Consider the following 72,089-nt stretch of genomic DNA (forward strand, 5'->3'; position numbering starts at 1 on the left):
ACCATACTGGTCCTGTCCAGTTGGTCACTGTGTCTTTGGTGAGCTTCTTTGCTGCTCCTCTCTCCACCATTTCATGGATTTGAGCTGCATACGCCACTTTCCACTCTGGTTCTCTTTTGAGCTGCTTCTCTGTTCTCAGGAAAGTAGCTTCCACTCCACTTCGGTTGTTTGGCAGAGAAGTTGGATCTTCGATCCATGGATACTTTGTATCCCAGTGGGATTCACTGCTGTGATCGTCCGTGTTGATGAAGGTGAGGCCTCTTCTGATGATCTCCAGTTCCCTCTCCTCACTCAGCGTCATTTCTTTTCCTCCTGGCTGGCAGTTTCCACATCTGCACCCTCCACACTTTGGTTCACAAGCTGCTCCAATACTGTCCCATTTCCACCAGTTGAGGAATTCTTTGTTGGCTACAGTGCTTTTGGTTTCAGCTGAGATCCCATCCGTGTCAAGGAGTTCTTGGTACCTCACAGCTGTCGCCCTCATGGATCTTGCAAAATGGGTTTTTGAGGTGTGTGCTGCCAGACCTACTTTTTCGAAGAGGTCCGGGTGCGTTCCACCGACCGTCTTCCCCAGTGGGCCGTCCCAGAGAATGAGGTCACCGACCACCTTCATCCTTTGCGGTACAAGTCGTCCCTCGCGATGGCTGATGAGGAGTTCGATTTGTTCTGGCCTATGCAGATCATCCAAGTTGGTGTTTGGAAAGAACTTCTTCAGCTGTTCAGGAGTGACTGGGTTTTGTACTTTAGCGATGTCTTCCAAGCCATAGCAGAGGAGTTCATGGGCACGTTCCGTTCCTTTGGGGGTCTTAACTCTCACTCTGAGATGGTATCGCCTTGTTTTGACTTTTAGGGCCATTCCTCCAACCCCGTGGACAACAAGTGTGATCTTTTCGCTCCTCAGATCTAGTCTCCTGGCTGCACGGTGGGTAATGTAATTCGTGTCGGAGGCTAAGTCGATTAGAGTTCCGATCCTTTGACCTGCATTGGTCGTGACTTCAAGGAGCATGAGGATCACAGGGAGCTCTGCAACTGCACTTACTTTCATGCCTGCAGGCTTGTCGGTGCAGAGAGATCTTGCAGACACATTTGTAAAGGCCCTTTTAAACTTTTCTGCCATTTCAGGGGACAGTTCTGACACGAATTGCTGTTGCTCTTCTGTCAGTTTATGCCTCTTCATGGTTGCCCTTGTCTCCGTTTCCTCTTTTTTAGGGTCTGCTTTCTGACACAGGAAGAAGTGGTGGCCTCTCCTACAGCCCAGCTTTTTACACAGGTAAGTGTCTTTGCAGGTACTGTCTTCGTCATGACACTCCAAACACTTTGTGCAGGCTCCCAGCCTCTCTACAGCACTCAATTTGTCTTTCACCTTCAGCTCCTTGAATTTCTTGCAGAAGAAGAGCTTTTCTGCATGGCGCTCGTCACCACAGACAACACATCCCTCTTTACTCGTGGCCTTGGTAGAAGCATACTTCTTGGAGTCCGCTGGCCTCTTGCCCGGCTTCTCACACACTCCAAGTTGCTCAAGTCTCTCCAAGACCTCTTCTTGAGTTTTCAGGTAGGCAAGGAGCTTGTCAAAGTGGTTGTCTGGTGTGACTGCATTTTCTGGATTTACCATGTAGACTAGCCAATCCCTCTTCATCGTGTCTGGCAGTTTGCCCTCGATCGACCTGACTATAAGAGGGTTTTTGATGGCTCCGGTGTTTCCGAGCTCTGTAAGGTCGCTCAAGGCCTTCTCGACAGACTGGATGAGCTCGATCATCCTCCTGGGCTGGTGGAATTTTAGAGGTGGGATCTTCTCCAGGTCCTCGATGATCTCCAGGGCGATGGTAGTTTTATTCCCAAACCTGTTTCCCAGGACCTTGAACATCTCCTCGGCAGACTTGTAGGTGGAGAGCCGGAGGTCTTTGCGGATTCTATCATCCATGCTGTCCAGGAGTTGCATCTTTTTTGCCTCTGCCGAGCCGGTTGGCTCGCCTTGCTGCTGCAGATTTTCCCAGTCTTTTTTCCATTGGTAGAATTCCCTTCTTGATCCATGGAATCTGGGCAGGCTGGTGGGCTTTATTTTGAGGATAGTCTGCTGGGCTGGCTGAGGTGCTGACTTGGCTTGAGAAGAATCCCGCCTCTCCTCTTCTGCAGTTCTCTGCACGATTAGGAATTCAGCCTTTTTTGCCACAAGATTGTTCTTCAGCTTCCTTAAGCCTTTTAACCTGCCATCCAATTCAGTCTTCTCCTCATTGGGAATCCATCCCTCCCATTCCTTGAGTGCAGCCACTGCCTCTGCGACAAGTTGCTTTCCGGTTTCCACCTTGTGCTCATATGCATCTTTGTTGATGAGGGACACAGGGATGCCACGAGCCTGTTCGCATGCTGACTCTGCCTCCTCAATGGCAAAGGTCAGCTCCCCCTCGGCGTACCTTGACCAGAGACTGGACTGTACACTTTTTCTGACTTCTTCCAGTCGGTTCCTGCAGTCTTCTGTGGTCTTTGAAAGGTCGCTCTCCTCGTTTGGTTGCAGCTTCACCTCTTTCTCCCCTTCGTCAACCTCTGCTAGTAGACCGAGCTCGTACTGGTCGTTGGCACTGTTGACTTCCCTGGAGAGTGTGCAGAGTTTCCTATACTCTGTTTGAAGTTCTGACTTCATCAGGTCTCCAGTCACTCTTAACAGGTAGTTTGCTTGTTTCGTGAAGGCCGCTTTTGCTGAAGTCCTCTCTGTCTTCAGCTGTTTGATGGTTTTTCCTGTGGCTTCTTCCGCCATTCTTGCAGTGTTTCCTCGCGTAGACAAGGTTGACTGAAGGCCGTTTATCCTTAGTCACTGTTGCCACGCTGGTTTTCAACTGTCAAGTTTTGTTGTGATTTTGATTTTTTCCCTCAGTAATGCTCCACTTGAAAGAGCCCAGTCAGCAAGGAACAACTCAGAACAAGGATTTCCCCTTTTTTTATGTTTATTATTGAAATTTGTTTTCTTGATTTGATTGGTGAAGGGGTCATACAGTCATTCAGGTTGAAAACCTTGAACACAAGAGTACAGGAGATATTGCGTTATTTCAAGTTTAAACAAACACAAATCATTAAAATGTAAAAAGGTTAGTTAATTACAATTAACTGAGTGCAACCAAACTAGCAATGCCTTAGCATCAAATCAGCATAAGTGCCAACATACTTTAAGTTTTAGCATTAATCTCACATAAATATATCTTGTTTAACATTTAACTTAAGAAGTAACTAAGATATGCAAATAGTGGAGTGTCAAACAAAAGCACAAGTCCAATAAAGCCATCAGGTTTACTGATCCAAACAATTGGACTGGTTTGAGTCACTAACTTAAACAATAAGCTGCATTGTCAAGCTTAACATAAACTTCAGACTTCAAACTAGGCAGACTAAGCGACAATGATTAACTGAAAGCCACTAACATTAGAATAAACTAAGTCAGATGCCAACTGAGACAAACATTTTACATGTGCACATGTGGAGCACATAGTTAAGCACAAGTTTATCCTTTTCACCTTCCACAACAACAGGTGAATAATTCAAGAAAGTCAAATCTCTTACCAGTTGCGTTTGACGGTGAACTGAGGGATTTTAGTTTTCTTGGTTTGCTTGTTTCTTTAAGCTTTTGCTCTCAACAAACTTTCCTCCTTTGTCCTCCACAGCATGTATTGAACTGATGTTCAAGATGGCCGTTTAACAGGAAGTTCCTCCCCCGTTCCTTTCTCTGCAGCTCCATTTCTATGAGGGGAATCAGCGGGGTGAAGTTTCCAGCTCCAGTCTGTCCCATGCTTGGAGACTTCATTCTCAACCTCTGGCGATTGCAGCTGGCCAAGAAAGGTGTACAGGTCTTTGAGAGCAGGTCTGGCACCCACAAAGTTTTTCCCAGGGTCTGACCACAGCTTCTTTGGATGTCCCCTTAGTGCTGTGAATCTTTTGTAGGCCAGTAGGAAACCTTCAGAAGACTGGTCGCTTACAACATCTGAGTGCAGAGCTCTGGATGCCATACAGCAGAAGACTAACCCCCATACCTTGAGCCTTGATTTCTTTTTCACTTCATCCTTCACTTCATAAGGTCCGAACAGATCCAATGTTGTGAATTCAAATGGCCTGGCTGGTGTTATCCGTTCGGATGGGAGGTCACTCATGATTTGTTGGCACTTTCTAGCTCTGGCCTTTCTGCATGTCACACAGCTGTCCACAATCTTCTGAGCCAGCTTCCGGCCTCTTGTGACCCATGCTTTTTTTCTCATTCTCAGCAGTGTACCTGCTATTTCCTCGTGGTTTACATTGTGGGCTTCTTGTGCCAGCAGAGAGGATATCCACGCATCACATGGTAAGATTGGTACAGCGGTTTTGTCTTTATCAAAGATCTGAAATCTTCCTCCACAGACTAAGAGTCCGGTTTCTGCATCTTTGTACACCACCAGTCTGTTGAGGGTGGCGTCTTGGAAGCATGCACCCTCTTGTGCTGCGAGGAAGATGTCTCTCTGAGCATCTTCATACTCGCCGACGGTAAGTACAGCTTGTTTGGCTCTGGACTTTAGCTTCTCTGCTGATAGCACCTCCCACTTTGGTTTACTTGTGGATTGGGTTTTGCCCAGCAATTTTTTCAACTTCATTGCAGCTCTCCACACCCAGGCAATAACTCTGGTCATCTTGGTCAAGCTGCTGAACCTTCTGACATTGATCAGTTCTTTTACTGCAGAACCAGCTGGTGGTCTTCGGAGTTGAGTCCTGGGCCCCGTTCCATCTGCAGTGCTTTGCTGAGCATCAGTCTCTCTCTTGCTTGCTGACTGGGCTCTTTCAAGTGGAGCATTACTGAGGGAAAAAATCAAAATCACAACAAAACTTGACACCCTCGTTTAATGAAAGAAAAACCCACAATGGTTGCAGAAATAACTTGACAATATTGATAAATAAAATTTTGAAGACAATGAAAAAAATGCCAGTCAGACTAATACCTAGCATTTTTGTTTGTAGATTGCAAGTTTTTGCAGTGTTTTAACAGTACCCAGTCTTCTTAAACAGTTTACATACCGATGATGATTTTGTTTTTGTTTCAATTATATGAATAGCTTTTGTTTTTAACAAAAGATGTGTACAACAAAGAAAATTAATCTGTAATATTCGGGGTAACATGTGTATACATTGTATTTCATCACATCACAGCTGGTGGTTTTATTGCTTCCTTTGATTTAAAACTTTGCTGTTACATTGTTACAATATCGATCAGATGGTGTTTGCTGTAGACAACAAAGACAGAGATGGCCGAAGTCCTCTTTACCACATGGATGACCAACAACTCCTGTAATATGTGAAAGGGTAAATGGTGCTTACAACCACATGCTCTGTTCTCTGCATACATTTTTCTTAATTTCAGTGAGGTGGGCTGTGCTTATAAGTCATATCATGTAAAGAATTGTGGGATTCCTTATAGCTCCTTAGCACCGGTAAGGGAGAAAGTGAATAGATAAATAAATAAATAGATAGATAACCTGTGTTGATCGATCACTAACCAATATGCTAAAGGAATAAAAAAAAGATTTTAACGCTTTAAATACAGAAAACATTTATTCAAAGTATGTTTTGTTTTTTTACAGGGTGTTTTCTTTAAATATAACAAATTCGAGCTTACAAGAAAATAAGTTTCGAGAAGACTGAAAGACAATCCAGTGAACCCTATTTGGTCCATTTATCAGATTAAAGACTTTTAATTGGTTACATTTTAGCACCAAAAAAAACATTTTTTTCAAACTGTTGGCAGAAAACCAAAAAAATTATTGTAAAAATTTTCTTCGGGCTTTGTTACACACAGTCACAGCTATTCATCAATGAAAGAAGTCTATCCAATAACTGTACCTAAATGTCGGCAGATAGTTCTTTAATTCTTCTCCTCACCGTGTCATCTTAAGGCAGGGCAGTTTTTAAATTGTTAGCTGCTTCTGTGCCAAGTAGAACCTCACAGATGTCCACTGCAGCAGGAAACACAAGGTTCATTCCAACTGAATGTGGCTTCTTACTTATTACGATGCGCTGCACCGCCAGATACAAAGCTCAATTGCTAGCAATTGAAGACAAACACATTTTGGTCTCTCATCCCCACTGCCCATAAAGCCAAACTAAATGTAACTGTTGTCATACTTCCTTTAGACGTGTCCCTGGTCCCCCATGCATTCCATTTTAGTCCAATTGTTTATAAAAATCATTCTTTGCCCTTAGTTTCAGTTGCATTGTCCTTGTACTGAAATGTACTAAACAACAAACTTGCCTTGTCTTGCAGTGTATGGTTTTTCATGTGTCTGTTTAAATCAGATTTGGTGCTAAATCTTTGTCCACACTGATCACAACAGAAAGGCTTCTGTCCTGTATGGATTTTCATGTGTGTGTTTAAAGTAGATTTTTGTCTAAATCTCTGTCCACATAGATCACAACAGAAAGGCTTCTGTCCTGTATGGATTCTCATGTGTGTGTTTAAATAACTTTTTATGCTAAATCTCTGTCCACATAGATCACAACAGAAAGGCTTCTGTCCTGTATGAATTCTCATGTGTCTGTCTAAAGAACTTTTTATGCTAAATCTCTGTCCACATAGATCACAACAGAAAGACTTCTCTCCTGTATGGACTCTCATGTGTTTGTTTAAAGATCCTTTTTCGCTAAATCTTTGTCCACACAGATCACAACAGAAAGGCTTCTCTCCTGTATGGATTCTCATGTGTCTGTCTAAAGAACTTTTTATGCTAAATCTCTGTCCACATTGATCACAACAAAAAGGCTTCTGTCCTGTATGGATTCTCATGTGTGTGTTTAAATTTCTTTTTTCGCTAAATCTTTGTCCACACAGATCACAACAGAAAGGCTTCTCTCCTGTATGGATTCTCATGTGTGTGTTTAAAGAAATTTTTATGCTAAATCTCTGTCCACATTGATCACAACAGAAAGGCTTCTCTCCTGTATGGACTCTCATGTGTGTGTTTAAAGAACTTTTTATGCTAAATCTCTGTCCACATTGATCACAACAGAAAGGCTTCTCTCCTGTATGGACTCTCATGTGTTTGTTTAAATATCCTTTTTCGCTAAATCTCTGTCCACACAGATCACAACAGAAAGGCTTCTCTCCTGTATGGATTCTCATGTGTCTGTTTAAAGTTGATTTTGCCATAAATGTTTTGCCACAGTCTTTGCAGCTAAGCTTAACTCCTGTGTGGCCTTTCCTACATTTATTCTTCTTTGTAAAACATTTCTTATATCCAGAGTCTGACAAGTTTTTCAGCCCAGAGAGAGGGTGCTCTACATCACTGTCTTCTTCATTCTCCTCAGTGTCTTCAGCCTCTGAAGAAATAGAAGCACCTCCATGATCTTGTGTCTTGATGGATTCTCTTCCATCATTCTCTCCTGGAAGCTCTCTGCCTTTAATTTGGTCTGGGTCATGCAGGTCGGCAAAAGGTCTGTGGTCTAAAGAAGCTTCTTTAATAATCTGCTTGTCCTTAACATCTGCAGGAAACATGGAAACATATATGCACATTAGAAAACATTTAGATTTTAGCCAGAACTGAGGCACACTTTAAGATATATTTAGGAAATTTTGTTAGATTAAATTCTTTGACAGAACATGCAGAACAGTAAAACACAGAATAAAATTACATGACTGTTACAACCCCTGCAAAAACCTTAAAGTGCTGATGAAACGATATTGACCTTTTCAGCCACGCTTTTAAAACAAAATATTAGGCTAGGTCCAATGAGCTTAATGTCCAAATATATAGCACACCAGATTATAAGGCGCACCATTCATTTTTGAGAAAATTTAAGGGCTTAAGTATCCCTTCTGGTCCGAAAAATAAGGTAATAAAATTAGAGCAAGGAGATGTTTTATTTTAATGTAGAAGTTTTGACTATTCTGCCACAACATGACAACTACAGTATTTTGATATAATTTTCTGATTAATTCCTTCTAAACACTCGCCAAATTTTATGAAAATGTTAACCCATCCAAAGCTCTTTTTCTAGCCTAATGTGTTCAAAATTAGCCAGATGGGAAACTTTGTATTTTGGGATTTTACTGAGATTTCTTTGCAGTACTGTAGGAGTGGTCTAAGAGCCCCTGTTCAGCCTGAAACAAATAAAATGTTTGCTCAATAAGTCCGCACCCAGGAAAAAAAAAAGAATGCCCCCCCCCCTTTTTCCCCCAGTGTCCTGTCTAGCAATGTGGCAATAAGAATTGTTATCTTAATGGCCAAATAGAGCTTGACGGATTTTACTTTCATAAGTGGAGCAGTCAGCTTTCGCCATAGTGCTCCACTTGTTTAATGCATGTAAAGTTTTATTGTGAATTATGCAGGTAGTATTTCAAATTATGTGGACACTACAATGGGAAAGTAGGAGAGTAAAGGAAGAACAAGAAGAGAAAAAAGAAAGAAGATAAAAGGGAGAGAATGATAAAACGTCTTCAGTCTGCTTCATCACCTGCAAAGAGAGATGTAAAAAGAACAGCACAACCAACGGATATAGTACAACAGATAAAATAAAGTAACACCTTGATACCATTGCTGAATTATATGTATTATTATTTAATCTAAAATGTATAATGTGATCCATAACCCCAGACCCCCAAAGCAGGGTGCCCAAGAGGGGCCAACACAGGAAATCCCCCCCCCCAGGGAATAGGAGAGACGACCCCGAGGAAATGACCCCGTGACCCGCTCCTCCTCCAGGCCCCAGACTCCGGGCGGCAATCGGAGGAAGGGTGACCCCCGATCCTCCCTACGCCCCTCAGATGTTGTGTTGTTGCATGTTGTTTAAAACGGAGAGTACCGAAGGGGGTGCTTGGTACAGTCCACCCCCCCCTCCCCCAGAAGGTAGCTGGTGCCATCGCACCCCTTCCAAGCAACTGCCCAGAACCCTCAATGTCTAAATGTGAGAGGGGGTGGAGGCAAGGCTCACACGAGGCTCACACGACATAAGCCACCCCCCCCCCCCCCCCCCAGATGTCTTTACCCACCAACCCCCTATACAACGGCCTACAGGCATGCGCGTTGTGTAAATGTTTTGAGTGAAAGTGTCTAAAATGCATAATAAAATTGGGGTGTGGGACGTCATCAGAAAGTGGCAAACTGCAGTAACGCCTCCCTCCCCAAGGTCCTACATATGTGGCAGCGTGATGGAGCAGGCAGAGGGAGGAGTACAGGGATGGGGACAAGAGCCTACTGCACTCCCAGGGAGCCAGCTCCCCTGCTGACTCCAATAGGCACCCCCGTGCCTCGAAAGCCCACCCGGAGAAGGGGGCCCCGCCAGCTGCACCACCAAAGCCCGGGGGCCAGGAACAGGCGGAGGATTAAAACTCTAACCATTCAGAGGACTGGTCAGGATCTTTACAGTCCTGCAGTTCTCAGAGGTCCAATTTTTACCCTTCTTTTTCTGAATACAGAATATAATTACTACTGTAAAGATGGAAGTACCATTTCACACGTCACCTGTTTCTGAACAAGTTTACATACTATAGCTTGTTGGATCCATCCTGGGTCCCCTCCTATTCAAATGCATTTTATTTATATAGTGCCAATCCATGAAACATGTCATCTCAAGGCACTTTTCAAAGTCAATTTTAATCAGACTATACAGATTGGGCAAGATTATACAGATTGGTAAAAACATTTCCAATCTATGGAAACCCAGCATGTTGCATCAAAGTCTTGACAAGCAGCATTAGCTCCTTCTGATGAAGCGTAGAGCCACGGGGAGAGTCGTCTGCATTGCCCATGGCGTTGCAGCAATCCCTCATACTGAGCAAGGATGAAGCGACAGTGGAAAGAAAAACTCCCCATTAACGGGAAGGCAAAACCTCCAGCAGAACCAGAACCAGGCTCAGTATGAACGGTTATCAGCCTTGACCAACTGGGGGTTACAGAAGACAGAGCAGAGACACAGAAGCACACATTGATCCAGTAATCTGTTCTACATTAGATGGTAATAGCGGGTGATCTGTCATCTCCGGAGGATGTCACAGTTAACAAAACGTCAGACCAGGTGTACCTTCTATGAAGAAAAAAGACAGAACAAAAAGTGAAATGACATTTTCAAAAACTCATAAATTCCATAACCTTTACTCTCACATCCCTCAAAGGCAACCAGACCGAAATTGAAGTAATTAGCTTGAAAGCCCTAGGAGGAGTTCGTTAAAGTTCGAGGTGAGTAAAAGTCAAAAAAGGGCCCAAAACTGACCTTTGCCCCAAAATGGCTGACTCCCTGTTGGTTTTAGGGCAGTGGTTTTCAATAGGTGAGCCGCGCCTCCCCTGGGGGGCGCCAAAGAGTCACAGGGGAGGTTGCGAAGAATGTGCTGGAGAAGAAGATATCTGTGCCTTTTGTTTGAGCGCACAGGAACCAATCAAAGCGCACAGTGAGACAACAAGCGCTCCCTCAACTCTGAAAAACTCTTCTCAACCCACTGTCCTCGCAGCCTTTGGCAGAAATTACCAAACAAAGGTGGGATTGAAGAAAAAAAAGAGAAAAAATTTAATATTTTAGCCTAAAATATATTTTTTTCTTCTTCCCCAGTGTCTAGCAATGTGGCCATAAGAATTGTTGTCTTAATGCCAAATAGAGCTCGACAGATTTTACTTTCACAAGTGGAGCCATCATTTTTCGACACAATGCTTCGCTTGATTCATGCATGTAAATAGTTTTATTGTGATTCACGCGGGAAGAATTTCAAATTATGTGGACACTACAATGGGAAAGTAGGAGAGTAAAAGAAGAACAAGAAGAGAACAAATGCAAAGAAGAGAAAAAAAGAGGAGATAAAAGGGAGCCAGCTATGCTGAAATGGCACTGGCTATGGGCCCCAGGGCCTGCATAACCCCAAGGGGCGCCCCGCCACCCGGCGGGAGCCCCGACCGAGCCCCGGGGGGCCAGGCCAGCCTAAAATATTTTGACTAAAATATTTGAGTTACTAAGTGAGATGTGAAAAATGTTTTTGTCTCTTTTCTTTCCAGCTTCTGGGAGGTGATGCAAAACTTTATTCTGATCATAATCATTATCATTATTTAAAGAGCACTTTAACACAAGGCAAAACAAAGTGCCAAAAGTCAGAAATACATCAGATAAGAAATAACATCCAATACAGGGGTTAAAGTTCTCTGTCGCTGCAACGGATTTCCGTCATTTGGAAAATGAGCACAAAATGTTCCATGTAGACTTTTTATTCAAGATTTTAAACAGAAGCTGCGCTCAACCAATGAAATCTAGCAGAGCCGGGAAATTAGCCAATCAGAAAGAGAGTAGGGCAGGTCTTTGCAACCTGATTTTGCTCAATGATTTTAACTTTTAGAAGTCAAACTGACCACAGATGGTATAAATGAAAGTAGCTGTGGTCAAAGGTTTATTTGGATTTATGTGAACCAGCAGGTCAGAAAGTTCAACGCATAGAACAGCTGACAACAACTTCCCTCGGTAAGCGTGTCTGTCGCTTTGCACAAAGGACGCCGAGCTGAGAGCTGTTGGTCAGTGAGTAGAATGCAGACGAAGCATAAGCTAATTGTATGCTAACTGCAAAGAGGCATACAGCTCCTCACCCTTCCCTCCCCTGGGTTCTTCTGATCACAATCTAATGCATCTCCAGCCTGTTTACAAGCCACTGGTGATCAGGGAGCCAGAGGTAACACGCAGAATGAGGAGATGGTCAGAGGAGGCAGAAGAAGCCCTCAGAGACTGCTTCAGCTCCACTATGTGGGATGAACTGTGTGATCCAAAGGACAAAGGAAAACAATGGACCTGGTGAAGACCTGGTGAAGCTGAACTACAATATTTATTGCAGTGTTTCCCCTACCATTCAACAAGGGGCCGTCCTGCCAACAAAGTTGCCCATTTTGTTGTGGCATGCAGTAAATTATTATAAGTCTGTTCACGGTTAAATTCATTAAAATTAGCCAAAGTAGCAGCAGATCGCTCATTGGACAATAAAGGAAAACTTCTTATTAACTTCTGCATTTTGTCTAAATTATGGCAGGATTGGTCAATAGCCGACAGCCAGAAGAAAACTTGCCAACATCTTTCTAGACAAGATAAACCAAAAAGTGATGTGTGGAGGAACTTTCCCAGGCGGATAGACAAGAATAACTTGATGTTGAATGTTGCTACATGCTAAGCTAGCATTAGCATCTCCTATGCCACATGCTAAGCTAGCATTAGCACCTCCTATGCCACATGCTAAGCTAGCTGATCATATGCTGCAGGTTTAGCCAGTTTTCTGGGGGAAACCCTGCAACGAGTTCTGATGAAGAGGAGGAATCCATCAGCTGCTGAAAACGGCTCCTAAACTTTAGCTCCATCCACACAGTTAGCATGAAGAAGGAAATCTCCAAACCTAATCGGTGCAGCAGAAGTCTGGGCTGGAAAACATCCCCCATCATTGGTGTCTCCTCTGCTGCGTCCTGCCGCTCTTTGAGCTCCTGCTTCCCTCCAGTTTCTCCGCTGTGCCTCCAGCTGCTGGACTTCTTTCCAGACTTCATCACCTGAAGCAGCTGCTGCTCTCTTTCAGCTTCACCAACAAAACAAGGACAAAGAACCCGGAGGGACCAACGTAGCTGTGTCGAGGAACGGAAAACAACGGAACCGGAAATTCTTCTTCTTCTTCTTTGAAATTTTTTGGCGGTTGGCAAACAACAGATAGATGCATTTCCGCCATCTACTGGAATGCAGTGTGGACCAGAATGACTCTCAGGAATTAAATTCTATTATATAAATGTGTTACTTTTAGATATCGAAATACTATACTGTAAATATTACTATCTGAATAACTTCTGAATAATTGAAATAAATCTAATTTAACATTTACTTTACTCAAATTTTGAATTAATTGCTGTCTCTCCTCCTCATATTTATTACAGTATAACATCACGTGTTCAACTGTTTCATCTACCCCACAATATTCATATTTGCCATTCCTATGTTTTCCTAAGAAAAACAGAGTACCATTTAATCCGGTATGGCCAAACCTCAATCGAGAAATGATTGTTTCTTCTCTTCTTGTTCTTTCTATTCTTCTCATTTCTCAAATTTTCTTTTGAATTTTATAAAACCAACGTCCTATATTTCCTTTATCCCATTCCTTTTGCCATTTATCCTTTATTTTCTGTTTAATTAACATTTTAACTTCAGATTTACTAAAATTAACAAATAAATCCACTGATACATTTTTAGCAGCTTCTTTTGCTGCCTCATCTACTTGTTAATTTCCTTTAATTCCATAATGTGCCGGTATCCATACAAAATTTATAATTAAACCCATCATATTTATTCTATATAGTGTCTGTTGAATTTCTATTAAAATAGCTGGCCTGCTTTCTGAGTGATTATATTGCAAACTAATTAAAGATGAACTTGAATCTGAACATATGACTGATCTTAGTGGTTTAACTTCTTCCACCCATTGAACAGCTAATAATATTGCAATCATTTCTCCTGTATAAACTGAAAGTCCATCACTTATTCTTTTCCTAATTTTAACATTAAATTCTGGTACAATAAAGGCTACTCCTATTTGACTTGTTATATTTTTAGAGGCATTTGTATAAATGTTTACATAATTATAACATTTATTAATATATTCCTGTACTATATATGAGTTTATTATGAATTCCTTATCCTTTCTTCTTTCCAACAAAGTAAAATCTACCCTAGCATCTGTAATTATCCATGGTTGTATAACTGATACTGGAACTGTTTGGCTTATAGTAATCTGATCTATTTTGAATTCTGTTATTTTTTCCTGTACAATCCAACCAAAACTTCTAATATCTTTTTCTTCTTTTTCCCAACAGGGTTTTATTACTTGTAGAGTTGGATGATCCTTTCTATGACCTTTTAAATTAGCCCAATAATTTAATGTTAATTGCTCTCTTCTAAATGCAAGTGGCATTTCTCCCATTTCTACCAATAATGCGACTGTTGGTGTAGTTTTAATTGCTCCTGTACACAATCTTATTGCTTGATACTGAATCCGATCCAGTTTTTGCAAATTTGTCTCTGCTGCTGAATTATACACAATACTTCCATAATCACTGATCTAATTAATCCAGTATATATATTCTTTAGTGCTAATATATCTGCTCCCCACTCCCTACCAATTAAGCATCTCATAATATTTATTACTTTCTTGCATTTGTCTAAGACTCTTTGAATGTATATATTCCATGTGATTCTTTCGTCAAACCAAACCCCTAAAAATTTAAATTGCTTCACTCTTTCTATTTCTTGATTATATCATTTTAATTTACCATCATTAATTTTCTTCCTTGAAAAGAACATTGTTTTAGTCTTATCCACTGAAAATTTAAAGCTCCATTTTAATGACCATTCTTCAACTTTAACAATAGCTTCTTGCATCTTTTTAGTAATAAACTCCAAATTCCTTCCTCTCTTCCACATAGCTCCATCATCAGCAAAAAGAGAAAAACCCATTCCATTATCTATATTTTGAAACACATCATCTATCATTATCGAAAATAATAAATGACTTATTATACTTCCCTGTGGAGTACCATTTTCAGCAATATATTTCTCAGAATGATATTTACCTATTTGAACTTGTATTTGTCTTTTAGTTAGAAAATCTTTGATCCACCAATACATCCTACCTGTAATACCCATCTTCATAATTTTAATTAATAATCCTTCTTTCCATAACATATCATATGCCTTTTCAATATCAAAAAACACTACCACAATACTTTCTTTACTAATTTGAGCTTTTCTGATTTCAAATTCTAAACTCAAAACTGCATCCATAGTATTCCTACTCCTCCTAAAACCACTTTGGTATTTTGATAAATATCCATTTGATTCTATATAATAAATCATTCTTTCATTAATCATTTTCTCCATTATTTTACAAATATTTGATGTTAACGCAATTGGTCTATAATTTTCAGGTTTTGTATCATCTTTTCCTGGTTTACGTATTGGTATTATTACAGCCTCTTTCCAACTTTCTGGTAATTTTCCATTTTCCCAAACTTTGTTATAAAGTTCCAATAAAATTTCTTTAGATGTTTCACTAAGATGCTTTAACATTAAATAACAAATCTGATCTTTTCCTGGTGTCGTTAATTTAACTGTCTGAAGTGCTCTATTTAATTCCAATTTTGTGAAAGGAACATTCAATAAATCATTTACATTCTCTGTCTTCTCTAATATATGTCTGCTTTCTAATATTGTCATTTCTCTCCCCTTTTTCCTTCCAGAGTAATATTATCTGAGCTATTTATTTTACTAAAAGTCTTTGCCAACATTTCTACCTTTTCTTCATCCTTAACTGCTATTACTTCACCATCACTCAGGACTGGATAACCATATTCTCTTTTAATACCATTCATTCTTCTTATCATTGACCATACTTTATAAATCTCTGTTTCTCTACCCACCGAATTACAAAAATTCCTCCAACAATCCTTTTTGCATTCTTTATAGTTCTTCTCACAAGAGCCTGACATATTTTATATTCTATAAGATTCTGTACACTATGATTCCTTTTCAACCTTTTAAAAGCTTTATTACGATTTTTGATTACTGTATTGCATTCCTTTGTCCACCAAGGAACAATCTGCTTATGTATCCTCCCTTCTCTTTTCTTTATGGATTCATTAGCAGCTTGTAAAATAGCATTACAAACATAGAAGTTTAAATGATCAATTTCCATATTCAAATTAATTTTTCCCAGTTCCTGCTCACTTATAAATCTAAATCTTTCCCAATTGGCACTACTAAAACACCATTTCTTTATACCCCCCACATCATACTTTTCAATATCCAATTTTATTTCTGTCACTATAGGATAATGATCGCTTCCTATTGTTACTTCTTTAAGTATTTGCCATGAACTTACACCTGCCAACGAATTTGAAATTATTGTTAAATCTATTGCCGATTCTCTACCTGTTTTTATATCAACACTTGTACCCCTTCCATCATTCAAACATACAAGATTTTTATTCTCCATTAATTCTTCAATAACTATTCCATTTAAATCCTTTTTAATACCCCATAATGAACTATGTGCATTAAAATCACCACACCAAACAACCTTTCCATTTAAATAATTATCAATTTCATTCAATGTTTCATATTGGACCCTTTTCCCAGGATTATAAAAATGTATTACTTTAATACTTTCTTTCTTATACCAAACTTCTACAACTATATACTCTAACTGAACTCCTTTTGTCACTGTGCAGTACATTACTCCAGACTTTTTTAATTGAGAAAGCTTCCTGGAGAGGAAGCGAAACGTCTTCAACTACGGAAAACAAGTCCAGTTGCTTTGTTTTTTACTTTTTTTTGGAATGACCATGACCTGGATGACTGAGAATCTTCACCAGCAACTTGTACATTTGTAAAACCTGCATGATGGCAATAGTTAGACTAGCTATATTGATAAAAGTGAGGAATAATTTCCCTAAAGACAAAAAACTAACCGCTTTCTTGAAATTTAATTTCTATGGCTTAACAGAGCAAAACATGGTAGCCCACAAAAACCTTTTGCTGCAAAGTGTTTGTCAGCTGGCTGAAAAAAGGGCTGCTACTACTACACATATTTAGCAGTCTGGATATATACCCAGTTGTGGAGAAGCATTTATATACTCATAAAAGTTGGATACCGAGAAGATGCCCACACATGTTACTTATTAACTAGGTCCCAGTAAACAGTACATAGTCATACCAAATGTAAACAATTTAAACATACTAAGAGTACTGAAGCTTAACCCATATTAAACAAAATAATAATAATGAATTTGAACATTAAAAGATAGTGAAATAACCAGTAGATTTAAATTAAATAAAAAAATGTATTAAAAATGTAATTAAGAGAAAACAAATTAATTAATAATAAGAATTGAATTAAATGACAGTAACACTATCAATTAATTAGGTAGCCAAATACTTCTTGTGCATATTGACAGCTTTTTTATTGTTGTATGTATCAAAATAATGGGAAAAGTTCAAATTAAATTTTATCTCAAAAGTGGGGGGGCAAAACATACCTTTTGTCACCCCTGTCCAAAAAGTGAGGGGGCACTTGCCCCCCTTGCCCCCCCTATTCCTACGCCACTGGTGTATTAGAACTTACTCTGAAAGTCCTTTTGAAGCAACTCGATTTCTAGTGCATTTTTTCTCTTTTTCAAGTTGTGGAGTTCAATTTCTCTACTTAATTTGTGGGGTTTTTTTTCAGGTCAAAATATTATTTTTTTTGTTGAAGATGCCGTTTATATAGGGAACGGATGGCACCCTGTGTCATTTTGTGAAAGAAAAAGAAAGGGTGAAACATGCCTCATGCAACAAGAGTAAAAAGAACATGTTTTTTTTCAGCCTTTTTCTTAGTGGCTGTTATAAACAGACAAACACATCATTTAACAGTGGCTTTTAAAAAAGAGGAGGAAGTTGCTTTTTAAAATACAGTATAATAATTAAAGACTACCATTTTGTAGAATATTCTTGTACTTCACTTTTTTCCCCATGTTCTAGTGGCTCCCATGGAGGCTCTGACATAAAAGAACAAAATAAATATGAAATTATTAAAATGCAAAAATTCGTACTGTAGAAAGTGATAGAAACATCTACCATGGACAATATTTATGCATTTAATTTGTCTGCTGCTGTTTGCCAGCCCTCTCTCCTGGCTTTAGCAGACTTTGAGGTGTTCCCTGTCGTTTTAATTAATGACTCAAATTCGGCATAACCTTCCATTAAAAGCTCTTGTTCTGCTTGGGAGAAAAACTGTGGACGTTCTTTGGCCATACTGAACAGCCAATAGCAGCGTCGCTGATTGTTGTTTCTACAATCGATAGATTTCCCCTTTTAAACAAACGCATGAACGCGCAGTTGTCTCAGATAACTCAATCCAGCCATACTAATCATAAACAACAATTGTCTTCGAAGAACCCAATTAGCCGGATCATGATTAGCCGGATGAAATCATCTTGGATGTGTCATTTGATCTCGGATGTTTTAAGCAACGTACGAAGAATGGACCCCTGTAATGTATTTTGGCGCAAAAGACACACAAATCTTCAATATGTTGTGGCATTCATTCAACAGTAGGGGGCACTTTTATAATAGAGTAGTTTTATAGAGCAAGTAAGTCTCATGCAACCCAGTTCATCATTACATAATTTAGAGATGGTCTATACTGTAAACTGCAGCCTCATCTGTAGCAATTCACTTGGTTCATCAGAGTGAAGTTGTCTCTTGACTCCAATATGTGTCACAGACAGATGCGTGGGTTCTAAGATGTGCATATTGTTTTTTTTTCTGGGGAAAGTAGCTACTGACAGATTATCTCCTCCTGCTAAATGGTTTGTTGTAAAACCTTATCATTATCAGTAAAGTGTACAATTTATTGCTAACAGTTGGACAATATTGGTAATCAGAATGTTCTAAATTTATCAATCAAGTCACTCAAGCCAATGCTGTCCATGGTGCTGAAAACGTGATAGCTAGTAGGATGGTCATCTTTAGCCTGTTCTGCAAGACAAAAATCCATGCTTGGAGCAGGACTTTTAACACACACACACACACACACACACACACACACACACACACACACACACACACACACACACACACACACACATATATATATATATATATATATATATATATATATATATATATATATATATATATATATATATATGTGGTGCGCACAACAAACTAAGCGATGCACACGAGAAAGTATCTTCTTTTTCATTTCCTCTTTAGTGTCCCTTTAAGGGCTCAGTGTTTCTGAATTAAGCCAATAAGATTTCAATTAGTTGATTTCCCGCATAATTTTGCCATGCAAAAGAAAAAACAAAGCTGAAAAAAAAACTGTTCTATGGTCTCATCTCAAGGGTTTTTCTCCTCCCTCCTGCTCCTTCCTGTTCTTCTCATCTCATATCTTCCTTTGAGTATTTTACATCCATCATGCTTTCATATTTTTGTCACGTGTCTTTCATTTACTTTCTTATCGTGTCCTTTATTTCTGTTCTCCTAAACATAAAATCAGTATCAACTAAAACATTTAGGGCTTTGCTCTAATATCAGCCATTTCATTCCCCTTAACCCCACAGTGGGCTGGTACCCATACAAAGTTAACAGTGAGCGCCATCATGTTGATTCAATACAGTGTTTGTTGTCTCTAAACTAATATGTTTAGTCTACTATCTGACTGGCTGTGCTGTAAACTGGCCAAATGATGAATTAGAGTCAGAGCAAGTGAGTGATCTTAATGGTATCACCTCTTCAACCCACTGAGCAGCTAACAGTATCGACAGCATTTCTCCTGTAGAAACTGAAACTCCATCCTGAACCCTTTTCCCTACTTTGATGAAAAATATTGGGACGATGAACGTGATCTCAACTTGATTAATTGTATTTTCTGAAGCATCTGTGCTTATATGTACATCATGATAATACCGGATTATATATTCCTGCACTGCATATGTATTCAACATAAAAGATCTGTCCATGTCCTTCTTTTTTAATAATGTAAAATCAATCAACTGCAGCCGCAGGAAGCCTCCATTGTAGTTGAACTCACGTGGACAAAGATGTTGGTACCCCTCTGTTAATGAAAGAAAGACAATAGTAACAACAATACGTACTGATATAACTTGATAATTATTCTCCTCGTGAGCAAACTGCTCCAGTTGTCTCAGGGTGCCTTCTCCAGACGGCCCGTCTCAGCTTCTTCAATCCATGTTCAATAGGATTTAGATCAGGGCTCATAGAAGGCCACTTCACAATAGTCCAACATTTCACTCTTAGCCGTTCTTGGCTGCTTCTAGCTGTTTTGGGTCATGATCCTGTTGGATGGCTGGTAGGCAGATAGATAGATGTATGTTTATTTTTATATATTTTAAAGCTTTATAAACCCTCTCCATACTCTTTGAAGTTCTTTCTCACTTTGTTTTTTACCTAGATTCTTTTTCTTCAAATATTTTTATCGAGAAGTCAAATGATTTTACATTGTAGCTCTTACATTTTACAAAAATGAGATGCTTAGTGTTTTTGTTCTACATTAACAACACATAAATGCAACAAAAAATGTACTCTAACAGTAAAACAAGAATCAAAGTAGATGACTAAAACTGAGGGACTCCCTGTAGACTTTACCGCAGTCACATCAATTGGTGAAATAGAAATACACTCCCTCCAAACAATCTTTTTGGGAAGTGAATATTGGACACAAAGGACTCTGGAGAGAGTGTGATATTTTGATAGCGATATGTTGGTGATTTAATGTTCAGCCCCTGTAAAGACTCACTCTTAACAGTGATTAAAGTACAAGTTCTTAGGTATTTCAGTGGTAGCCATATTTAGGATTTTTACATGGCATGTTTCAACCTACAAAAACAACATTATATGAAAAAAGGCTCTAGCGTTTTATGTCTGTCATCAATATTGTGGGGGGAAATACATAATTGTGGCTGAGTATTTGGACTCATGGTGACTTTTTAATTTCTCAGTCTCTGAAGAAATATTTGTGTCCTTTTGTCATTTTAGCAAACAGAAGGTCCAGCTGTGTACCTTCAGAGGAGATCTCTGCCCTGTCTTGCTCTTGGATGAGCCTCACTGTCTCCTGGCAGGTGGAATCTCTCACATTACAACATTTGCAGAAGACAACCTTGGTGAAGCTTTGCTACATCTGATGACAAACTACTACAGCATACAGTTCAACTCTACAAAGTATGTCCCAAGCCTTTTGTCTGTCATTCAGACTGAAGTGTTAAAGGACAATATCCAGCAAGACAGCACAGGCTCATACAAAAACATCATGGCAGATTGGAACAGTTTTATTGAGAAGTACATTTAAATCCTTATTTTTCAGATATACACATCATTTTTTTATCATCAAGGCATTATGTGCCTCAAATGTTCTGCTTAGTATGAGGATTTGTTGCTTTAGGTGTTGGTGTACCAGTTCTGACAGAAACACAAAATAAGTTTACAATGACAATTTGTGTTGACATTCATGTGTACAGTGACTGAAAAAAAATGTTTTAATTTGGAGAAACAATTTAAGTAAAGTTCTATACACACCCCGACAAAATTGTTGGTACCCCTCGTTTAATGAAAGAAAAACCCACAATGGTTGCAGAAATAACTTGACAATATTGATAAATAAAAATTTGAAGACAATGAAAAAAATGCCAGTCAGACTAATACCTAGCATTTTTGTTTGTAGATGGCAAGTTTTTGCAGTGTTCTAACAGTACCCAGTCTTCTTAAACAGTTTACATACTGATGATGATTTTGTTTTTGTTTCAATTATATGAATAGCTTTTGTTTTTAACAAAAGATGTGTACAACAAAGAAAATTAATCTGTAATATTCGGGGTAACATGTGTATACATTGTATTTCATCACATCACAGCTGGTGGTTTTATTGCTTCCTTTGATTTAAAACTTTGCTGTTACATTGTTACAATATCGATCAGATCGTGTTTGCTGTAGACAACAAAGACAGTGATGGCCGAAGTCCTCTTAACCACATGGATGACCAACAACTCCTGTAATATGTGAAAGGGTAAATGGTGCTTACAACCACATGCTCTGTTCTCTGGACATTTTTCTTAATTTCAGTGAGGTGGGCTGTGCTTATAAGTCATATCATGTAAAGAATTGTGGGATTCCTTATAGCTCCTTAGCACCGGTAAGGGAGAGAGTAGATAGATAGATAGATAGATAGATAGATAGATAACCTGTGTTGATCGATCACTAACCAATATGCTAAAGGAATAAAAAAAGATTTTAACGCTTTAAATACAGAAAACATTTATTCAAAGTATGTTTTGTTTTTTTACAGGGTGTTTTCTTTAAATATAACAAATTCAAGCTTACAAGAAAATAAGTTTTGAGAAGACTGAAAGACAATCCAGTGAACCCTATTTGGTCCATTTATCAGATTAAAGACTTTTAATTGGTTACATTTTAGCACAAAAATCACAAAAATTTTTTTTCAAACTGTTGGCAGAAAACAAAAAAAAATTCTTATAAAATCTTCTTCGGGCTTTGTTACACACAGTCACAGCTATTCATCAATGAAAGAAGTCTATCCAATAACTGTACCTAAATGTCGGCAGATAGTTCTTTAATTCTTCTCCTCACCGTGTCATCTTAAGGCAGGGCAGTTTTTAATTTGTTGGCTGGAATGAACACAAGGTTCATTCCAACTGAGTGTGGCTTCTTACTTATTGCGATGCGCTGCACCACCAGATACAAAGCTTGATTGCTAGCAATTGAAGACAAACACATTTTGGTCTTTCATCCCCACTGCCCATAAAGCCAAACTAAATGTAACTGTTGTCATACTTCCTTTAGACGTGTCCCTGGTCCCCCATGCATTCCATTTTAGTCCAATTGTTTATAAAAATCATTCTTTGCCCTTAGTTTCAGTTGCATTGTCCTTGTACTGAAATGTACTAAACAACAAACTTGCCTTGTCTTGCAGTGTATGGTTTTTCATGTGTCTGTTTAAATCAGATTTGGTGCTAAATCTTTGTCCACACTGATCACAACAGAAAGGCTTCAGTCCTGCATGGATTTTCATGTGTGTGTTTAAATTAGATTTTTGGCTAAAGCTCTGTCCACATAGATCACAACAGAAAGGCTTCTGTCCTGTATGGATTCTCATGTGTCTGTCTAAAGAACTTTTTATGCTAAATCTCAGTCCACATAGATCACAACAGAAAGGCTTCTCTCCTGTATGGACTCTCATGTGTGTGTTTAAATGAGATTTTCGGCTAAATCTCTGTCCACACAGATCACAACAGAAAGGCTTCTGTCCTGTATGGATTGTCATGTGTCTGTCTAAAGAACTTTTTTTGCTAAATCTCTGTCCACATAGATCACAACAGAAAGGCTTCTCTCCTGTATGGATTCTCATGTGTGTGTTTAAATGAGATTTTCGGCTAAATCTCTGTCCACACAGATCACAACAGAAAGGCTTCTGTCCTGTATGGATTGTCATGTGTCTGTCTAAAGAACTTTTTATGCTAAATCTCTGTCCACATTGATCACAACAGAAAGGCTTCTGTCCTGTATGGATTCTCATGTGTGTGTTTAAAGTTACTTTTTCGCTAAATCTTTGTCCACACAGATCACAACAGAAAGGCTTCTCTCCTGTATGGATTCTCATGTGTGTGTTTAAAGAACTTTTTATGCTAAATCTCTGTCCACATTGATCACAACAGAAAGGCTTCTCTCCTGTATGGATTCTCATGTGTCTGTTTAAAGATGATTTTGCCATAAATGTTTTGCCACAGTCTTTGCAGCTAAGCTTAACTCCTGTGTGGCCTTTCCTACATTTATTCTTCTTTGTAAAACATTTCTTATATCCAGAGTCTGACAAGTGTTTCAGCTCAGAAAGAGGGTGCTCTACATCACTGTCTTCTTCATTCTCCTCAGTGTCTTCAGCCTCTGAAGAAATAGAAGCACCTCCATGATCTTGTATCTTGATGGATTCTCTTCCATCATTCTCTCCTGGAAGCTCTCTGCCTTTAATTTGGTCTGGGACATGCAGGTCGGCAAAAGGTCTGTGGTCTAAAGAAGCTTCTTTAATAATCTGCTTCTCCTTAACATCTGCAGGAAACATGTAAACATATTTGCACATTAGAAAACATTTAGATCTTAGCCAGAACTGACACTTTAAGATATATTTAGGAAATTTTGTTAGATTAAATTATTTGACAGAACATGCAGAACAGCAAAACACAGAATAAAATTACATGACTGTTACAACCCCTGCAAAAACCTTAAAGTGCTGATGAAACGATATTGACCTTTTCAGCCACGCTTTTAAACAAAATATTAGGCTAGGTCCAATGAGCTTAATGTCCAAATATATAGCACACCAGATTATAAGGCGCACCATTCATTTTTGAGAAAAATTAAGGGCTTTAAGTATCCCTTCTGGTCCGAAAAATAAGGTAATAAAATTAGAGCAAGGAGATGTCATTTTATTTTAATGTAGAAGTTTTGACTATTCTGCCACAACATGACAACTACAGTATTTTGATATAATTTTCTGATTAATTCCTTCTAAACACTCGCCAAATTTTATGAAAATGTTAACCCATCCAAAGCTCTTTTTCTAGCCTAATGTGTTCAAAATTAGCCAGATGGGAAACTTTGTATTTTGGGATTTTACTGAGATTTCTTTGCAGTACTGTAGGAGTGGTCTAAGAGCCCCTGTTCAGCCTGAAACAAATAAAATGTTTGCTCAATAAGTCCGCACCCAGGAAAAAAAAAAAGAATGCCCCCCCCCTTTTCCCCCCCAGTGTCCTGTCTAATAATGTGGCAATAAGAATTGTTATCTTAATGGCCAAATAGAGCTTGACGGATTTTACTTTCATAAGTGGAGCAGTCAGCTTTCGCCATAGTGCTCCACTTGTTTCATGCATGTAAAGTTTTATTGTGAATTATGCAGGTAGTATTTCAAATTATGTGGACACTACAATGGGAAAGTAGGAGAGTAAAGGAAGAACAAGAAGAGAAAAAAGAAAGAAGATAAAAGGGAGAGAATGATAAAACGTCTTCAGTCTGCTTCATCACCTGCACAGAGAGATGTAAAAAGAACAGCACAACCAACGGATATAGTACAACAGATAAAATAAAGTAACACCTTGATACCATTGCTGAATTATATGTATTATTTAATCTGACATGTATAATGTGATCCATAACCCCAGACCCCCAAAGCAGGGTGCCCAAGAGGGGCCAACACAGGAAATCCCCCCCCCCCAGGGAATAGGAGAGACGACCCCGAGGAAATGACCCCGTGACCCGGTCCTCCTCCAGGCCCCAGACTCCGGGCGGCAATCGGAGAAAGGGGTGACCCCCGATCCTCCCTACGCCCCTCAGATGTTGTGTTGTTGCATGTTGTTTAAAACGGAGAGTACCGAAGGGGGTGCTTGGTACAGTCCACCCCCCCCCCTCCCCCGAAGGTAGCTGGTGCCATCGCACCCCTTCCAAGCAACTGCCCAGAACCCTCAATGTCTAAATGTGAGAGGGGGTGGAGGCAAGGCTCACACGAGGCTCACACGACATAAGCCCCCCCCCCCCCCCCCCAGATGTCTTTACCCACCAACCCCCTATACAACGGCCTACAGGCATGCGCGTTGTGTAAATGTTTTGAGTGAAAGTGTCTAAAATGCATAATAAAATTGGGGTGTGGGACGTCATCAGAAAGTGGCAAACTGCAGTAACGCCTCCCTCCCCAAGGTCCTACATATGTGGCAGCGTGATGGAGCAGGCAGAGGGAGGAGTACAGGGATGGGGACAAGAGCCTACTGCACTCCCAGGGAGCCAGCTCCCCTGCTGACTCCAATAGGCACCCCCGTGCCTCGAAAGCCCACCCGGAGAAGGGGGCCCCGCCAGCTGCACCACCAAAGCCCGGGGGCCAGGAACAGGCGGAGGATTAAAACTCTAACCATTCAGAGGACTGGTCAGGATCTTTACAGTCCTGCAGTTCTCAGAGGTCCAATTTTTACCCTTCTTTTTCTGAAAACAGAATATAATTACTACTGTAAAGATGGAGGTACCATTTCACACGTCACCTGTTTCTGAACAGGTTTACATACTATAGCTTGTTGGATCCATCCTGGGTCCCCTCCTATTCAAATGCATTTTATTTATATAGTGCCAATCCATGAAACATGTCATCTCAAGGCACTTTTCAAAGTCAATTTTAATCAGACTATACAGATTGGGCAAGATTATACAGATTGGTAAAAACATTTCCAATCTAAGGAAACCCAGCAGGTTGCATCAAAGTCTTGACAAGCAGCATTAGCTCCTTCTGATGAAGCATAGAGCCACAGGGAGAGTCGTCTGCATTGCCCATGGCTTTGCAGCAATCCCTCATACTGAGCAAGGATGAAGCGACAGTGGAAAGAAAAACTCCCCATTAACGGGAAGGCAAAACCTCCAGCAGAACCAGAACCAGGCTCAGTATGAACGGTTATCAGCCTTGACCAACTGGGGGTTACAGAAGACAGAGCAGAGACACAGAAGCACACATTGATCCAGTAATCTGTTCTACATTAGATGGTAATAGCGGGTGAGCCGTCTTCTCTGGATGATGTCACAGTTAACAGAACGTCAGACCAGGTGTACCTTCTATGAAGAAAAAAGACAGAACAAAAAGTGAAATGACATTTTCAAAAACTCATAAATTCCATAACCTTTACTCACACATCCCTCAAAGGCAACCAGACCGAAAGTGAAGTAATTAGCTTGAAAGCCCTAGGAGGAGTTTGTTAAAGTTCGAGGTGAGTAAAAGTCAAAAAAGGGCCCAAAACTGACCTTTGACCCAAAATGGCTGACTCCCTGTTGGTTTTAGGGCAGTGGTTTTCAATAGGTGAGCCGCGCCTCCCCTGGGGGGCGCCATAGAGTCACAGGGGAGGTGCGAAGAATGTGCTGGAGAAGAAGATATCTGTGCCTTTTGTTTGAGCGCACAGGAACCAATCAAAGCGCGCAGTGAGACAACAAGCGCTCGCTCAACTCTGAAAAACTCTTCTCAACCCACTGTCCTCGCAGCCTTTGGCAGAAATTACCAAACAAAGGTGGGATTGAAGAAAAAAAAGAAGAAAAAAATGAATATTTCAGCCGAAAATATTTTTTTCTTCTTCCCCAGTGTCTAGCAATGTGGCCATAAGAATTGTTGTCTTAATGCCAAATAGAGCTCGACAGATTTTACTTTCACAAGTGGAGCCGTCAGCTTTCGCCATAGTGCTCCACTTGTTTCATGCATGTAAAGTTTTATTGTGATTCATGCAGGTAGTATTTCAAATTATGTGGACACTACAATGGGAAAGTAGGAGAGTAAAGGAAGAACAAGAAGAGAACAAATGCAAAGAAGAGAAAAAAAGAGGAGATAAAAGGGAGCCAGCTATGCTATGTTGAAGTGGCACCAGCCATGGGCCCCAGGGCCTGCAAAACCCCAAGGGGCGCCCCGCCACCCGGCGGGAGCCCCGACCGAGCCCCGGGGGGCCAGGCCAGCCTAAAATATTTTGACTAAAATATTTGAGTTACTAAGTGAATTGTGAAAAATGTTTTTGTCTCTTTTCTTTCCAGCTTCTGGGAGGTGATGCAAAAGTTTATTCTGATCATAATCATTATCATTGTCATTATTTAAAGAGCACTTTAACACAAGGCAAAACAAAGTGCCAAAAGTCAGAAATGCATCAGATAAGAAATAACATCCAATACAGGGGTTAAAGTTCTCTGTCGCTGCAACGGATTTCCGTCATTTGGAAAATGAGCACAAAATGTTCCGTGTAGACTTTTTATTCAAGATTTTAAACAGAAGCTGCGCTCAACCAATGAAATCTAGCAGAGCCGGGACATTAGCCAATCAGAAAGAGAGTAGGGCAGGTCTTTGCAACCTGATTTTGCTCAATGATTTTAACTTTTAGAAGTCAAACTGACCACAGATGGTATAAATGAAAGTAGCGGTGGTCAAAGGTTTCTTTGGATTTATGTGAACCAGCAGGTCAGAAAGTTCAACGCATAGAACAGCTGACAACAACTTCCCTCGGTAAGCGTGTCTTTTGCTTTGCACAAAGGACGCCGAGCTGAGAGCTGTTGGTCAGTGAGTAGAATGCAGACGAAGCATAAGCAAATTGTATGCTAACTGCAAAGAGGCATACAGCTCCTCACCTCCCTCCCTGCCCTAAGTTCTTCTGATCACAATCTAATGCATCTCCAGCCTGTTTACAAGCCACTGGTGATCAGGGAGTCAGAGGTAACACGCAGAGTGAGGAGATGGTCAGAGGAGGCAGAAGAAGCCCTCAGAGACTGCTTCAGCTCCACTATGTGGGATGAACTGTGTGATCCAAAGGACAAAGGAAAACAATGGACCTGGTGAAGACCTGGTGAAGCTGAACTACAATATTTATTGCAGTGTTTCCCCTACCATTCAACAAGGGGCCGTCCTGCCAACAAAGTTGCCCATTTTGTTGTGGCATGCAGTAAATTATTATAAGTCTGTTCACGGTTAAATTCATTAAAATTAGCCAAAGTAGCAGCAGATCGCTCATTGGACAATAAAGGAATACTTCTTATTATCTTCTGCATTTTGTCTAAATTATGGCAGGATTGGTCCTCAATAGCCGACAGCCAGAAGAAAACTTGCCAACATCTTTCTAGACAAGATAAACCAAAAAGTGATGTGTGGAGGAACTTTCCCAGGCGGATAGACAAGAAAACTCATGCTGAATGTTGCTACATGTTAAGTTAGCATTAGTACCTCCTATCCTACATGCTAAGCTAGCATTAGCATCTCCTATCCAGAGCTGCAGGTTTAGCCAGTTTTCTGGGGGAAACCCTGCAACGAGTTCTGATGAAGAGGAGGAATCCATCAGCTGCTGAAAACGGCTCCTAAACTTTAGCTCCATCCACACAGTTAGCATGAAGAAGGAAATCTACAAACCTAATCGGTGCAGCAGAACTCTGGGCTGGAAAACATCCCCCATCATTGGTGTCTCCTCTGCTGCGTCCTGCCGCTCTTTGAGCTCCTGCTTCCCTCCAGTTTCTCCGCTGTGCCTCCAGCTGCTGGACTTCTTTCCAGACTTCATCACCTGCAGCAGCTGCTGGACTTCTTTCAGATTCACTCCCGATTCTGGCCTCACAGCAAAACAGCTACAAAGAACCCGGAAGGATCAAAATGGCTCTGCGTTACGGAAGAAAGAAAGGACCCACGGAACCGGAAATTTCTTCTTCTTCTACTTTACTGGTTCTTCTTCTTCTTGATTTTATTGGTGGTTGGCAAACAACTTTCCGGTGTGCATTACCGCCACCAACTGGTGAGGAGTGTGGGTCAAAATGGCCATACTCCCAAAGATACTTATATTTATGTATCTATATATCTATATCTATAATATTAAATTTACAAATACTAAATCCTCCTAATTATTCCTGTTATTATGAAATATTTAAATAAGTATTGATAACATTTATTTTTTTAACTTTTTCTGCAGAATATCTATTATATCAAATTAAATGTTCTCATTAAGATCTCTAACCAATATCCTTCTTTCCTCTTCATATTTCTTACAATACATCACTACATGTTCTACGGTTTCATTTTGTTCACAATATTCACATTTGCCCGACATATGCTTCCCTATTTTGAATAGTGTTTTATTTAATCCTGTGTGTCCAAATCTAAGTCTTGAAATAACTGTCTCCTCTCTTCTGATTCCTTCTGCTATCCTCATTTCTCCGACTTTCCGTTGAATCCTATACAGCCATCTTCATCTCCTTTCTTCTTCCCATTGTTTTTGCCACCTTTCCTTCATTCTTTGTTTAATGATACTTTTAATTTCTGTCTTACTTAAATTAATCATCATATCAATAGTTCTATTTTTTTAAGCTTCCTTAGCAATCTTATCTGCAATTTCATTTCCATTAATCCCTATATGTGCTGGTACCCAAATAAATATAACACTAATACCCATCATTTGAATTTGATATAGAATTTGCTGTATTTCAATTAATATATCTAATCTACTATCTGAAAAATGATTTTGTATACTAAGTAAAGCTGAACTCGAATCTGAACATATAATTGATCTTAGTGGTCTTACTTCCTCTATCCATTGTAATGCTAATAATATTGCTAATAATTCTCCTGTATATACTGATAATTCATTATTTATTCTCCTATTTACTTTGATATTGAAATCTGGAACATAAAATGCAATACCTAACCTATCATTCACATTTTTAGATGCATCTGTATATATTTGAATATAACCATAATAACTATTAACATATTCCTGTATGAGTTTATGATTAATATTGCCTTCTTTTTTCTTTTCCAACCATGACAAATCTACTGTTGTTTCAGGTATGAGCCAGGGAGGGATTACTGATAACGGTACTGTTGGACTACATTTAATTTGATCTAATTCAAGTTCTTCTACTTTTTTTTTTTCCACTATCCATCCAAAACTTCCTGTTTGTCTCCTCTCCCTTTCATAACACGGCTGCAATATTTCTTTTGTAGGATGATTTTGACCATGTCCCTGTAGGGCACCAGGGCACCGTTCTGTCTCCGTTTCTCTTCACCCTATACACCTCAGACTTCACCTACAACACGGACAGCTGCCACCTTCAGAAGCTCTCTGACGACTCGGCCATTGTGGGCTGTGTGTCTGAGGGGAATGAGCTGGAGTACCGGTCGGTCATCATGGACTTTGTGGACTGGTGTGAGAAGAACCATCTGTGCTTAAACACCAGTAAGACCAAGGAGATGGTGATTGACTTCAGGAGAAGACCCCCACCTCACTCACCTGTGAACATCCAGGGGCAGAAACTGTGGAGAGTTTCAAATACCTGGGTGTTCACGTAAACAATAAGCTGGACTGGACTCATAACACTGACGCTCTGTATAACAAGGGCCAGAGCCGGCTCCACCTCCTGAGGAGGCTGAGGTCCTTTGGAGTGAGCCGGCCTCTGCTAAAAACTTTTTATGACTCTGTGGTGGCCTCAGCCCTCCTCTACGCTGTCGTCTGCTGGGCCCCTGGCAGTGCAGAGCGGGACAGAAAGAGGCTGAATAAGCTGGTGAGGAAGGCCACTTCTGTTCTGGGCTGCCCACTGGACTCTGTGGAGGAAGTAGCTGAGAGGAGGGTGTTGTCCAAGTTCACATCCATCATGGACAACACCTTCCACCCCCTGCACCAGACTGTAGAGGAGCTGAGCAGCTCCTTTAGTGCCAGACTTAGACATCCTGTCTGTAAAAAGGAGCGCTACCGCAGGTCATTCATTCCTGCTGCTACCAGACTATACAATGCTGCAATGTAACTGCAACTGTGACCATAACTGTAATAATTAATGTGCAATAACCAAGGTGCAATAATCTATTTAATACACTGTACTACAACACGTGCAATAATCCTGATGTAGTGACTTCTGCTGCTATCACCACCTGAACATAAGTCAGCCCACATGTATGTATGTATGTATGTATGTATGTACAAATGTATACAATGTATATGCACGTACATACGCGTAGGTGCGTATGTAAGTAGGTGCATAGATATATTATATATTTAAGTATATAGTATATATATGTTTAGGATATAATTATAATATCTATATATATATATTATCTATACTATATCGCTTATCTTCTCTATATATGTTTAATGATATATACAGAGAGATATAGCATATAATAGATAACATATATAGATATATCTATATCTCTCTCTCTATATATATATAATATCTAATAATATATATATATATACTATATATATCTATATACTATATAGATTATAATATATATATATATAGACCACTAAGAATGTAAATGAGACATCATATGCCCATTCCTATTTCCTTTTTTGTATTTTTTGGTATTCTTTCTGATCCATTGTATATATGAAGATTCACTGTATATAACTGAATGCACCTTCCCTACTCTGCACCTTCCTGTATGAGCCGATGTGACGAGTGAATTTCTCCATTGTGAGATCAATAAAGACTATCTTATCTTATCTTAAACTACTCCAGTAATTTAGCAACAGTTGTGTTCTCCTGATTTCCTGTGGCATTTCTCCAGTTTCAACCTGCAACGCTACAATAGATGTTGTTTTAAATGCTCCTGTAATTAACCTTAACGCTTGTGTTTGTATACCCTCTAACTTTTTAAGTGATGTACTTGCTACTGATCCATAAACCACACTACCATAGTCTATTGCTGATCTTATTAATCCTGTATATATAGCCTTTAAAGCAGTTCTGTCTGCTCCCCACTCATGACCAACTAAACATCTCATAACATTCAAAACTTTTTTGCACTTATCAATAATTTTCTGAATATGAAATGTCCATGTAATTCTATCATCAAACCATAAACCAAGAAATTAAAATTTTTTAACCCTTTCTATCTCTTGATTATATAATTTAACCTTCACCATACTATTGATTTTTTTCCGAGTAAAAAACACAGTTTTCGATTTTTCCACTGAAAGTTTGAATCCCCATTTATATGACCAATCTTCTATCTTATTAATAGCTTTTTGTAATTTCTTCACAATATAATCAGTATTTCGACCTCTCACCCAAATTGCCCCATCGTCTGCAAAAAGAGAACACCCAAACCCATTTTCTATATCTTTAAACACATCATTAATCATTATAGAAAAAAGTAACGGACTAATTATGCTTCCTTGAGGTGTTCCATTTTCAATAAAATATTTTGACGAATAACTCCTTCCTATTCTAACCTGTATTTTCCTTGCACTTAAAAAATCTTTTAACCATCTATATACTCTACCTTTAATATCCATCTTCACTAGTTTGATCATCAATCCTTCCCTCCACATCATATCGTACGCTTTCTCAATATCAAAGAACACAGCCACTACACTTTCTTTATTTATTTGTGCTTTTCTAATTTCATGTTCTAAGCACAAAGATGAATCCATGGTATTCCTTCCTTTTCTGAAACCACTTTGCCATCTAGATATATATTGATTCCTTTCCAAATAATATACCAGCCTGTCATTGATCATTTTCTCCATTATTTTACAAATGTTTGAAGTTAAAGCTATAGGTCTATAATTTCCTGGGTTTGCGCTATCTTTTCCTGGTTTACGTATTGGTATGATCACAGCTTCTTTCCAAACCTTTGGCAACTTTCCCTCCTCCCAAACTCTATTATATAATTCTAACAAAATCTCTTTTGATGGTTCACTAAGTTGACTTATCATAACATAACATATTTGATCTTTTCCTGGCACTGTCCTCTTTGCTTTCCTTAACGCACAATTTAATTCTGCTTTTGTAAATGGTACATTGATTAATTTATTGTTTTCACCATCTTGACTTAATATCTCTACATTTTCTGCTATTGTCTCCTCTCTTCTTCTTCTCCCTTCTTCACTTAAATTTTCTGATCCATGTACTTTAACAAAAGTCTGAGCTAACATTTCTGCTTTCTCATCATACTTCTTTGCTGTAATTCCATTACCTATTAAAACTGGATAACCAAACTCTTTTTTCATCCCATTCATTCTTTTAACCATTCCCCATATTTTATCTATTTTAGTTTCTCTTCCTACTGAATTACAAAACTTTCTCCAATATATCTTCTTTGCATTTTTAATTGTTTTTCTCACCATTGCCTGCTGCCTTTTATATTCAATAAGATTTTGTATATTATGAGTTATTTTTAATACTTTAAATGCTTTATTTCGAGATTTAATCACATTTCCACATGCTTCTGTCCACCATGGTACAATTTTCTTTTTATAATTCCCTCCTTTCTTATTAATTGACTGTTTAGCAGCTTCTAAGACCGCTTCACATATGGAATGATTCAGCCCCTCTATATCTTGACAAATATTAATTGTCTTTAAATTTCTTTCAGTAATCATTTTAAATTTTTCCCAATCAGCAGTACTAAAGTTCCATCTATCTACCCTCATGCTTTCACTCTCTTCCATATTTAATCCTACTTCTATCAATATAACATAATGATCACTTCCTATTGTTTCATTTTCAACTTTCCATGTACATATACCAGCTATTGTTTCTGATACTAAAGTTAGATCAATAGCTGACTCCCTTCCATTCCTAATATTTATTTGTGTACCCTTTCCATCATTTAAACATATTAGATTATTCATATCAATCATTTCTTTGATTACCTCTCCATTATTATCATTTTGAGTTCCCCATAAAGTGCTATGTGCATTAAAATCTCCACAACATATAATCTTCCCTTTTAAATTGTCTGTCAACTCTCTTAATAACTCTAAAGATAACCTTTTACATGGATTATAAAAATTAATTATCGTCACAGCCCCAATTTCACTCCAAACTTCAATTATTATCATTTCCCAAAGTTCTCCTATTTTCAATACTCTGTATGACATTTCTTGTTTGATAAATATAACACATCCACCTCCTAAACCATCCTCTCTATCCCTACTCTTATATCCACTAATAACAAAATCTAACGTCGATTTCAACCAAGTTTCTTGAACACATATAATTTCTGGTTTATTTTTTAGATTGTTAATATAGCCTTTAAACTCCTGCCCATTCTGTATTAAACTTCTAGCATTCCATTGCAGAATAATCATAAAGCTCTTCCTTCACCACTTCCTGGCTTCCCATCTGTCTCTAATTGTTTTTTCACCTGTTCCCATGATAGTTCCCTCATATCCAAGAATTTTTCAGCTCCTTTTATTATTATTTTAATTTTTTCTGTTTTATGTTTGACTTGGTCTGTACAGTTAATCACATAGGCTATAAACAGAATAAGTTTTTCAGTTGTTATATTTGTTGTTGTTTTAACTTGTTCTCTGATGCTGTTCTCTGATCTTATGTTATGAATCACTTTTCTTGCTTCCACCCCTGAATTTTGTCCTTGCACTCTTTTCACTGCTTCAGCATAACTTATGTTACTCCCCATCTTCACCTTCTGAACTTCAACAGCCTTCTTCCTAACTTCACAACCTGCATATGTCACTGAATGCTGACCTCCACAGTTGCAACACTTCATCTGCTCATCCCCTTTACATTCTTCATACCTGTGCTCTCCTCCACACCTTGGACACCTTTGCTTCCCTTTACACACTGCCGCTACATGCCCATACCTCTGACATTTATAACATCTTAAAGGTGGAGGAACATATGGTCGAACAAAATAACTCATACATCCGATTTTAACTCTTTCTGGCAACACCGAATCTTGGAATTCCAATAGCACAGACAAACTATTAACTCGCTCACCATCAACTGTTCTCAATAATCTTCTCACTTTTTTCACTTCACCACCTTGAATGTTGCGTCTTAATTTTTCCAGATCCTCTTCAACAGGAATGCCATAAATCACTCCACTGGAACCTTTGCTTTCTTCAAGAACTCTTCTGTCAGACACCACTTTTTTGCAAACACTATCAATGTTTAATGCTTTATTTCGTTGAACTTCATCTTTACATTTTATTAACAAACTTCCATCTCGAAGAATTTTTGCACTTTCTACCTCTCCCACCTTGTGTTTCAATTCCTTGGATAATGCCACTGGACCCAGATTAATACCTTCATCCTCCTTTCTAAATTTAAGGATTATTTTGAACCCACTACCTTCAATCTTCCTTCGAATAATCCTAATTTCTTCCTCAGGACTATCCTCACCCAAAGATCTTTTATTTGAAACTTTCCCTTCCTCCCTACGCCTTGTATCGGTCTTACTTCTATCTTTTCTTCTAGATACTTGGGACCATTCACCACTCTCCATTTCATCCCCACCATCTTCTTCCTGTGAGGCCATTTCGACCCAGTCACTCACCACTTTATGCCAACCGCCAAATCACAATCCAAAAATAAATAAATAAATAAATAAATTCCAAAACAGTCAACGTTCCCGCCGCTGTCGATCCGACACAACCTCTTCCTCCTTCGTCACACTCCAACGCCCTGTCCAACAGTTCCCTACTTTAATGGTGCATAGCAAAACACTTAATGTCACATTACCGCCATCTATTGTTGTGGAGTATGGCGTGAATGTTGCTCAAAAACAAACCTGATCATATTACAGTTTTTTAAAATCGCTATGACACAGTTTTCAATACATTTAACAGGTTTCCTAAACTCTTAACGCACCAACACACCTAAAACACACAATTGGCGAAACTGTTAGTTTCATGTTCAAATTCACACATCGTAAACTAAACTCCAAAACTAATTTTAGAAATACAATAATACACTAACAAAACACTGCAAACATGTTTCAAAATTAAATAATTATTCAAAACACTAACACATGTTCTCTTCCAACAGGAACATTTAGTCAATCATAACACAATGACAAAAAAAAAAAAAAAAACACTATCATCATCTGAAATTACAGAAACTGCATTATTTTAGATGTGTCAGGTGCATATATATATATATATATATATATATATATATATATATATATATATATATATATATATATATATATACATACATACATATATTCATTCAGGAGCTTTCCTCTGCCCCCTGATGGAGGTAGACGTTGAATCCTTAGAGAGACAAAATACAGTTACATATCAGAGACTGGAGGCATAAAGTCACTCTATACTGTAAATGGTAATTTTACAGTATTCACACTTTGCTGTAGGAGAAGCAATATCCTAACTGTTGGTTTCTCTGAAAATACGGACAATAGATGCCACTGTGTCCCGGCTGATATTTGCCTGTACTCGTTCACCAGCCTCTGCGTGACAGCCTGTGGTTTATGACATGGTCAGTGATAGTGGCTCTTATTTGTTACCTATATATATATATATATATATATATATATATATATATATATATATATATATATATATGTGTGTGTGTGTGTGTGTGTGTGTGTGTGTGTGTGTGTGTGTATAACCGGGAGGTACACATGACATCATCTGCCTACTCAGACTTCTTTTGTATTCTTTTTTTATATTCTTATGTTTTTCTCATTTTCTTTTTGATCCACTGTACATAATCGATGCACCCTTTCCTACTCCTGACTGACTACTGAGCCGATGTGACAACTGAATTTCTCCAATGTGAGATCAATAAACACTATCTTATCTTATCTTAGCTCTGGTCCTTCTTTGAGTGCCACCACACAGTCTAACTCCTCCCCCTCTACCTTGCCCCACTCCTCTCCCTTGTCTTGGTACTCGTCTTCCTCACCCTCGTGCTGGCATTTCTTTCTTTCTTTCTTTCTTTCTTTCTTTCTTTCTTTCTTTCTTTCTTTCTTTCTTTCTTTCTTTCTTTCTTTCTTTCTTTCTTTCTTTCTCACATTGTGTTGCTCCAAATTGTTCCTTTTCCAGCCAAGACCAACCCAAAGAGTCCTCTTTTATAGCATTTGATCATGTGATTACAAGAACATCAACACTTGAGTGTGCTTTCTAGATGGGAATTATCTGTGATTTCAACAACTGCATAACTTCAATCAGATGTTTCTCATTAGCAATGGAATAAAATACAGGGAATATATTTGTGTTTCAATTCAATATGAAGAGTTGTTCACCTTAACTTTAGCCTGTAAGGTTAGGTTTAGAACGTGGTGTTATCTGTTCTGATATACAGTGTTAAAGCATTGGTAAATTTGGCTGTAAAATTATATTGTTTTGGTCTTGTTTGAGCTAGTGTGTAAAAGGAGTTTAAGCATTTTTAATTTGCGTTAATTGTATGCATTATGTGTTAAAGCAAGAAGAAATGTGTTAATAGTATAGCTTACACATGTGGATGTAGTGCTAACTGTGTTAAGAGTTTTGGAAAATTGTTAAAAGTATTGAAAAATCTGTCATAGCAATTGTGAAAAACTGTAACAGTGGCTTTTAAAAAAGAGGAGGAAGTTGCTTTTTAAAATACAGTATAATAATTAAAGACTACCATTTTGTAGAATATTCTTGTACTTCACTTTTTTACCCATGTTCTAGTGGGTCCCGTGGAGGCTCTGACATAAAAGAAGAAAATAAATATGAAATTATTAAAATGCAAAAATTCATACTGTAGAAAGTGATAGAAACATCTACCATGGACAGTATTTATGCATTTAATTTGTCTGCTACTTTTTCCCCGCCCTCTCTCCTGGCTTTAGCAGACTTTGAGGTGTTACCTGTCGTTTTAATTAATGACTCAAATTCGGCATAACCTTCCATTAAAAGCTCGTGTTCTGCTTGGGAGAAAAACTGTGGGCGTTCTTTGGTCGTACTGAACAGCCAATAGCAGCGTCGCTGATCGTTGTTTCAAATATCGACAGATTTCCCCTTTTAAACAAACGCATGGACGCGCAGTTGTCTCAGATAACTCAATCCAGCCATACTAATCATAAACAACAGGTGTGTTCGAAGAACCCAATTAGCCGGATCATGATTAGCCGGATGAAATCATCTTGAATGTGTCATTTGATCTTGGATGTTTTAAGGAACGTACGAAGAATGGACCCCTGTAATGTATTTTGGCGCAAAAGATACACAAACCTTCAATATGTTGTGGCATTCATTCAACAGTAGGGGGCACTTTTATAATAGAGTAGTTTTATAGAGCAAGTAAGTCTCATGCAACCCAGTTCATCATTACATAATTTAGAGATGGTCTATACTGTAAACTGCAGCCTCATCTGTAGCAATTCACTTGGTTCATCAGTGTGAAGTTGTCTCTTGACTCCAATATGTGTCACAGACAGATGCGTGGGTTCTATGATGTGCATATTGTTTTTTTTTCTGGGGAAAGTAGCTGCTGACAGATTATCTCCTCCTGCTAAATGGTTTGTTGTAACACCTTATCATTATCAGTAAAGTGTACAATTTCTTGCTAACAGTTGGACAATATTGGTAATCAGAATGTTCTAAATTTATCAATCAAGTCACTCAAGCCAATGCTGTCCATGGTGCTGAAAACGTGATAGCTAGTAGGATGGTCATCTTTAGCCTGTTCTGCAAGACAAAAATCCATGCTTGGAGCAGGACTTTTAACACACACACACACACACACACACACACACACACACACACACACACACACACACACACACACACACACACATATATATATATATATATATATATATACATATATATATATATATATATATATATATATATATATATATATATATATATATATATATATGGTGCGCACAACAAACTAAGCGATGCACACGAGAAAGTATCTTCTTTTTCATTTCCTCTTTAGTGTCCCTTTAAGGGCTCAGTGTTTCTGAATTAAGCCAATAAGATTTCAATTAGTTAATTTCCCGCATAATTTTGCCATGCAAAAAAAAAAAAAACAAAGCTGAATAAAAAACTGTTCTATGGTCTCATCTTCCCCCAAAGGGTTTGTCTCCTCCCTCCTGCTCCTTCCTGTTCTTCTCATCTCATATCTTCCTTTGAGTATTTTACATCCATCATGCTTTCATATTTTTGTCACGTGTCTTTCATTTACTTTCTTATCGTGTCCTTTATTTCTGTTCTCCTAAACATAAAATCAGTATCAACTAAAACATTTAGGGCTTTGCTCTAATATCAGCCATTTCATTCCCCTTAACCCCACAGTGGGCTGGTACCCATACAAAGTTAACAGTGAGCGCCATCATGTTGATTCAATACAGTGTTTGTTGTCTCTAAACTAATACGTTTAGTCTACTATCTGACTGGCTGTGCTGTAAACTGGCCAAATGATGAATTAGAGTCAGAGCAAGTGAGTGATCTTAATGGTCTCACCTCTTCAACCCACTGAGCAGCTAACAGTATCGACAGCATTTCTCCTGTAGAAACTGAAACTCCATCCTGAACCCTTTTCCCTACTTTGATGAAAAATATTGGGACGATGAACGTGATCTCAACTTGATTAATTACATTTTCTGAAGCATCTGTGCTTATATGTACATCATGATAATACCGGATTATATATTCCTGCACTGCATATGTATTCAACATAAAAGATCTGTCCATGTCCTTCTTTTTTAATAATGTAAAATCAATCAACTGCAGCCGCAGGAAGCCTCCATTGTAGTTGAACTCACGTGGACAAAGATGTTGGTACCCCTCTGTTAATGAAAGAAAGACATTAGTAACAACAATACGTACTGATATAACTTGATAATTATTCTCCTCGTGAGCAAACTGCTCCAGTTGTCTCAGGGTGCCTTCTCCAGACGGCCCGTCTCAGCTTCTTCCATCCATGTTTAACAGGATTTAGATCAGGGCTCATAGAAGGCCACTTCACAATAGTCCAATATTTCACTCTTAGCCGTTCTTGGCTGCTTCTAGCTGTTTTGGGTCATGATCCTGTTGGATGGCTGGTAGGCAGATAGATAGATGTATGTTTATTTTTATATATTTTAAAGCTTTATAAACCCTCTCCATACTCTTTATAGTTCTTTCTCACTTTGTTTTTTACCTAGATTTTTTTCTTCAAATATTTTTATCGAGAAGTCAAATGATTTTACATGGTAGCTCTTACATTTTACAAAAATGAGATGCTTAGTGTTTTTGTTCTACATTAACAACACATAAATGCAACAAAAAATGTACTCTAACAGTAAAACAAGAATTAAAGCAGATGACTAAAACTGAGGGACTCCCTGTAGACTTTACTGCAGTCACATCAATTGGTGAAATAGAAATACACTCCCTCCAAACAATCTTTTTGGGAAGTGAATATTGGACACAAAGGACTCTGGAGAGAGTGTGATATTTTGATAGCGATATGTTGGTGATTTAATGTTTAGCCCCCGTAAAGACTCACTCTTAACAGTCATTACTGTAAAGTACAAGTTCTTAGGTATTTCATTGGTAGCCATATTTGGCATTTTTACATGGCATGTTTCAACCTACAAAAACAACATTATATGAAAAAAGGCTCTAGCGTTTTATGTCTGTCATCAATATTGTGGGGGGAAATACATAATTGTGCCTGAGTATTTGGACTCATGGTGACTTTTTAATTTCTCAGTCTCTGAAGAAATATTTGTGTCCTTTTGTCATTTTAGCAAACAGAAGGTCCAGCTGTGTACCTTCAGAGGAGATCTCTGCCCTGTCTTGCTCTTGGATGAGCCTCACTGTCTCCTGGCAGGTGGAATCTCTCACATTACAACATTTGCAGAAGACAACCTTGGTGAAGCTTTGCTATATCTGATGACATACTACTACAGCATACAGTTCAACTCTACAAAGTATGTCCCACTCCTTTTGTCTGTCATTCAGACTGAAGTGTTAACGGACAATATCCAGCAAGACAGCACAGGCTCATACAAAAACATCATGGCAGATTGGAACAGTTTTATTGAGAAGTACATTTAAATCCTTATTTTTCAGATATACACATCATTTTTTTTATCATCAAGGCATTATGTGCCTCAAATGTTCTGCTTAGTATGAGGATTTGTTGCTTTAGGTGTTGGTGTACCAGTTCTGACAGAAACACAAAATAAGTTTACAATGACAATTTGTGTTGACATTCATGTGTACAGTGACCGAAAAAAATGTTTTAATTTGGAGAAACAATTTAAATAAAGTTCTATACACACCCCGACAAAATTGTTGGTACCCCTCGTTTAATGAAAGAAAAACCCACAATGGTTGCAGAAATAACTTGACAATATTGATAAATAAAAATTTGAAGACAATGAAAAAAATGCCAGTCAGACTAATACCTAGCATTTTTGTTTGTAGATGGCAAGTTTTTGCAGTGTTCTAACAGTACCCAGTCTTCTTAAACAGTTTACATACTGATGATGATTTTGTTTTTGTTTCAATTATATGAATAGCTTTTGTTTTTAACAAAAGATGTGTACAACAAAGAAAATTAATCTGTAATATTCGGGGTAACATGTGTATACATTGTATTTCATCACATCACAGCTGGTGGTTTTATTGCTTCCTTGGATTTAAAACTTTGCTGTTACATTGTTACAATATCGATCAGATCGTGTTTGCTGTAGACAACAAAGACAGAGATGGCCGAAGTCCTCTTAACCACATGGATGACCAACAACTCCTGTAATATGTGAAAGGGTAAATGGTGCTTACAACCACATGCTCTGTTCTCTGCGGACATTTTTCTTAATTTCAGTGAGGTGGGCTGTGCTTATAAGTCATATCATGTAAAGAATTGTGGGATTCCTTATAGCTCCTTAGCACCGGTAAGGGAGAAAGTAAATAAATAGATAGATAGATAGATAGATAGATAGATAGATAGATAGATAGATAGATAACCTGTGTTGATCGATCACTAACCAATATGCTAAAGGAATAAAAAAAGATTTTAACGCTTTAAATACAGAAAACATTTATTCAAAGTATGTTTTGTTTTTTTACAGGGTGTTTTCTTTAAATATAACAAATTCAAGCTTACAAGAAAATAAGTTTTGAGAAGACTGAAAGACAATCCAGTGAACCCTATTTGGTCCATTTATCAGATTAAAGACTTTTAATTGGTTACATTTTAGCACAAAAAAAAACAAAAAAAATTTTTCAAACTGTTGGCAGAAAACCAAAAAAAATTCTTGTAAAAATATTCTTCGGGCTTTGTTACACACAGTCACAGCTATTCATCAATGAAAGAAGTCTATCCAATAACTGTACCTAAATGTCGGCAGATAGTTCTTTAATTCTTCTCCTCACCGTGTCATCTTAAGGCAGGGCAGTTTTAAATTGTTAGCTGGAATGAACACAAAGTTCATTCCAACTGAGTGTGGCTTCTTACTTATTGCGATGCGCTGCACCACCAGATACAAAGCTCGATTGCTAGCAATTGAAGACAAACACATTTTGGTCTTTCATCCCCACTGCCCATAAAGCCAAACTAAATGTAACTGTTGTCATACTTCCTTTAGACGTGTCCCTGGTCCCCCATGCATTCCATTTTAGTCCAATTGTTTATAAAAATCATTCTTTGCCCTTAGTTTCAGTTGCATTGTCCTTGTACTGAAATGTACTAAAACAACAAACTTGCCTTGTCTTGCAGTGTATGGTTTTTCATGTGTCTGTTTAAATCAGATTTGGTGCTAAATCTTTGTCCACACTGATCACAACAGAAAGGCTTCAGTCCCGCATGGATTTTCATGTGTGTGTTTAAATTAGATTTTTGGCTAAAGCTCTGTCCACATAGATCACAACAGAAAGGCTTCTGTCCTGTATGGATTCTCATGTGTCTGTCTAAAGAACTTTTTATGCTAAATCTCTGTCCACATAGATCACAACAGAAAGGCTTCTGTCCTGTATGAATTCTCATGTGTCTGTCTAAAGAACTTTTTATGCTAAATCTCTGTCCACATAGATCACAACAGAAAGGCTTCTGTCCTGTATGGATTCTCATGTGTCTGTCTAAAGAACTTTTTTTGCTAAATCTCTGTCCACATAGATCACAACAGAAAGGCTTCTGTCCTGTATGCATTCTCATGTGTGTGTTTAAAGAACTTTTTATGCTAAATCTCTGTCCACATAGATCACAACAGAAAGGCTTCTCTCCTGTATGGACTCTCATGTGTTTGTTTAAAGATCCTTTTTCGCTAAATCCCTGTCCACACAGATCACAACAGAAAGGCTTCTCTCCTGTATGGATTCTCATGTGTCTGTTTAAATGAGATTTTCGGCTAAATCTCTGTCCACAGAGATCGCAACAGAAAGGCTTCTCTCCTGTATGGACTCTCATGTGTTTGTTTAAAGATCCTTTTTCGCTAAATCTCTGTCCACACAGATCACAACAGAAAGGCTTCTGTCCTGTATGGATTCTCATGTGTCTGTTTAAATGAGATTTTCGGCTAAATCTCTGTCCACATAGATCGCAACAGAAAGGCTTCTGTCCTGTATGGATTCTCATGTGTCTGTTTAAATGTGTTTTTTGACTAAAGCTTTTTCCACATAAATTACAACAGAAAAGCTTCTCTCCTGTGTGGATTCTCATGTGTCTGTTTAAAGCTGATTTTCCCATAAATGTTTTGCCACAGTCTTTGCAGCTAAGCTTAACTCCTGTGTTGCCTTTCCTACATTTATTCTTCTTTGTAAAACATTTCTTATATCCAGAGTCTGACAAGTTTTTCAGCTCAGAGAGAGGGTGCTCTACGTCACTGTCTTCTTCATCCTTCTCAGTGTCTTCAGCCTCTGAAGAAATAGAAGCACCTCCATGATCTTGTGTCTTGATGGATTCTTTTCCATCATTCTCTCCTGGAAGCTCTCTGCCTTTAATTTGGTCTGGGTCATGCAGGTCGGCAAAAGGTCTGTGGTCTAAAGAAGCTTCTTTAATAATCTGCTTCTCCTTAACATCTGCAGGAAACATGGAAACATATTTGCACATTAGAAAACATTTAGATCTTAGCCAGAACTGAGGCACACTTTAAGATATATTTAGGAAATTTTGTTAGATTAAACACAGAATAAAATTACATGACTGTTACAACCCCTGCAAAAACCTTAAAGTGCTGATGAAACGATATTGACCTTTTCAGCCACGCTTTTAAAACAAAATGTTAGGCTAGGTCCAATGAGCTTAATGTCCAAACATATAGCACACCAGATTATAAGGCACACCATTCATTTTTGAGAAAATTTAAGGGCTTTAAGTATCCCTTCTGGTCCAAAAAATACGGTAATAAAATTAGAGCAAGGAGATGTCATTTTATTTTAATGTAGAAGTTTTGACTATTCTGCCACAACATGACAACTACAGTATTTTGATATAATTTTCTGATTAATTCCTTCTAAACACTCGCCAAATTATGTGAAAATGTTAACCCACCCAAAGCTATTTTTCTAGCCTAATGTGTTCAAAATTACCCAGATGGGAAACTTTTTATTTTGGGATTTTACTGAGATTTCTTTGCAGTACTGTAGGAGTGGTCTAAGAGCCCCTGTTCAGCCTGAAACAAATAAAATGTTTGCTCAATAAGTCCGCACCCAGGAAAAAAAAAAAAAAGAATTCCCCCCCCCCCCCCTCTTTTTTCCCCAGTGTCCTGTCTAATAATGTGGCAATAAGAATTGTTTTCTTAATGGCCAAATAGAGCTTGACGGATTTTACTTTCATAAGTGGAGCAGTCAGCTTTCGCCATAGTGCTCCACTTGTTTCATGCATGTAAAGTTTTATTGTGAATTATGCAGGTAGTATTTCAAATTATGTGGACACTACAATGGGAAAGTAGGAGAGTAAAGGAAGAACAAGAAGAGAAAAAATGCAAAGAAGACAAAAAAAGAGGAGATAAAAGGGAGCCAGCTATGCTGAAGTGGCACTGGCCATGGGCCCCAGGGCCTGCAAAACCCCAAGGGGCGCCCCGCCACCCGGCGGGAGCCCCGACCGAGCCCCGGGGGGCCAGGCCAACCTAAAATATTTTGACTAAAATATTTGAGTTACTAAGTGAATTGTGAAAAAAATGTTTTGTCTCTTTTCTTTCCAGCTTCTGGGAGGTGATGCAAAAGTTTATTCTGATCATAATCATTATCATTGTCATTATTTAAAGAGCACTTTAACACAAGGCACAACAAAGTGCCAAAAGTCAGAAATGCATCAGATAAGAAATAACATCCAATACAGGGGTTAAAGTTCTCTGTCGCTGCAACGGATTTCCGTCATTTGGAAAATGAGCGCAAAATGTTCCGTGTAGACTTTTTATTCAAGATTTTAAACAGAAGCTGCGCTCAACCAATGAAATCTAGCAGAGCCGGGACATTAGCCAATCAGAAAGAGAGTAGGGCAGGTCTTTGCAAAGCCGACATCTGCCAGTCTGAGGTCTGTTGGTGCTCAATGATTTTAACTTTTAGAAGTCAAACTGACCACAGATGGTATAAATGAAAGTAGCTGTGGTCAAAGGTTTCTTTGGATTTATGTGAACCAGCAGGTCAGAAAGTTCAACGCATAGAACAGCTGACAACAACTTCCCTCGGTAAGCGTGTCTGTCGCTTTGCACAAAGGACGCCGAGCTGAGAGCTGTTGGTCAGTGAGTAGAATGCAGACGAAGCATAAGCTAATTGTATGCTAACTGCAAAGAGGCATACAGCTCCTCACCCCTCCCTCCCCTGGGTTCTTCTGATCACAATCTAATGCATCTCCAGCCTGTTTACAAGCCGCTGGTGATCAGGGAGTCAGAGGTAACACGCAGAGTGAGGAGATGGTCAGAGGAGGCAGAGGAAGCCCTCAGAGACTGCTTCAGCTCCACTATGTGGGATGAACTGTGTGATCCAAAGGACAAAGGAAAACAATGGACCTGGTGAAGACCTTCTTTACCTCTGTGGTGGCATCAGCCATCTTCTATGGTGTGGTTTGTTGGAGCATCAGCTTAACTGCAGCAGAGAGGAAACAGGCTGCTGCATCCTAGATGCTCTAAGGAGCGTTTCTGCAGATCTTTCCTCCCAGCTGCAGTCAGACTTTATAATCTTATCTGCTCCCAACAGACATAATATCTGTTTAAATCATAAAGTGCTTCACAGGTCATGATCCAACCATTATTTGTTTTCACTGTTCCCAGATGTGAAGATAACTGTTTACGTCTTGCTAATCGTTGCACAGGTTCTCATTCAATCATTAACTGTTTACACTGTTCTCAAATGCTAAGGTAACTTGCACATGCTTTAGCTAGGATGAAGCCGAACTACAATATTTATTGCAGTGTTTCCCCTACCATTCAACAAGGGGCCGCCCTGCCAACAATGTTGCCCATTTTGTTGTGGCATGCAGTAAATTATTATAAGTCTGTTCACGGTTAAATTCATTAAAATTAGCCAAAGTAGCAGCAGATCGCTCATTGGACAATAAAGGAATACTTCTTATTAACTTCTGCATTTAGTCTAAATTATGGCAGGATTGGTCCTCTACAGCCAACAGCCAGAAGAAAACTTGCCAACATCTGTTTAGACAAGATAAACCAAAAAGTGATGTGTGGAGGAACTTTCCCAGGCGGATAGAGAAGAAAACTCGATGCTGAATGTTGCTACATGTTAAGCTAGCATTAGAACCTCCTATGCTACATGCTAAGCTAGCATTAGCATCGCCTATGCTACATGTTAAGCTAGCATTAGTACCTCCTATGCTACATGCTAAGCTAGCATTAGCATCGCCTATGCTACATGTTAAGCTAGCATTAGAACCTCATATGCTACATGCTAAGCTAGCATTAGCATCGCCTATGCTACATGTTAAGTTAGCATTAGTACCTCCTATGCTACATGCTAAGCTAGCATTAGTACCTCATATGCTACATGCTAAGCTAGCATTAGCACCTCCTATACAATGCTGCTGGCGTAGCCAGTTTTCTGGGGGAAACCCTGCAACGAGTTCTGATGAAGAGGAGGAATCCATCAGCTGCTGAAAACGGCTCCTAAACTTTAGCTCCATCCACACAGTTAGCATGAAGAAGGAAATCTCCAAACCTAATCGGTGCAGCAGAACTCTGGGCTGGAAAACATCCCCCATCATTGGTGTCTCCTCTGCTGCGTCCTGCCGCTCTTTGAGCTCCTGCTTCCCTCCAGTTTCTCCGCTGTGCCTCCAGCTGCTGGACTTCTTTCCAGACTTCATCACCTGCAGCAGCTGCTGGACTTCTTTCAGATTCACTCCCGATTCTGGCCTCACAGCAAAACAGCAACAAAGAACCAGGAAGGATCAAAATGGCTCTGCGTTACGGAAGAAAGAAAGGACCCACGGAACCGGAAATTTCTTCTTCTTCTACTTTAATGGTTCTTCTTCTTCTTGATTTTATTGGTGGTTGGCAAACAACTTTCCGGTGTGCATTACCGCCACCAACTGGTGAGGAGTGTGGGTCAAAATGGCCATACTCCCAAAGATACTTATATTTATGTATCTATATATCTATATCTATAATATTAAATTTACAAATACTAAATCCTCCTAATTATTCCTGTTATTATGAAATATTTAAATAAGTATTGATAACATTTATTTTTTTAACTTTTTCTGCAGAATATCTATTATATCAAATTAAATTTTCTCCTTATTAAGATCTCTAACCAAAATCCTTCTTTCCTCTTCATATTTCTTACAATACATCACTACATGTTCTACGGTTTCATTTTGTTCACAATATTCACATTTGCCCGACATATGCTTCCCTATTTTGAATAGTGTTTTATTTAATCCTGTGTGTCCAAATCTAAGTCTTGAAATAACTGTCTCCTCTCTTCTGATTCCTTCTGCTATACTCATTTCTCCGACTTTCCGTTGAATCCTATACAGCCATCTTCCTCTCCTTTCTTCTTCCCAATGTTTTTGCCACCTTTCCTTCATTCTTTGTTTAATGATACTTTTAATTTCTGTCTTACTTAAATTAATCATCATATCAATAGTTCTATTTTTTTAAGCTTCCTTAGCAATCTTATCTGCGATTTCATTTCCATTAATCCCTATATGTGCTGGTACCCAAATAAATATAACACTAATACCCATCATTTGAATTTGATATAGAATTTGCTGTATTTCAATTAATATATCTAATCTACTATCTGAAAAATGATTTTGTATACTAAGTAAAGCTGAACTCGAATCTGAACATATAATTGATCTTAGTGGTCTTACTTCCTCTATCCATTGTAATGCTAATAATATTGCTAATAATTCTCCTGTATATACTGATAATTCATTATTTATTCTCCTCTTTACTTTGATATTGAAATCTGGAACATAAAATGCTATGCCTAACCTATCATTCACATTTTTAGATGCATCTGTATATATTTGAATATAACCATAATAACTATTAACATATTCCTGTATGAGTTTATGATTAATATTGCCTTCTTTTTTCTTTTCCAACCATGACAAATCTACTGTTGTTTCAGGTATGAGCCAGGGAGGGATTACTGATAACGGTACAGTTGAACTACATTTAATTTGATCTAATTCAAGTTCTTCTACTCTTTTTTTTCCACTATCCATCCAAAACTTCCTGTTTGTCTCCTCTCCCTTTCCCAACACGGCTGCAATATTTCTTTTGTAGGATGATTTTGACCATGTCCCTGTAAACTACTCCAGTAATTTAGCAACAGTTGTGTTCTCCTGATTTCCTGTGGCATTTCTCCAGTTTCAACCTGCAACGCTACAATAGATGTTGTTTTAAATGCTCCTGTAATTAACCTTAACGCTTGTGTTTGTATACCCTCTAACTTTTTAAGTGATGTACTTGTACTGATCCATAAACCACACTACCATAGTCTATTGCTGATCTTTTTAATCCTGTATATATAGCCTTTAAAGCAGTTCTGTCTGCTCCCCACTCATGACCAACTAAACATCTCATAACATTCAAAACTTTTTTGCACTTATCAATAATTTTCTGAATATGAAATGTCCATGTAATTCTATCATCAAACCATAAACCAAGAAATTAAATTTTTTTAACCCTTTCTATCTCTTGATTATGTAATTTAACCTTCACCATACTATTGATTTTTTTCCGAGTAAAAAACACAGTTTTCGATTTTTCCACTGAAAGTTTGAATCCCCATTTATATGACCAATCTTCTATCTTATTAATAGCTTTTTGTAATTTCTTCACAATATAATCAGTATTTCGACCTCTCACCCAAATTGCCCCATCGTCTGCAAAAAGAGAACACCCAAACCCATTTTCTATATCTTTAAACACATCATTAATCATTATAGAAAAAAGTAACGGACTAATTATGCTTCCTTGAGGTGTTCCATTTTCAATAAAATATTTTGACGAATAACTCCTTCCTATTCTAACCTGTATTTTCCTTGCACTTAAAAAATCTTTTAACCATCTATATACTCTACCTTTAATATCCATCTTCACTAGTTTGATCATCAATCCTTCCCTCCACATCATATTGTACGCTTTCTCAATATCAAAGAACACAGCCACTACACTTTCTTTATTTATTTGTGCTTTTCTAATTTCATGTTCTAAGCACAAAGATGAATCCATGGTATTCCTTCCTTTTCTGAAACCACTTTGCCATCTAGATATATATTGATTCCTTTCCAAATAATACACCAGCCATTGCGCCAGTGCTAACAACCACTCGCGCATGTAATGTACTTTTAACTAGCTGCTATGTGTTTCAAACGTTTAGAACACACTCTCATTGACATCGGGATACTGTGGAAAGTTATGTTCGGTCGACTTACAGCCGCGATCCAAGCGAGCCGACGACTCTTTGTTATCACTAACAGTTGTTCTCCGTGGTTGCGCCTCCAGGCAGGAAAGCGGTGGAAAATTAATCTGTTTCTATGTTTTTCCCATGGCGATCATGTGTTGCGCTGTTACAGCCCACAATACAGCAACGGTTTACCATGGTTGAAATCAAGTTAAGGTGAAATTAATCAAATTAAAACACGGCTGAGAGAGGGAGTACAGTACGCGTTAGTAATAGGCAGTAGAGGCGGCGGAGGCAGTCAACACGACAGCCGCGGAAAGTAATAAGTCATAACGCCCAAGCCCTATTATTAATATATTCTTCTTATATGTTTTAAATACTTAACAGTTAATTACCTGTGACAAAGTGAGCACCGCAGACTCTGGCGTATTCCAGCTTAACACCGTCCAAATCGGACCTGGATATCCGTGTCAGCCATAGGTGACGGCGTTGTTCAGACAGCTGTTTTTTTTTTTTCACACTGATTCACTATTACGGCTAGTAGGCGATAGAAAGAGCGTTGATCTCCACCTCCACGGGCCGTGCAACCAACCATTAAACACGTTTTCCCCATTGTTCACTTCCAATACTGCCTAAGGCGTCATACAATGCAGGTCAACGGTGCGAAATGACTGCCACCCAATATGGCGGACGCGCTGAGTAGTCACGTGAGCGTGACGTCAGCTGAAAACACCCTATTGGCGAAACTGTTAATATAATGTTCAAATTCACACATCGTAAACTAAACTCCAAAACTAATTTTAGAAATACAATAATACACAAACAAAACACTGCAAACATGTTTCAAAATTAAATAATTATTCAAAACACTAACACATGTTCTCTTCCAACAGGAACATTTAGTCAATCATAACACAATGACAAAAAAAAAAACACTATCATCATCTGAAATTACAGAAACTGCATTATTTTAGATGTGTCAGGTGCATATATATATATATATATATATATATATATATATATATATACATATATATATATATATATATATATATATATATATATATATATATATATCTATATATATATATATATATATATATATATATGTATATATATATATATATATATATATATATATATATATATATATATATATATACATATATTCATTCAGGAGCTTTCCTCTGCCCCCTGATGGAGGTAGACGTTGAATCCTTAGAGAGACAAAATACAGTTACATATCAGAGACTGGAGGCATAAAGTCACTCTATACTGTAAATGGTAATTTTACAGTATTTACACTTTGCTGTAGGAGAAGCAATATCCTAACTGTTGGTTTCTCTGAAAATACGGACAATAGATGCCACTGTGTCCCAGCTGATATTTGCCTGTACTCGTTCACCAGCCTCTGCGTGATAGCCTGTGGTTTATGACATGGTCAGTGATAGTGGCTCTTATTTGTTACCTATATATATATATATATATATATATATATATATATATATATATATATGTGTGTGTGTGTGTGTGTGTGTGTATAACCGGGAGGTACACATGACATCATCTGCCTACTCAGACTTCTTTTGTATTCTTTTTTTATATTCTTATGTTTTTCTCATTTTCTTTTTGATCCACTGTACATAATCGATGCACCCTTTCCTACTCCTGACTGACTACTGAGCCGATGTGACAACTGAATTTCTCCAATGTGAGATCAATAAACACTATCTTATCTTATCTTAGCTCTGGTCCTTCTTTGAGTGCCACCACACATTCTAACTCCTCCCCCTCAACCTTGCCCCACTCCTCTCCCTTGTCTTAGTACTCGTCTTCCTCACCCTCGTGCTGGCATTTCTTTCTTTCTTTCTTTCTTTCTTTCTTTCTTTCTTTCTTTCTTTCTTTCTTTCTTTCTTTCTTTCTTTCTTTCTCACATTGTGTTGCTCCAAATTGTTCATTTTCCAGCCAAGACCAACCCAAAGAGTCCTCTTTTATAGCATTTGATCATGTGATTTACAAGAACATCAACACTTGAGGTGTGCTTTCTAGATGGGAATTATCTGTGATTTCAACAACTGCATAACTTCAATCAGATGTTTCTCATTAGCAATGGAATAAAATACAGGGGAATATATTTGTGTTTTCAATTCAATATGAAGAGTTGTTCACCTTAACTTTAGCCTGTAAGGTTAGGTTTAGAACGTGGTGTTATCTGTTCTGATATACAGTGTTAAAGCATTGGTAAATTTGGCTGTAAAATTATATTGTTTTGGTCCTTGTTTGAAGCTAGTGTGTTAAAGGAGTTTAAGCATTTTTAATTTGCGTTAATTGTATGCATTATGTGTTAAAGCAAGAAGAAATGTGTTAATAGTATAGCTTACACAAGTGGATGTAGTGCTAACTGTGTTAAGAGTTTTGGAAAATTGTTAAAAGTATTGAAAAATCTGTCATAGCAATTGTGAAAAACTGTAACAGTGGCTTTTAAAAAAGAGGAGGAAGTTGCTTTTTAAAATACAGTATAATAATTAAAGACTACCATTTTGTAGAATATTCTTGTACTTCACTTTTTTACCCATGTTCTAGTGGGTCCCGTGGAGGCTCTGACATAAAAGAAGAAAATAAATATGAAATTATTAAAATGCAAAAATTCATACTGTAGAAAGTGATAGAAACATCTACCATGGACAGTATTTATGCATTTAATTTGTCTGCTACTTTTTCCCCGCCCTCTCTCCTGGCTTTAGCAGACTTTGAGGTGTTACCTGTCGTTTTAATTAATGACTCAAATTCGGCATAATCTTCCATTAAAGCTCGTGTTCTGCTTGGGAGAAAAACTGTGGGCGTTCTTTGGCCATGCTGAACAGCCAATAGCAGCGTCGCTGATCGTTGTTTCCAATATCGACAGATTTCCCCTTTTAAACAAACGCATGAATGCGCAGTTGTCTCAGATAACTCAATCCAGCCATACTAATCGTAAACAACAGGTGTCTTCGAAGAACCCAATTAGCCGGATCATGATTAGCCGGATGAAATCATCTTGAATGTGTCATTTGATCTTGGATGTTTTAAGGAACGTACGAAGAATGGACCCCTGTAATGTATTTTGGCGCAAAAGATACACAAACCTTCAATATGTTGTGGCATTCATTCAACAGTAGGGGGCACTTTTATAATAGAGTAGTTTTATAGAGCAAGTAAGTCTCATGCAACCCAGTTCATCATTACATAATTTAGAGATGGTCTATACTGTAAACTGCAGCCTCATCTGTAGCAATTCACTCGGTTCATCAGAGTGAAGTTGTCTCTTGACTCCAATATGTGTCACAGACAGATGCGTGGGTTCTATGATGTGCATATTGTTGTTTTTTTTTCTGGGGAAAGTAGCTACTGACAGATTATCTCCTCCTGCTAAATGGTTTGTTGTAAAACCTTATCATTATCAGTAAAGTGTACAATTTCTTGCTAACAGTTGGACAATATTGGTAATCAGAATGTTCTAAATTTATCAATCAAGTCACTCAAGCCAATGCTGTCCATGGTGCTGAAAACGTGATAGCTAGTAGGATGATCATCTTTAGCCTGTTCTGCAAGACAAAAAACCATGCTTGGAGCAGGACTTTTAACACACACACACACACACACACACACACACACACACACACACACACACACACACACACACACATATATATATATATATATATATATATATATATATATATATATATGGTGCGCACAACAAACTAAGCGATGCACACGAGAAAGTATCTTCTTCTTCATTTCCTCTTTAGTGTCCCTTTAAGGGCTCAGTGTTTCTGAATTAAGCCAATAAGAATTCAATTAGTTGATTTCCCGCATAATTTTTGCCATGCAAAAAAAAAAAAACAAAGCTGAATAAAAAACTGTTCTATGGTCTCATCTTCCCCCAAAGGGTTTTTCTCCTCCCTCCTGCTCCTTCCTGTTCTTCTCATCTCATATCTTCCTTTGAGTATTTTACATCCATCATGCTTTTATATTTTTGTCACGTGTCTTTCATTTACTTTCTTATCGTGTCCTTTATTTCTGTTCTCCTAAACCTAAAATCAGTATCAACTAAAACATTTAGGGCTTTGCTCTAATATCAGCCATTTCATTCCCCTTAACCCCACAGTGGGCTGGTACCCATTCAAAGTTAACAGTGAGCGCCATCATGTTGATTCAAAACAGTGTTTGTTATCTCTAAACTAATACGTTTAGTCTACTATCTGACTGGCTGTGCTGTAAAATGGCCAAAGATTATTTAGAGTCAGAGCAAGTGAGTGATCTTAATGGTCTCACCTCTGCACCCACTGAGCAGCTAACAGTATCAACAGCATTTCTCCTGTAGAAACTGAAACTCCATCCTGAACCCTTTTCCCTACTTTGATGAAAAATATTGGGACGATGAACGTGATCTCAACTTGATTAATTGTATTTTCTGAAGCATCTGTGCTTATATGTACATCATGATAATACCAGATTATATATTCCTGCACTGCATATGTATTCAACATAAAAGATCTGTCCATGTCCTTCTTTTTAATAATGTAAAATCAATCAACTGCAGCCGCAGGAAGCCTCCATTGTAGTTGAACTCACGTGGACAAAGATGTTGGTACCCCTCTGTTAATGAAAGAAAGACAATAGTAACAACAATACGTACTGATATAACTTGATAATTATTCTCCTCGTGAGCAAACTGCTCCAGTTGTCTCAGGGTGCCTTCTCCAGACGGCCCGTCTCAGCTTCTTCCATCCATGTTTAACAGGATTTAGATCAGGGCTCATAGAAGGCCACTTCACAATAGTCCAATATTTTACTCTTAGCCGTTCTTGGCTGCTTCTAGCTGTTTTGGGTCATGATCCTGTTGGATGGCTGGTAGGCAGATAGATAGATGTATGTTTATTTTTATATATTTTAAAGCTTTATAAACCCTCTCCATACTCTTTAAAGTTCCTAGATTTTTTTCTTCAAATATTTTTATCGAGAAGTCAAATGATTTTACATGGTAGCTTACATTTTACAAAAATGAGATGCTTAGTGTTTTTGTTCTACATTAACAACACATAAATGCAACAAAAAATGTACTCTAACAGTAAAACAAGAATTAAAGCAGATGACTAAAACTGAGGGACTCCCTGTAGACTTTACTGCAGTCACATTAATTGGTGAAATAGAAATACACTCCCTCCAAACAATCTTTTTGGGAAGTGAATATTGGACACAAAGGACTCTGGAGAGAGTGTGATATTTTGATAGCGATATGTTGGTGATTTAATGTTTAGCCCCCGTAAAGACTCACTCTTAACAGTGATTAAAGTACAAGTTCTTAGGTATTTCATTGGTAGCCATATTTGGCATTTTTACATGGCATGTTTCAACCTACAAAAACAACATTATATGAAAAAAGGCTCTAGCGTTTTATGTCTGTCATCAATATTGTGGGGGAAATTACATAATTGTGCCTGAGTATTTGGACTCATGGTGACTTTTTAATTTCTCAGTCTCTGAAGAAATATTTGTGTCCTTTTGTCATTTTAGCCAACAGAAGGTCCAGCTGTGTACCTTCAGAGCAGATCTCTGCCCTGTCTTGCTCTTGTGTGAGCCTCACTGTCTCCTGGCACGTGGAATCTCTCACATTACAACATTTGCAGAAGACAACCTTGGTGAAGCTTTGCTATATCTGATGACATACTACTACAGCATACAGTTCAACTCTACAAAGTATGTCCCACTCCTTTTGTCTGTCATTCAGACTGAAGTGTTAAAGGACAATATCCAGCAAGACAGCACAGGCTCATACAAAAACATCATGGCAGATTGGAACAGTTTTATTGAGAAGTACATTTAAATCCTTGTTTTTCAGATATACACATCATTTTTTTTATTATCAAGGCATTATGTGCCTCAAATGTTCTGCTTAGTATGAGGATTTGTTGCTTTAGGTGTTGGTGTACCAGTTCTGACAGAAACACAAAATAAGTTTACAATGACAATTTGTGTTGACATTCATGTGTACAGTGACTGAAAAAAAATGTTTTAATTTGGAGAAACAATTTAAGTAAAGTTCTATACACACCCCGACAAAATTGTTGGTACCCCTCGTTTAATGAAAGAAAAACCCACAATGGTTGCAGAAATAACTTGACAATATTGATAAATAAAAATTTGAAGACAATGAAAAAAATGCCAGTCAGACTAATACCTAGCATTTTTGTTTGTAGATGGCAAGTTTTTGCAGTGTTCTAACAGTACCCAGTCTTCTTAAACAGTTTACATACTGATGATGATTTTGTTTTTGTTTCAATTATATGAATAGCTTTTGTTTTTAACAAAAGATGTGTACAACAAAGAAAATTAATCTGTAATATTCGGGGTAACATGTGTATACATTGTATTTCATCACATCACAGCTGGTGGTTTTATTGCTTCCTTTGATTTAAAACTTTGCTGTTACATTGTTACAATATCGATCAGATCGTGTTTGCTGTAGACAACAAAGACAGAGATGGCCGAAGTCCTCTTAACCACATGGATGACCAACAACTCCTGTAATATGTGAAAGGGTAAATGGTGCTTACAACCACATGCTCTGTTCTCTGCGGACATTTTTCTTAATTTCAGTGAGGTGGGCTGTGCTTATAAGTCATATCATGTAAAGAATTGTGGGATTCTTTATAACTCCTTAGCACCTGTAAGGGAGAAAGTGAATAGATAGATAGATAGATAGATAGATAGATAGATAGATAGATAGATAGATAGATAGATAGATAGATAGATAGATAGATAGATAGATAGATAGATAGATAGATAGATAGATAGATAGATAGATAGATAGATAGATAGATAGCCTGTGTTGATCGATCACTAACCAATATGCTAAAGGAATAAAAAAAAGATTTTATCGCTTTAAATACAGAAAACATTTATTCAAAGTATGTTTTGTTTTTTTACAGGGTGTTTTCTTTAAATATAACAAATTCAAGCTTACAAGAAAATAAGTTTTGAGAAGACTGAAAGACAATCCAGTGAACCCTATTTGGTCCATTTATCAGATTAAAGACTTTTAATTGGTTACATTTTAGCACAAAAAAAACCCCATTTATTTTCAAACTTTTGGCAGAAAACCAAAAAAAATTCTTGTAAAAATTTTCTTCGGGCTTTGTTACACACAGTCACAGCTATTCATCAATGAAAGAAGTCTATCCAATAACTGTACCTGAATGTCGGCAGATAGTTCTTTAATTCTTCTCCTCACCGTGTCATCTTAAGGCAGGGCAGTTTTTAAATTGTTAGCTGGAATGAACACAAAGTTCATTCCAACTGAGTGTGGCTTCTTACTTATTGTGATGCGCTGCACCACCAGATACAAAGCTTGATTGCTAGCAATTGAAGACAAACACATTTTGGTCTTTCATCCCCACTGCCCATAAAGCAAAACTAAATGTAACTGTTGTCATACTTCCTTTAGACGTGTCCCTGGTCCCCCATGCATTCCATTTTAGCCCAATTGTTTATAAAAATCATTCTTTGCCCTTAGTTTCAGTTGCATTGTCCTTGTACTGAAATGTACTAAACAACAAACTTGCCTTGTCTTGCAGTGTATGGTTTTTCATGTGTCTGTTTAAATCAGATTTGGTGCTAAATCTTTGTCCACACTGATCACAGCAGAAACGCTTCAGTCCTGCATGGATTTTCATGTGTGTGTTTAAATAACTTTTTATGCTAAATCTCTGTCCACATAGATCACAGCAGAAAGGCTTCTGTCCTGTATGGATTCTCATGTGTCTGTCTAAAGAACCTTTTATGCTAAATCTCTGTCCACATAGATCACAACAGAAAGGCTTCTCTCCTGTATGGACTCTCATGTGTTTGTTTAAAGATCCTTTTTCGCTAAATCTTTGTCCACACAGATCACAACAGAAAGGTTTCTCTCCTGTATGGATTCTCATGTGTGTGTTTAAAGAACTTTTTATGCTAAATATCTGTCCACATTGATCACAACAGAAAGGCTTCTCTCCTGTATGGACTCTCATGTGTTTGTTTAAACTTTCTTTTAGGCTAAATCTCTGTCCACACAGATCACAACAGAAAGGCTTCTCTCCTGTATGGATTCTCATGTGTCTGTTTAAATTTTCTTTTTGACTGAAGCTTTTTCCACATAGATTACAACAGAAAGGCTTCTCTCCTGTGTGTATTCTCATGTGTTTGTTTAAAGATCCTTTTTTGCTAAATCTTTGTCCACATAGATCACAACAGAAAGGCTTCTGTCCTGTATGGACTCTCATGTGTTTGTTTAAAGATCCTTTTTCGCTAAATCTTTGTCCACATAGATCACAACAGAAAGGCTTCTGTCCTGTATGGATTCTCGTGTGTCTGTTTAAATAAGATTTTTGTCTAAATCTCTGTCCACATAGATCACAACAGAAAGGCTTCTGTCCTGTATGGATTCTCGTGTGTCTGTTTAAATAAGATTTTTGTCTAAATCTCTGTCCACATAGATCACAACAAAAAGGCTTCTGTCCTGCATGGATTTTCATGTGTGTGTTTAAATTCGATTTTTGGCTAAAGCTTTGTCCACATAGATCACAACAGAAAGGCTTCTCTCCTGTATGGATTCTCATGTGTTTGTTTACAGAACGTTTTATGCTAAATCTTTGTCCACACAGATCACAACAGAAAGGCTTCTGTCCTGTATGGATTGTCATGTGTCTGTTTAAAGTTCCCTTTTCGCTAAATCTTTGTCCACACAGATCACAACAGAAAGGCTTCTCTCCTGTGTGTATTCTCATGTGTCTGTTTAAAGCTGATTTTCCCATAAATGTTTTGCCACAGTCTTTGCAGCTAAGCTTAACTCCTGTGTTGCCTTTCCTACATTTATTCTTCCCTGTAAAACATTTCTTATATCCAGAGTCTGACAAGTGTTTCAGCTCAGAGAGAGGGTGCTCTACGTCACTGTCTTCTTCAAGCTCCTTAGTGTCTTCAGCCTCTGAAGAAATAGAAGCATCTCCATGATCTTGTGTCTTGATGGATTCTTTTCCATCATTCTCTCCTGGAAGCTCTCTGCCTTTAATTTGGTCTGGGACATGCAGGTCGGCAAAAGGTCTGTGGTCTAAAGAAGCTTCTTTAATAATCTGCTTCTCCTTAACATCTGCAGGAAACATGGAAACATATTTGCACATTAGAAAACATTTAGATCTTAGCCAGAACTGAGGCACACTTTAAGATATATTTAGGAAATTTTGTTAGATTAAATTATTTGACAGAACATGCAGAACAGTAAAACACAGAATAAAATTACATGACTGTTATAACCCCTGCAAAAACCTTAAAGTGCTGATGAAACGATATTGACCCTTTCAGCCGTGCTTTTAAAACAAAATGTTAGGCTAGGTCCAATGAGCTTAATGTCCAAATATATAGCACACCAGATTATAAGGCGCACCATTAATTTTTGAGAAAATTTAAGGGGGCTTTAAGTATCCCCACCCAAAGCTATTTTTCAAGCCTAATGTGTTCAAAATTAGCCAGATGGGAAACTTTGTATTTTGGGATTTTACTGAGATTTCTTTGCAGTACTGTAGGAGTGGTCTAAGAGCCCCTGTTCAGCCTGAAACAAATAAAATGTTTGCTCAATAAGTCCGCACCCAGGAAAAAAAAAAAAAGAATTGCCCCCCCCCCCCTCTTTTTTCCCCAGTGTCCTGTCTAATAATGTGGCAATAAGAATTGTTTTCTTAATGGCCAAATAGAGCTTGACGGATTTTACTTTCATAAGTGGAGCAGTCAGCTTTCGCCATAGTGCTCCACTTGTTTCATGCATGTAAAGTTTTATTGTGAATTATGCAGGTAGTATTTCAAATTATGTGGACACTACAATGGGAAAGTAGGAGAGTAAAGGAAGAACAAGAAGAGAACAAATGCAAAGAAGAGAAAAAAAGAGGAGATAAAAAGTGAAGTGGCACCAGCCATGGGCCCCAGGGCCTGCAAAACCCCAAGGGGCGCCCCGCCACCCGGCGGAGGCCCCGACCGAGCCCCGGGGGGCCAGGCCAGCCTAAAATATTTTGACTAAAATATTTGAGTTACTAAGTGAATTGTGAAAAATGTTTTTGTCTCTTTTCTTTCCAGCTTCTGGGAGGTGATGCAAAAGTTTATTCTGATCATAATCATTATCATTGTCATTATTTAAAGAGCACTTTAACACAAGGCACAACAAAGTGCCAAAAGTCAGAAATACATCGGATAAGAAATAACATCCAATACAGGGGTTAAAGTTCTCTGTCGCTGCAACGGATTTCCGTCATTTGGAAAATGAGCACAAAATGTTCCGTGTAGACTTTTTATTCAAGATTTTAAACAGCTGTGATCAACCAATGAAATCTAGCAGAGCCGGGAAATTAGCCAATCAGAAAGAGAGTAGGGCAGGTCTTTGCAAACCTGATTTTGTGCTCAATGATTTTAACTTTTAGAAGTCAAACTGACCACAGATGGTATAAATGAAAGTAGCTGTGGTCAAAGGTTTATTTGGATTTATGTGAACCAGCAGGTCAGAAAGTTCAACGCATAGAACAGCTGACAACAACTTCCCTCGGTAAGCGTGTCTGTCGCTTTGCACAAAGGACGCCGAGCTGAGAGCTGTTGGTCAGTGAGTAGAATGCAGACGAAGCATAAGCTAATTGTATGCTAACTGCAAAGAGGCATACAGCTCCTCACCCTTCCCTCCCCTGGGCTCTTCTGATCACAATCTAATGCATCTCCAGCCTGTTTACAAGCCGCTGGTGATCAGGGAGTCAGAGGTAACACGCAGAATGAGGAGATGGTCAGAGGAGGCAGAAAAAGCCCTCAGAGACTGCTTCAGTGTGATCCAAAGGACAAAGGAAAACAATGGACCTGGTGAAGACCTGGTGAAGCTGAACTACAATATTTATTGCAGTGTTTCCCCTACCATTCAACAAGGGGCCGTCCTGCCAACAAAGTTGCCCATTTTGTTGTGGCATGCAGTAAATTATTATAAGTCTGTTCACGGTTAAATTCATTAAAATTAGCCAAAGTAGCAGCAGATCGCTCATTGGACAATAAAGGAAAACTTCTTATTAACTTCTGCATTTAGTCTAAATTATGGCAGGATTGGTCCTCAATAGCCGACAGCCAGAAGAAAACTTGCCAACGTCTTTCTAGACAAGATAAACCAAAAAGTGATGTGTGGAGGAACTTTCCCAGGCAGATAGACAAGAATAACTTGATGTTGAATGTTGCTACATGCTAAGCTAGCATTAGCATCTCCTATGCCACATGCTAAGCTAGCATTAGTACCTCCTATGCTACATGCTAAGCTAGCATTAGCATCTCCTATGCCACATGCTAAGCTAGCTGATCATATGCTGCAGGTTTAGCCAGTTTTCTGGGGGAAACCCTGCAACGAGTTCTGATGAAGAGGAGGAATCCATCAGCTGCTGAAAACGGCTCCTAAACTTTAGCTCCATCCACACAGTTAGCATGAAGAAGGAAATCTCCAAACCTGATGGGTGCAGCAGAACTCTGGGCTGGAAAACATCCCCCATCATTGGTGTCTCCTCTGCTGCGTCCTGCCGCTCTTTGAGCTCCTGCTTCCCTCCAGTTTCTCCGCTGTGCCTCCAGCTGCTGGACTTCTTTCCAGACTTCATCACCTGCAGCAGCTGCTGATCTCTTTCAGATTCACTCCCGCGTCTGGCCTCACAGCAAAACAAGGACAAAGAACCAGGAGGGCTCAACGTAGCTGTGTCGAGGAACGGAAAACAACGGAACCGGAAATTCTTCTTCTTCTTCTTTGAAATTTTTTGGCGGTTGGCAAACAACAGATAGATGTATTTCCGCCATCTACTGGAATGGAGTGTGGACCAGAATGACTCTCAGGAATTAAATTCTATTATATAAATGTGTTACTTTTAGATATCGAAATACTATACTGTAAATATTACTATCTGAATAACTTCTGAATAATTGAAATAAATCTAATTTAACATTTACTTTACTCAAATTTTGAATTAATTGCTGTCTCTCCTCCTCATATTTATTACAGTATAACATCACGTGTTTAACTGTTTCATCTACCCCACAATATTCATATTTGCCATTCCTATGTTTTCCTAAGAAAAACAGAGTACCATTTAATCCGGTATGGACAAACCTCAATCGAGAAATGATTGTTTCTTCTCTTCTTGTTCTTTCTGTTCTTCTCATTTCTCAAATTTTCTTTTGAATTTTATAAAACCAACGTCCTATATTTCCTTTATCCCATTCCTTTTGCCATTTATCCTTTATTTTCTGTTTAATTAACATTTTAACTTCATATTTACTAAAATTAACAAATAAATCCACTGATACATTTTTAGCAGCTTCTTTTGCTGCCTCATCTACTTGTTAATTTCCTTTAATTCCATAATGTGCCGGTATCCATACAAAATTTATAATTAAACCCATCATATTTATTCTATATAGTGTCTGTTGAATTTCTATTAAAATAGCTGGCCTGCTTTCTGAGTGATTATATTGCAAACTAATTAAAGATGAACTTGAATCTGAACATATGACTGATCTTAGTGGTTTAACTTCTTCCACCCATTGAACAGCTAATAATATTGCAATCATTTCTCCTGTATAAACTGAAAGTCCATCACTTATTCTTTTCCTAATTTTAACATTAAATTCTGGTACAATAAAGGCTACTCCTATTTGACTTGTTATATTTTTAGAGGCATCTGTATAAATGTTTACATAATTATAACATTTATTAATATATTCCTGTACTATATATGAGTTTATTATGAATTCCTTATCCTTTCTTCTTTCCAACAAAGTAAAATCTACCCTAGCATCTGTAATTATCCATGGTTGTATAACTGATACTGGAACTGTTTGGCTTATAGTAATCTGATCTATTTTGAATTCTGTTATTTTTTCCTGTACAATCCAACCAAAACTTCTAATATCTTTTTCTTCTTTTTCCCAACAGGGTTTTATTACTTGTAGAGTTGGATGATCCTTTCTATGACCTTTTAAATTAGCCCAATAATTTAATGTTAATTGCTCTCTTCTAAATGCAAGTGGCATTTCTCCCATTTCTACCAATAATGCGGCTGTTGGTGTAGTTTTAATTGCTCCTGTACACAATCTTATTGCTTGATACTGAATCCGATCCAGTTTTTGCAAATTTGTCTCTGCTGCTGAATTATACACAATACTTCCATAATCACTGATCTAATTAATCCATTATATATATTCTTTAGTGCTAATATATCTGCTCCCCAAACATCTCATAATATTTATTACTTTCTTGCATTTGTCTAAAACTCTTTGAATATTTATATTCCATGCAAAGAAGAGAAAAAAAGAGGAGATAAAAAGTGAAGTGGCACCGGTCATGGGCCCCAGGGCCTGCATAACCCCCAGGGGCGTTCATAAACCAAACCCCTAAAAATTTAAATTGCTTCACTCTTTCTATTTCTTGATTATATAATTTTAATTTACCATCATTAATTTTCTTCCTTGAAAAGAACATTGTTTTAGTCTTGTCCACTGAAAATTTAAAGCCCCATTTTAATGACCATTCTTCAACTTAACAATAGCTTCTTGCATCTTTTTTAGTAATAAACTCCAAATTCCTTCCTCTCTTCCACATAGCTCCATCATCAGCAAGAAAGGAGAAAAACCCATTCCATTATCTATATTTGAAACACATCATCTATCAGTTATCGAAAAAGAATAAAGGACTTATTATACTTCCCTGTGGAGTACCATTTTCAGCAATATATTTCTCAGAATGATATTTAACCTATTTGAACTTGTATTTGGGGGTTCCTTTTAGTTAGAAATCTTTGATCCACCAATACATCCTACCTGTAATACCCATCTTCATATTTTAATTAATAATCCTTCTTTCCATAACATATCATATGCCTTTTCTATATCAAAAAACACTGCTATAATACTTTCTTTACTAATTTGAGCTTTTCTGATTTCAAATTCTAAACTCAAAACTGCATCCATAGTATTCCTACTCCTCCTAAAACCACTTTGGTATTTTGATAAATATCCGTTTGATTCTATATAATAAATCATTCTTTCATTAATCATTTTCTCCATTATTTTACAATATTTGATGTTAACGCAATTGGTCTATAATTTTCAGGTTTTGTATCATCTTTTCCTGGTTTACGTATTGGTATTATTACAGCCTCTTTCCAACTTTCTGGTAATTTTCCATTTTCCCAAACTTTGTTATAAAGTTCCAATAAAATTTCTTTAGATGTTTCACTAAGATGCTTTAACATTAAATAACAAATCTGATCTTTTCCTGGTGTCGTTAATTTAACTGTCTGAAGTGCTCTATTTAATTCCAATTTTGTGAAAGGAACATTCAATAAATCATTTACATTCTCTGTCTTCTCTAATATATGTCTGCTTTCTAATATTGTCATTTATCTCCCCTTTTTCCTTCCAGAGTAATATTATCTGAGCTATTTATTTTACTAAAAGTCTTTGCCAACATTTCTACCTTTTCTTCATCCTTAACTGCTATTACTTCACCATCACTCAGGACTGGATAACCATATTCTCTTTTAATACCATTCATTCTTCTTATCATTGACCATACTTTATAAATCTCTGTTTCTCTACCCACCGAATTACAAAAATTCCTCCAACAATCCTTTTTGCATTCTTTATAGTTCTTCTCACAAGAGCCTGACATATTTTATATTCTATAAGATTCTGTACACTATGATTCCTTTTCAACCTTTTAAAAGCTTTATTACGATTTTTGATTACTGTATTGCATTCCTTTGTCCACCAAGGAACAATCTGCTTATGTATCCTCCCTTCTCTTTTCTTTATGGATTCATTAGCAGCTTGTAAAATAGCATTACAAACATAGAAGTTTAAATGATCAATTTCCATATTCAAATTAATTTTTCCCAGTTCCTGCTCACTTATAAATCTAAATCTTTCCCAATTGGCACTACTGAAACACCATTTCTTTATACCCCCCACATCATACTTTTCAATATCCAATTTTATTTCTGTCACTATAGGATAATGATCGCTTCCTATTGTTACTTCTTTAAGTATTTGCCATGAACTTACACCTGCCAACGAATTTGAAATTATTGTTAAATCTATTGCCGATTCTCTACCTGTTTTTATATCAACACTTGTACCCCTTCCATCATTCAAACATACAAGATTTTTATTCTCCATTAATTCTTCAATAACTATTCCATTTAAATCATTTTTAATACCCCATAATGAACTATGTGCATTAAAATCATCACACCAAACAACCTTTCCATTTAAATAATTATCAATTTCATTCAATGTTTCATATTGGACCCTTTTCCCAGGATTATAAAAAAGTATTACTTTAATACTTTCTTTCTTATACCAAACTTCTACAACTATATACTCTAACTGAACTCCTTTTGTCACTGTGCAGTACATTACTCCAGACTTTTTTAATTGAGAAAGCTTCCTGGAGAGGAAGCGAAACGTCTTCAACTACGGAAAACAAGTCCAGTTGCTTTGTTTTTTACTTTTTTTTTTGGAATGACCATGACCTGGATGACTGAGAATCTTCACCAGCAACTTGTACATTTGTAAAACCTGCATGATGGCAATAGTTAGACTAGCTATATTGATAAAAGTGAGGAATTATTTCCCTAAAGACAAAAAACTAACCGCTTTCTTGAAATTTAATTTCTATGGCTTAACAGAGCAAAACATGGTAGCCCACAAAAACCTTTTGCTGCAAAGTGTTTGTCAGCTGGCTGAAAAAAGGGCTGCTACAGCTACACAAATTTAGCAGTCTGGATATATACCCAGTTGTGGAGAAGCATTTATATACTCATAAAAGTTGGATACCGAGAAGATGCCCACACATGTTACTTATTAACTAGGTCCCAGTAAACAGTACATAGTCATACCAAATGTAAACAATTTAAACATACTAAGAGTACTGAAGCTTAACCCATATTAAACAAAATAATAATAATGAATTTGAACATTAAAAGATAGTGAAATAACAAGTAGATTTAAATTAAATAAAAAAATGTATTAAAAATGTAATTAAGAGAAAACAAATTAATTAATAATAAGAATTGAATTAAATGACAGTAACACTATCAATTAATTAGGTAGCCAAATACTTCTTGTGCATATTGACAGCTTTTTTATTGTTGTATGTATCAAAATAATGGAAAAAGTTCAAATTAAATTTTATCTCAAAAGTGGGGGGGCAAAACATACCTTTTGTCACCCCTGTCCAAAAAGTGAGGGGGCACTTGCCCCCCTTGCCCCCCCTATTCCTACGCCACTGGTGTATTAGAACTTACTCTGAAAGTCCTTTTGAAGCAACTCGATTTCTAGTGCATTTTTTCTCTTTTTCAAGTTGTGGAGTTCAATTTCTCTACTTAATTTGTGGGGTTTTTTTCAGGTCAAAATATTATTTTTTTTGTTGAAGATGCCGTTTATATAGGGAACGGATGGCACCCTGTGTCATTTTGTGAAAGAAAAAGAAAGGGTGAAACATGCCTCATGCAACAAGAGTAAAAAGAACATGTTTTTTTTCAGCCTTTTTCTTAGTGGCTGTTATAAACAGACAAACACATCATTTAACAGTGGCTTTTAAAAAAGAGGAGGAAGTTGCTTTTTAAAATACAGTATAATAATTAAAGACTACCATTTTGTAGAATATTCTTGTACTTCACTTTTTTCCCCATGTTCTAGTGGCTCCCATGGAGGCTCTGACATAAAAGAACAAAATAAATATGAAATTATTAAAATGCAAAAATTCGTACTGTAGAAAGTGATAGAAACATCTACCATGGACAGTATTTATGCATTTAATTTGTCTGCTGCTGTTTGCCAGCCCTCTCTCCTGGCTTTAGCAGATTTTGAGGTGTTCCCTGTCGTTTTAATTAATGACTCAAATTCGGCATAACCTTCCATTAAAAGCTCTTGTTCTGCTTGGGAAAAAAACTGTGGACGTTCTTTGGCCATGCTGAACAGCCAATAGCAGCGTCGCTGATCGTTGTTTCTACTATCGATACATTTCCCCTTTTAAACAAACGCATGAACGCGCAGTTGTCTCAGATAACTCAATCCAGCCATACTAATCATAAACAACAGGTGTGTTCGAAGAACCCTATTAGCCGGATCATGATTAGCCGGATGAAATCATCTTGGATGTCTCATTTGATCTCGGATGTTTTAAGCAACGTACGAAGAACGGACCCCTGTAATGTATTTTGGCGCAAAAGATACACAAACCTTCAATATGTTGTGGCATTCATTCAACAGTAGGGGGCACTTTTATAATAGAGTAGTTTTATAGAGCAAGTAAGTCTCATGCAACCCAGTTCATCATTACATAATTTAGAGATGGTCTATACTGTAAACTGCAGCCTCATCTGTAGCAATTCACTTGGTTCATCAGAGTGAAGTTGTCTCTTGACTCCAATATGTGTCACAGACAGATGCGTGGGTTCTATGATGTGCATATTGTTATTTTTTTCTGGGGAAAGTAGCTGCTGACAGATTATCTCCTCCTGCTAAATGGTTTGTTGTAACACCTTATCATTATCAGTAAAGTGTACAATTTCTTGCTAACAGTTGGACAATATTGGTAATCAGAATGTTCTAAATTTATTAATCAAGTCACTCAAGCCAATGCTGTCCATGGTGCTGAAAACGTGATAGCTAGTAGGATGATCATCTTTAGCCTGTTCTGCAAGACAAAAAACCATGCTTGGAGCAGGACTTTTAACACACACACACACACACACACACACACACACACACACACACATATATATATATATATATATATATATATATATATATATATATATATATATATATATATATATATATGGTGCGCACAACAAACTAAGCGATGCGCACGAGAAAGTATCTTCTTTTTCATTTCCTCTTTAGTGTCCCTTTAAGGGCTCAGTGTTTCTGAATTAAGCTAATAAGATTTCAATTAGTTAATTTCCCGCATAATTTTGCCATGCAAAAAAAACCAAAGCTGAAAAAAAAACTGTTCTATGGTCTCATCTTCCCCCAAAGGGTTTTTCTCCTCCCTCCTGCTCCTTCCTGTTCTTCTCATCTCATATCTTCCTTTGAGTATTTTACATCCATCATGCTTTCATATTTTTGTCACGTGTCTTTCATTTACTTTCTTATCGTGTCCTTTATTTCTGTTCTCCTAAACATAAAATCAGTATCAACTAAAACATTTAGGGCTTTGCTCTATTATCAGCCATTTCATTCCCTTTAACCCCACAGTGGGCTGGTACCCATACAAAGTTAACAGTGAGCGCCATCATGTTGATTCAATACAGTGTTTGTTGTCTCTAAACTAATACGTTTAGTCTACTATCTGACTGGCTGTGCTGTAAACTGGCCAAATGATGATTTAGAGTCAGAGCAAGTGAGTGATCTTAATGGTCTCACCTCTGCACCCACTGAGCAGCTAACAGTATCGACAGCATTTCTCCTGTAGAAACTGAAACTCCATCCTGAACCCTTTTCCCTACTTTGATGAAAAATATTGGGACGATGAACGTGATCTCAACTTGATTAATTACATTTTCTGAAGCATCTGTGCTTATATGTACATCATGATAATACCGGATTATATATTCCTGCACTGCATATGTATTCAACATAAAAGATCTGTCCATGTCCTTCTTTTTTAATAATGTAAAATCAATCAACTGCAGCCGCAGGAAGCCTCCATTGTAGTTGAACTCACGTGGACAAAGATGTTGGTACCCCTCTGTTAACGAAAGAAAGACAATAGTAACAACAATAAGTGCTGATATAACTTGATAATTATTCTCCTCGTGAGCAAACTGCTCCAGTTGTCTCAGGGTGCCTTCTCCAGACGGCCCGTCTCAGCTTCTTCCATCCATGTTTAACAGGATTTAGATCAGGGCTCATAGAAGGCCACTTCACAATAGTCCAATATTTTACTCTTAGCCGTTCTTGGCTGCTTCTAGCTGTTTTGGGTCATGATCCTGTTGGATGGCTGGTAGGCAGATAGATAGATGTATGTTTATTTTTATATATTTTAAAGCTTTATAAACCCTCTCCATACTCTTTAAAGTTCTTTCTCACTTTGTTTTTTACCTAGATTTTTTTCTTCAAATATTTTTATCGAGAAGCCAAATGATTTTACATGGTAGCTCTTACATTTTACAAAAATGAGATGCTTAGTGTTTTTGTTCTACATTAACAACACATAAATGCAACAAAAAATGTACTGTAACAGTAAAACAAGAATTAAAGCAGATGACTAAAACTGAGGGACCCCCTGTAGACTTTACTGCAGTCACATCAATTGGTGAAATAGAAATACACTCCCTCCAAACAATCTTTTTGGGAAGTGAATATTGGACACAAAGGACTCTGGAGAGAGTGTGATATTTTGATAGCGATATGTTGGTGATTTAATGTTCAGCCCCCGTAAAGACTCACTCTTAACAGTGATTAAAGTACAAGTTCTTAGGTATTTCATTGGTAGCCATATTTGGCATTTTTACATGGCATGTTTCAACCTACAAAAACAACATTATATGAAAAAAGGCTCTAGCGTTTTATGTCTGTCATCAATATTGTGGGGGGAAATACATAATTGTGCCTGAGTATTTGGACTCATGGTGACTTTTTAATTTCTCAGTCTCTGAAGAAATATGTGTCCTTTTGTCATTTTAGCAAACAGAAGGTCCAGCTGTGTACCTTCAGAGGAGATCTCTGCCCTGTCTTGCTCTTGGATGAGCCTCACTGTCTCCTGGCAGGTGGAATCTCTCACATTACAACATTTGCAGAAGACAACCTTGGTGAAGCTTTGCTATATCTGATGACATACTACTACAGCATACAGTTCAACTCTACAAAGTATGTCCCACTCCTTTTTTCTGTCATTCAGACTGAAGTGTTAAAGGACAATATCCAGCAAGACAGCACAGGCTCATACAAAAACATCATGGCAGATTGGAACAGTTTTATTGAGAAGTACATTTAAATCCTTATTTTTCAGATATACACATCATTTTTTTATCATCAAGGCATTATGTGCCTCAAATGTTTTGCTTAGTATGAGGATTTGTTGCTTTAGGTGTTGGTGTACCAGTTCTGACAGAAACACAAAATAAGTTTACAATGAAAATTTATGTTGACATCCATGTGTACAGTGACTGAAAAAAATGTTTTAATTTGGAGAAACAATTTAAATAAAGTTCTATACACACCCCGACAAAATTGTTGGTACCCCTCGTTGAATGAAAGAAAAACCCACAATGGTTGCAGAAATAACTTGACAATATTGATAAATAAAAATTTGAAGACAATGAAAAAAATGCCAGTCAGACTAATACCTAGCATTTTTGTTTGTAGATGGCAAGTTTTTGCAGTGTTCTAACAGTACCCAGTCTTCTTAAACAGGTTACATACTGATGATGATTTTGTTTTTGTTTCAATTATATGAATAGCTTTTGTTTTTAACAAAAGATGTGTACAACAAAGAAAATTAATCTGTAATATTCGGGGTAACATGTGTATACATTGTATTTCATCACATCACAGCTGGTGGTTTTATTGCTTCCTTTGATTTAAAACTTTGCTGTTACATTGTTACAATATCGATCAGATCGTGTTTGCTGTAGACATCAAAGACAGAGATGGCCGAAGTCCTCTTAACCACATGGATGACCAACAACTCCTGTAATATGTGAAAGGGTAAATGGTGCTTACAACCACATGCTCTGTTCTCTGCGGACATTTTTCTTAATTTCAGTGAGGTGGGCTGTGCTTATAAGTCATATCATGTAAAGAATTGTGGGATTCCTTATAGCTCCTTAGCACCGGTAAGGGAGAAAGTAAATAAATAAATAAATAAATAGATAGATAGATAACCTGTGTTGATCGATCACTAACCAATATGCTAAAGGAATAAAAAAAGATTTTAACGCTTTAAATACAGAAACCATTTATTCAAAGTATGTTTTGTTTTTTTTACAGGGTGTTTTCTTTAAATATAACAAATTCAAGCTTACAAGAAAATAAGTTTTGAGAAGACTGAAAGACAATCCAGTGAACCCTATTTGGTCCATTTATCAGATTAAAGACTTTTAATTGGTTACATTTTAGCACAAAAATCACAAAAAAAAAAATTTCAAACTGTTGGCAGAAAACCAAAAAAAATTCTTATAAAATGTTCTTCGGGCTTTGTTACACACAGTCACAGCTATTCATCAATGAAAGAAGTCTATCCAATAACTGTACCTAAATGTCGGCAGATAGTTCTTTAATTCTTCTCCTCACCGTGTCATCTTAAGGCAGGGCAGTTTTTAAATTGTTAGCTGGAATGAACACAAGGTTCATTTCAACTGAGTGTGGCTTCTTACTTATTGCGATGCGCTGCACCACCAGATACAAAGCTCGATTGCTAGCAATTGAAGACAAACACATTTTGGTCTTTCATCCCCACTGCCCATAAAGCCAAACTAAATGTAACTGTTGCCATACTTCCTTTAGACGTGTCCCTGGTCCCCCATGCATTCCATTTTAGTCCAATTGTTTATAAAAATCATTCTTTGCCTTTAGTTTCAGTTGCATTGTCCTTGTACTGAAATGTACTAAACAACAAACTTGCCTTGTCTTGCAGTGTATGGTTTTTCATGTGTCTGTTTAAATCAGATTTGGTGCTAAATCTTTGTCCACACTGATCACAACAGAAAGGCTTCAGTCCTGCATGGATTTTCATGTGTGTGTTTAAATTAGATTTTTGGCTAAAGCTCTGTCCACATAGATCACAACAGAAAGGCTTCTGTCCTGTATGGATTCTCATGTGTCTGTCTAAAGAACTTTTTTTGCTAAATCTCTGTCCACATAGATCACAACAGAAAGGCTTCTGTCCTGTATGGATTCTCATGTGTGTGTTTAAAGAACTTTTTTCACTAAATCTCTGTCCACATAGATCACAACAGAAAGGCTTCTGTCCTGTATGGATTCTCATGTGTGTGTTTAAAGAACTTTTTTCACTAAATCTCTGTCCACATAGATCACAACAGAAAGGCTTCTCTCCTGTATGGACTCTCATGTGTTTGTTTAAAGATCCTTTTTCGCTAAATCCCTGTCCACACAGATCACAACAGAAAGGCTTCTCTCCTGTATGGACTCTCATGTGTGTGTTTAAATGAAATTTTCGGCTAAATCTCTGTCCACAGAGATCGCAACAGAAAGGCTTATCTCCTGTATGGACTCTCATGTGTTTGTTTAAAGATCCTTTTTCGCTAAATCTCTGTCCACACAGATCACAACAGAAAGGCTTCTCTCCTGTATGGATTCTCATGTGTGTGTTTAAATGTGATTTTCGGCTAAATCTCTGTCCACATAGATCGCAACAGAAAGGCTTCTGTCCTGTATGGATTCTCATGTGTCTGTTTAAAT

The 72,089-nt window shown here is 37.8% G+C and overlaps 4 protein-coding genes across 5 annotated transcripts in view; all 4 read right to left on the minus strand.

Annotated features, from left to right (window-relative positions):
- Nucleotides 1-5,797: 5,797 nt before the first annotated feature.
- On the minus strand, nt 5,798-7,274 carry LOC118557760 (gastrula zinc finger protein XlCGF8.2DB-like). The gene has a single exon (XM_036128039.1). The coding sequence runs from the start codon at nt 7,148-7,150 to the stop codon at nt 6,191-6,193; it is 960 nt and encodes a 319-aa protein (XP_035983932.1). The 5' UTR covers nt 7,151-7,274; the 3' UTR covers nt 5,798-6,190.
- A 15,061-nt stretch (nt 7,275-22,335) lies between these two features.
- Nucleotides 22,336-44,032, minus strand: LOC118557757 (gastrula zinc finger protein XlCGF57.1-like). Of its 2 annotated transcripts, XM_036128037.1 has the most exons (3): nt 42,928-44,032; nt 22,947-23,245; nt 22,791-22,915 (listed from the first exon to the last, which is right to left on the minus strand). In XM_036128037.1, the coding sequence occupies exons 1-3, from the start codon at nt 43,819-43,821 to the stop codon at nt 22,906-22,908; spliced, it is 1,203 nt and encodes a 400-aa protein (XP_035983930.1). In that variant the 5' UTR covers nt 43,822-44,032; the 3' UTR covers nt 22,791-22,905. The 2 variants fall into 2 exon arrangements, with proteins under 2 accessions (XP_035983929.1, XP_035983930.1); XM_036128036.1 differs by having other exon boundaries at nt 22,336-23,245.
- Nucleotides 44,033-56,388: 12,356 nt separating this feature from the next.
- Nucleotides 56,389-72,089, minus strand: part of LOC118557973 (gastrula zinc finger protein XlCGF57.1-like) — a 29,704-nt gene continuing 14,003 nt past the window's right edge. Inside the window, exon 3 of the mRNA XM_036128512.1 lies at nt 56,389-58,755. Within this exon, the coding sequence (XP_035984405.1) occupies nt 57,128-58,755 (1,628 nt within the window). The 3' untranslated portion in view covers nt 56,389-57,127. The remainder of the gene's footprint in view (nt 58,756-72,089) is intronic.
- LOC118557759 (gastrula zinc finger protein XlCGF8.2DB-like) overlaps nt 69,703-72,089 on the minus strand; it is a 2,796-nt gene continuing 409 nt past the window's right edge. Inside the window, exon 1 of the mRNA XM_036128038.1 lies at nt 69,703-72,089. This exon is cut by the window's right edge and continues 409 nt beyond it. Within this exon, the coding sequence (XP_035983931.1) occupies nt 71,227-72,089 (863 nt within the window). The 3' untranslated portion in view covers nt 69,703-71,226.

The sequence above is a fragment of the Fundulus heteroclitus genome, chromosome 24, assembly GCF_011125445.2.
Source record: "Fundulus heteroclitus isolate FHET01 chromosome 24, MU-UCD_Fhet_4.1, whole genome shotgun sequence".
Lineage (NCBI taxonomy): Eukaryota > Metazoa > Chordata > Actinopteri > Cyprinodontiformes > Fundulidae > Fundulus > Fundulus heteroclitus.

Excerpts from the sequence above, each read along its gene's own strand:
- LOC118557760 (XM_036128039.1), bottom strand. The coding sequence starts at position 7,150 with ATGGCAAAATCAACTTTAAACAGACACATGAGAATCCATACAGGAGAG.
- LOC118557757 (XM_036128036.1), bottom strand. The coding sequence starts at position 43,821 with ATGTGCAAATATGTTTCCATGTTTCCTGCAGATGTTAAGGAGAAGCAG. Across the intron at positions 23,246-42,927 it reads AAAGTTCTTTAAACACACAC|ATGAGAATCCATACAGGAGA; the intron begins ATGAGAATGCAT and ends TTAAACAGACAC.